Source organism: Watersipora subatra, chromosome 3 (assembly GCF_963576615.1).
Source record: "Watersipora subatra chromosome 3, tzWatSuba1.1, whole genome shotgun sequence".
NCBI classification, from domain to species: Eukaryota; Metazoa; Bryozoa; class Gymnolaemata; order Cheilostomatida; family Watersiporidae; genus Watersipora; species Watersipora subatra.
The window spans coordinates 47,495,721-47,560,388 of record NC_088710.1 but is presented as its reverse complement, the minus strand read 5'-3'; the positions used below and the strand labels follow the sequence as shown (position 1 = coordinate 47,560,388).

Genomic DNA, 64,668 nt, shown 5'->3' with positions numbered 1-64,668 from the left:
TGAATAGGTTATGTATAAAGAGTTAGCAATTGAATAAGCTTCCGTGGTTGAAGTGTTGAAATTTCTACTGCATTCGCGATCTTCGTGAGCTCAAGTCCAGCAAAACATGGATTTATAAATCCAAAATTTTAATAGCTGTAGCTAGACATACCGAAAACAAAAACATACTTTGGGAAATATATATATATATATATATGTATAAATCTATTTATTTATGCCAAGTGCATGGCAATAAAGCTGTGTCTAACCTCGTGGATGTTGATATAAAAAAACCGCAATTTTGTTATATATGTACTTCCTGTTACAAAAATCAGGTTATTTTAGTCATCATCCAAAGTCAATAAAGGAATGGGCAGTCCGAGCCCGGAGTACATTGGGAACTGAAGCTGTAAGAGCTGATAATGAATTGGATATGTTAGCAGACTCCTATGGCCCAAACAGTGATCGATCTGGTGAGTCTATGTCGTAGAGTGTATGATGGTAGCAATTATTAAAATGAATGCCTTGTTCATTTTCCCATTGCATTTAAATCATCAACAATCTGTTGCATACTTGTTGATTTATTTGGAGACTTGTAAAACTGATTAGAAATTCAGCAATCTTAACCATTTAAAAGTTTTGTGTTTAGGAAATTAAGCTCATATAGACACTTTTTGACCTTCTTTATGTTTTTTCATGCTGTAAAACTATTGTAATGCTTTTTTCCAGTAAATAGCATTTGCATTACTGTTCCACTTGTACTACAAATGCTAATTTTTTCACATGGAAAATAATTTGGCACAAGTACTTTTCGGAAGTCTTTATAGTGAAATATAAGCCTAACTCGTGAATTTTGATGACCAAAAGATTTGCTAACCAGCATTGAAACAAACACAACGAGTCCTTTATAAAATACAACATAGATTTGTTCTAAATGCCTCAATGAAACATGTAAAAATCATCCGCTCTGGCCAAGTCACTATCATCCTGCTGAGAAAAAGTGTTTTCAGATCTGTTTCTTAAAAAATCTTTCAAAAATGTTTTTTTTTATACATTTTTTAAATATTTCAGACTAAAATTTCGTATTCATGACAATAAAAACAGATAATTTTATAAGCAAATTAAAATTACTAGCATCTTAAGTTTTTATACCTCAACATATGAAAATGATGTGAAGGAAGAAAGTTGATAAGTGAAAAGATTAGTCATCCTAGTTGGCAAGAAAATTTTATAAGATGTCAAATATAAAAATAAAATGAATAATGTTAATGTTTGACTAGCTTTATACTTATTTCATTTGTACTTATTTTTAATGTCATAACTTAAAGTATTCCTCGTTGAGATTTTTAGTTATGGAATGAATTAAACCAAATGTAATGTATTATATTGTAAGAATATTTGCTGCTGGCATATGATGGATTTGACAATTGAAGCAACTATCAGGACAGATAAGCTTCGTATGTTCAGATTCGTCTCCAATGCTTTGATGACACTTTTTAATCCTTCCCTGAATGGGAGATATTTTTTATGGAGATAGTGGAAATATTTTTTTCCTTTTCTGTTCGTCTTTGCAGACCATGTTGTAGTTATCGGGTACTGCTATATTTATTGTAGTAGCCTTCTTGTTCTCCTTGTCCACCTCCACGATATTTGGCGGAATTGCCAAGATTTGCATCTCTGTCTGGATGTAGAAGGCCCAAAGGAGCTTAGCCCAGTTGATCTCATTGACCTTACCCGGAGCTTCCCACCGGTGTTGTAGCTTTGCGAGGCCATACTCATTGTATATGCTTCTGTGCACTACACATGCGACATGATTATGCCATTCAGTGAATGCATGTCCGGTTCGCTGCTTGTATATACTGATGATGTGTAGGATGGTCTCTGGTTCATCCTTGCACAGTCTGCGTCTAGAATCATTTCTAGTGTGATAAATCTGTGTTTACAGTTGCCTAGTAAGGAACATTTGCTCTCGCATTGCCAGGATTAGCCACTCTGTATTGGCCATTATGTTGCCTTTGTTTGGTCACATATATGTCTAGAGGAGGTCGCTAACCTCAGATAGTTGTTGTTGGTAGGCAAGATGAGGAGGTTTAGTGAGTTAGTCAATTTCTTCATCATCTGTGTGGGGTTGCATTGTCACAGCGATCTCGAGCGCTTTTCGCACTTTTCAATGCCAGAGGTCATTCAAATGTCTTTGCCGTAGATCTGAATAAGGTGTATAAATGAATCAATATCCCTTTTCCTTCTTTGCATACAGCTTGATGCCACTGACCTAGATGAGGTGGTTTATCTTGCTACCACTCTTAAACTGGTACCCATATCAGTTCTCCTCCAGCATATTGCTTGGAGGGTTTTAACGTAACTATAGAAAAAAGCAGTGATGACAACAAGAAGTCACCTTGATAGATACTGCTAATACCATACCATAATGCCATAATTTTGACAGTCGTTGGCTTCTTGCCATCTCGTGTTCTAGTGGGTCATCGACATCTTGATGAACGCTATGAGGGCAGGGTAGACATTCTCCAAGTTGAACATTGTCCGAGGTGGACATTGTCTAAGGTAGACATTGTCCAAAGTAGACATTGTCCAAGGTGGCCATTGTTCAAGGTGAACATTGTTCAAGGTGAACATTGTCCAAGGTGGACATTGTTCAAGGTGGACATTGCTCAAAGTGGACATTGCCCAAGGTGGACATTGTTCAAGGTGGACATTGTCCAAGGTGGACATTGTCCAAGGTGGACATTGTCCAAAGTGGAAATTTTCCAAGGTGGACATTGTCCAAGATTGACATTGCCCAAGGTGGACAATGTCCACCTTGGATATTGTCCAAGGTGGACATTGTCCAACCTTGAGCGCTCAAGATTCAACTACTGGCTATTAGGTAAATCATAGTCTTTTTGAAGTCAATCCAAGCCATAGCAAGATTGGTATGTCTTCTGCTGTTTTGACAAAACATCCAATTCACCAGCGACTGATGTTTGTCTCCTCAGGTATTGAGTTGAATTCCTTTCTTAGCTCTGGTCATAAGCTGACGCATGTGCTTTTCCAGTTTGTCTGCAACTATTCTAGAAAGCAGTTTCTAGCTGGTGGGCAAGCATGTTATTGGCCAGTAGTTCTTGGGAATCAATTGTCACTTGAGTCATCTATTGCCTGTTTTTATCTACATGTACCTCAAGTTTCGATATCAGCTTGTCCAGACTATGTTGCTTCTCTTTGGATCAAGTTATTTAACAGCCAAAGGCAATTCATGGCAGATTTCTATCCACAGTTGTCGTATCTCCTTATGTAGCACTACTCTTCTTAGGTTCGCTCATAGAGTAGCACTGTATGAGGTTCATTTTATCGCACCAAGTCCATTTCATCCGTTTTGAATCAGTAGCCTATTTGTCTTTGCCTTATCCTGGTTCAGCTACAGGCAGCGCGGACTTTGTTTGACCAGGGCCATGTTTTAGCCGGCATGGCATTAGTTTTTGCACTCACATACATATTTGTGTGTGTGTGTGCATGTTTATACGAGTGTATATATGTCTATATACAATTTAAACTGAAGTTTACAATAATTGTAAATGTAACCATGTCCGATAGATTTTATAAATGATGTTGGCAGATTTTACTTCAAACTTGCTGGTTAAATGAGTTTTTATTAGAAACTTGTTAAAATCTAATATTAAATTGAAATGATATGAATGAATAGGCATTAATAGATTTATGTCATAAGATTTTGGCTCACATATTTTTCAACTTGACATTTTTTTTTTTCAAAGGTAATTACCATAAATAAAAAGTTCTGAGATTGGCTATGGTCAAAGATATTGAACTCATTGATGCTTCAGCAATATCTGAATTTTTCAATATTATCAAGAGATGAACTCAACTGTACCAACAAGTGCTTAATTCAACTATATTGAAAAGAGCTGAATTCAAATGTGTCAACGAAACTAAATTCAACTACACCCACAAGTTCTGATTTAACTGTCCAACTAGGGCTGGATGCTATTACAGTTCTACGATCTGAGTTTGACTATGATCACAAAATCTTAATTTGTCACAGCCATTAAATGCTGCGACTGACTTAACGAATTATTAAATAGTTTTTCTCCAGGCATTTTGAAATTTTATTAACTGGATCACTATGTTATACAATTTATTGCATGCCTTGAGAAACTAAACTTACATAAAATGTAGAGAGCTTGTTTGTCTACTTTCCACTTTTGACATTGATAAGCATTTCCGAAATGTTAACTTAATGTTGACAAAGAAAATAATAAATTATCAATTTACTAAATTATAATTTATAGATTCTAGCTATCTCTAAGACTTACATTCAACAGTGTTAATTGGACTTTATTTGCACATTCAACACCTTTATCGTTAATAATTCTCAACTTCTTTTTTACTCCTTACATAATACATAAGAGACGAATTTTACACTCACCTTGTCTCTGCTGCCCTCATTGTCAGAAACCCCGTGAATATTATTTGCTATAATATTATAATACATTATGTTTTGCAAAAAACACTGCGTGTTTGTGTGTGTAATTCCAGAGTTTTTTGCGGCGTACACTGTTCCTCGTAGAGAAATCCTATAAATGTGGTTTCAGCTGGATGTTTGGTCGCTTAGAGTCAAGTATTTGGGGCGTGTATAGGAATGTGGATGGGACAAATCGAACTTGTATGGTTTTTGCAAATGAGAGTAGTCTAGATAACATGATACATACACCCTTATAACTAATATAATTAGTTATTGCTTATTCTTGTAGATCCAGAGTTGAATCCCACAGAAGCTGTGAGTAGAACGCAATCAGAGTAAGAATCGGTTCTATTCATTTGTTTCTACTCTTCTTATTGTCAGTCATGAAAATATATTATTTGGTATTGTAGCCTGCAGATATCTGTATCATACACTCTTTTTTCTCTGTATTTGGTATCGTTAGTAATATCTTTAAATAGCGGTTTTGTTAATCATGAGACTAAATTATTTTTATTTAGAATGAAATATGCATTAAAAACTGAGTTTCATCTATCTTCTAATATCTTTTAAACAGCCAGTTACAATTTAACACAGTGTTAACATTTTTGTTATTCTGTTGTCTAGTTCGCTAGTGTGATATAGAGCAAGTTAATTTCATAGATCTAGAGAGCGTCGTCTCAGCTTTTCAACCACTTCAATATGGAACCACAAGGGCATATCTCTCCCTAACACTCACGCCATCAATAACATTGAGGAAGAAACTTCCCATAGTTCACCTATGCAAGTTACCCTAACAAGTGAATCAGGAGAGACGAACCTTATTTCAGCAGCAGAAGCAAAATCCAGTCTTCTGCGTTTGGTGAATGAAGATCAACTTGCGCGACCTCAGAAGGAAAAGGATGTTTTATTTTCTGAAATAATTTTTTCACCAAAAGCTGAAACCTCAGAATGTGCTTTACATACTGTATCTACGCTTCCAAATCCTTGTATCGAGGCTGTAAATGTCTCCACAGCGGTTGAAATGAATACTCACCTTTTGCCTGAAAACAATCAATTGCAAAATTTGGTAATCTTAGCTGAGGAAAGCAAGGATCAGCCTAACCTTGTCATGCATTCATTAGACAGTACGCACTTCACCAGCCCTTCAAGTGACATTTCCCTAACTCGTGTTGAGCAGGATCAGCTACCGCTGCAACAATCCTTGACAGTGGCTACTAGTCCAGAGTCTTACAGACAGAACCGTTCTCATAGAGACATAGCAAACAGTGCCTCTATACTAAACTTACCATTTTCTCTATCCAGTGGAGTAGATAGTCATAGTCGAGAAAGCAGCAAGAAGCTGCTCACCCCAACTCGCAGCGCCATTCGAGCATCTTGGAAACAGAAAAAGGTAGGTGGACTCTCTCTCTCTTTGTATTAGTTGCGGCGGTTAGCACATCTTTTACTGAAATAGTTAGCCGAGCTGTCTTGAATTTTTGTTAACTTTCTAGTTCATAAATACCACTGGCAGAAATTAGAAGCCAAAATTCATTTGTGTGCCTGATCCTTTCATTTGTTTGTCTCTCATTTTTACCTTTTCATCTTTTTCCATCTACTCTTTATTTTCTTTTTTGGCCCTTTGCAAATCATTCTTAATTCTACTTAAATTCTTTTTTATATTTTTCTTTTTATACTCAAGTTTTTACTTTTGAGGTAGCTTTTTCTTTGCTATTTTTGCTTTCCTAATTTTGGATAGTTTCTTTTGTTTTTTTATTTTCACTGTGCATACTTTTTTCATATCTGTTCTTTTTATCCATGTTTTTTAGTGAAACTCTTCTTTCACGCTTTACTCTTCTAATGCTCTTCAATTGTGTACCTGTTGAAATTAAGATATTTATGTTCATTCTCTTTTTAAATTAAAAGATTCTTTCCACTGATAGTCTCCTTTATCCATAACCTTTTGCTCACATACTTCACGTTATTCCTTCCCATTCCATCGATCATCTCTTCCCTCATTCATCAATGGAGTTTTGTGATATTTCTAACTTCTGTCCAATCTTAGCTCGCACTACGCTCTCACTTCCTCATGTTCTTTCAATAGTGTCTTTCTTCCTATAATGAGCATGCGCATTTGATTTTATGTAGTAGACATACAAGTACTGATTTGATTCTATATTCACATTGAAGGTGTATCCATCTTCTCATTCTGAAGGCCTAGCTGAGGTTAAAGGTGATCAATCTTGTGGTTCAGTTGTTAATATGTTGTTTGCTGTAATTTCGGATATATATATTATATGTTCATTAAGTGATTAATAGTTGGTGTGTATTTGAAAATATTTGGTTCAGTAAAATTATCCTAGCGGAGTTTTGATATTGAATAGATTTCAGGAAAATTGACATGTTCGTGATTTCTGCAGAATTAAAGTTAATGGTATATGTTTCAATTGTGGAGGCTGAGTAATTGACGCTAGTCATAGTACCAATATAAACTTCAATATTAACAAATGTGGCTCTAAATTCTATAATGTTTCTTATCGGAATTCTTACCCCAAAAATAGGCAGAGTTTTTTATCCAGCTTGCTTCATTCAAATATAGATATACCGCCTTTCAATGAGTGAATTGTTATTCTGCTTACCTACTAACATTTGCCAAAACCATTTGCCATAAGATTTGATTTCAAATTTATTGTGCAACAGAATATAAACTTGGTGATTACATTTTTTAATCCAAAAGCGAAATAGAAGATATTTTAGCAAAATTGAATAAGACAATGATATCAGGTCTTTGGCAAAATATTAAAGTAATCTAATATGAATATTTGTAGTTTTGCGTTTGTTGGTAGTAAATTATAAGCTGCCACATAAACCATTTCTGATACGGTAGTTTCTTGCCCAGAGTTTGTAATGGCTATACAACAGAGCTAGTGACAACAGCGGTCACTTGCAGCAAACGCTTTTATATAAAAATGTACTTAATATGAGATTAATTTTTGGAGTCTTTGTACGCATTCTATTCTTGGATAATATCGGCTGCCAACTTACCCTTGTTGACGTTTTCTTAATTACATTGTGAATTTGAAGTGCCCAGGCATTGCTCTTGTGCTGTAAAGAGTTTTAGAGTGGCAGACATTGAGCTCTGTGTATTTGAACTATATCTGAGCTATTATTGGAGACTAGCATTATTCACTTGTAGGAGCTGCTATGACAAATATGACGGCATCATTTTCTGTAAGCAAGATTACAAGTGGTTTCACAACCTCCAGCGAGACTAAAAGATTCATGGCTAAACCTGAGACTGATAGTAAGTTGTGTAAAGAGTTTTATGAAATCAATTTGTAACATATTGAATATGATCGCTGGTTATCATAGATTATGATACAATGAAAGTACTGTAGCTATGAATCAGTGGGAAAGTAAACTTCTGAACAGTTATGTTCCATTAAAGCGCTATTACCTTAGCAGTCAGCCAAATAAAATGAATGGCCATTTTGCATCAAATTTTTACGAAATATGACCACAATTTATTTTAACACGCTGGCATCACTATTTAAATTTAATAAAGTTTAGGTCATCTATTTTTATCAAATATCATTATAAACCCATAGTCTCCACAGCAATTGGATTCCTATCAATCGTTTTGTTATTTTATAAATATTTTCATAATGGCATGAAACAATTTGAATGTTTTATTTTGAATGGAATGAATTTTTCTACATGTTTTTTCAGTCAATATTCTTGCGTTTTTAACAGCTGTTATTATAATATCAAAGGTTTGTGCTTACTGGAAGCCATTTAAATATTGTTTTGTCAGTTTTTCTAAACTACCGAATTGGCCATAATCTCTGCCGTAACATCCCAATTGTATTAATGCCATGTCAAAATAATTTATAATGAATTTTATAATATATTCTGGGATGGTTACTAGAGGTAAAAATACTTTTTGTTCAAACCATTTTCCTAAAGCTATTCAAAAGAACGATACACATTCTTCAACCTTACTGCTGGTGTATTATTTAACTTCCATAATAGACATATGCATGTTTCATATGTATGTTGGGGTGCCGCATCATCATAACTTCTAAGACATTTGAAGCATTAATCTATACTATAGTATGACCAGTGTCCGTCCATCTGTCCAAAGTCACGCCAAGTGTGTTAGGAATAAAATAGGAATAAAATAAAATTAACTCTCACTACCGCATTAAATTGTGGCCAAACGATTATTCTGCCCAAATTAATTCAAATGGATTTTTCGAAAAACTGGTATAACGTTAGTATTGGAGCAATATCTCAAGAATCAAAACAGATATTGTTTTACTTTAAATTGCATCTTGTTCAAAACAAAATTCTCTGCAAGATAATTATAAAAATGTTTAGTGAATTTTGCTTTCACCAAGCTTCTGACGCTTTATTTGCATTGAACAAATGCGGTGTTTTTTATTGACATGGTGATAATGATATCGTTTTACCGTTTTGTAATAGAACTGCTGAACCGAAAAAATTTTTATTGGTTGCACGTGATTGGCAACAAAGTTGTTTCTGGGGACGAAATTTGATTGGTCTAGCTAATATGTGGGCTTCGTAATGAAAAGAGAAGTGCAACCCTATTGATAAGCCTATCTATTGGCATACGGTCTGTACTTGGACGAAAGACTTTGCTATTGGTTGCAAAAATTGGCAACAAGGTTGTTTCATTAGAGAAAAGAATTGATTGGTCTAGCTAATATGTGGGCTTCGTAATAAAAAGAAAAGTGCAACCCTATTAATAAGCCGATACATCGGCTTATTAATAGGGTCAATACTTATAATACCGCGAAAACCGATACATCGGCTTGCGGTAGTGGAAGAGTTAAGCTCTGTACCCCGATTTTCAGTCTAGCGCTCTAACCACTACACAACTAAATTACCCTAATGTGTTTGTACTTAAACGAAAGGGAAACGTTTATCTGCATTAGTTGAGCCAATAAAAATTTGTGAACAACCCATCATGAGCATAATTTCGCTTAGCAAAATCTTGTTGTTCTATCGCAATTTATTGTTAGCAATGACCAGTCATACTAGAAGCATTATAGTTACAGATTTTTACTAATTTTAGATTTATGGACTTCGAGTCATTTTTATTGAACATTAGTGACTACTGAGAGTGATTATTTTTATTCTTAGCAGTAATGTCGTAAGAGGTAATGATATTGATAAATTGTCTGACTGAGACACACTCACGATCTTTTCAAAAATGACTGAAACATTTACTTTTCAGTAAATGTTCTCATTCTGCAATGCAGTTGTGGGTTTTTTCATGGCATCAATTAATGTAAAATTTATGTTGATTAATCTACTATCAAAATATTTTTCATAGACCGTGTGGTTCAAAAGTTATGACAATTTTTATGTGCCCTTATAAATATTAGGTTTTATCGAATATGTAGATATGTCCCAATAAAGAAATACCGATACTGATTACTCATAATGATGATGATGATCTCTCTCTATTTATAGGACTTTCGAGTTTACTAGTATATTGAAAAAACAATAGTTCATGAATCTGTGAACTTTCACATTCTTGTAGGAGGGTGCTATATGCTCTGGCAGTTAGAGGGCTAAAAGGCTTTTGGTAAACGACATCAGTTCTTGTCACAATAATGGTTGATACAAAACTTAAATTGATTTCATGAATTGTGACGCTTTTACTCCATACAACAGCGTTACATTCAACATATTTTTGTCTCATTGAGAATAGTTCTTATCAAATGAGTCTAACCAAATGATTGACAGAAATCTAAATGGTTCCTAGTTATCACAAACTGGTAATAATTTTAGTCTGACAGCCGTATTTCATAAAACAGAAAACATACCTGTCAACCTTCATGCGATTAAGCTAGTGGGCTCTATGGGTATTTTAAAAATGCTTACTTCTTGGGTTTAAGCCTTTATATAAAAAAGCCATTAATTTATCATCAACATAAAATAGTGTTTACGAACACTTATCAAAGGTTTGTAGCTACTTACAATTCATCATAATAAAATTAAAAGTTGGAAAGTTGATGCCATGTTCTTCCACACTGTCACTGCATTAGATCGCTAGTAGAACTAGCTTTCGCTCACCCCGAGTACTGTAGACTTTAGTGGATTTTCTGTTTGATTTTTTAAAAAATTTTGTAGGAAGAAAGCAAGCCGCTTCCCTTCAGCAAGAAAGTTCTCTCGTAAATATGCATATGCTATTTTATGTAGTTATTTGCTGTTACATGTCTACAAGTTTGTTGTTTGGGGCCTTGTGTTTCTCAAGTGTAGTCTATGAATAGCAGTTGTCTTCTATCATGAACATAATGACTATTTCTACAGTTTATGTTTGTGATGGATACAAGCGCATTGTTTATTCAGTTGTGTGATTAGTATGTTCAAGGAAATAGCAACACATTTTGTTTAACACATGAAAAAAAAATTTTTGTATGGCTTATCGCTATGGTAAGTGTATTGTGGAAGCTAGAAAAAATGCAGTATTTACAGGTGTTGGGTCTCCGTTTATAGCAAGAATGGTCAGTTGCGTTTCATGCGGGTCAGACAAGTGCAAACAGTCTCTCTGGCTAGCTGCATTGATTTGTTGCATTAAAATTCAGGCAAATTTCAATTTTTAATCTCAAGTGGTTTTTATACTAGCTATGCAATTTTTAGGAATTTTATGATTTTGTTTGTGTTGCACTGTTTAAAAATCTTATTTTTTTTTTCTGGCATGAACGAAGATAGTAACTTTTACATATCTGGCTACTAGGGATTGTAATGATTGCATTTGTGGATATGTGAAAAGCAGTTGATCTGATCTATAGTTTGAATGTATCTAGGTTTTGCCAAAATCGAAACATGATCAAGACATTTCAAATGCTCCAACTCTTCTACAATCACCCCAGCGATCTCTGGTAGACTTTAACATATCTCCTGAGAGAACCATTAACCCAAGTCGAGAATCTTTTCATGTTCAGAGGTAAATTTATAAAATGCATTTTTACGATGTAGTGGTGTTGTTAGTATGTTAATAGTTGGCAATAAGTCAAAGGCACTATTCATTTGATAATATCATATAATTTTACTCACGCTAAATTTATATTGTAAAGATGTGATAAAATGGAATTCTAAAATATTTTATCGGAAGGTATAGATGTTTCTATCATTTGAGATGTTGTTGTTTCAAGTGATCTGTCTGACAGGATGTTTCAAGATTAAAATCGACAAAAGTTGATCGCAGTTAAAACGGTCATAAGAAAAATAATTCTCCAAAAATGACATCGACAGTCGCACTTCCTTTTTGTACTTCTCGTTTTGTCATTGGCTATATCGCGTTCGAGTTGCGGCGTTACACGTCTTTATTGGCATATAGGTACATGCATTGTATTTTGCATTTGCTCGTGATCGTGGGAATAAAACTTCAAATATAGCCTCAGATACATCGTTATAGGCGTCTCAAATTATTTAAAGAAAAGTTGGTTAGAATTTCTCTCGTTGTTTTTCTCTATAAATGCTGTGTAAACATGTGTAGCCGGTGCTGATGAGACGGTATCATTTATAAACAGGAAGCACGACTATTGACTATAATTGTTGGGAAATCTGGGTACATTTTTTCTTCTGAGCGTTTTAACTGCGATCAAATTTGATCGATTTTAATCTTGAAACATGCTGTCAGACAGATCATCTAAAACAACAAACGAAATCTCAATTGATAAAAGATATCTATACTTTCTGATAAAATGGATTAGAATTTGGCTGGATAACATCTTTGAGCGTATGCTTGGTTCACATATAGTTCTTTGTATGGCATTAGAGAAATAGGGACAGAGACATTGCAATGGTTCTGTGTAGTTGACAATTCACGCTAATGATGTTTCTAATGAGTAGAAGTGTCTCTTATCGATAAAAAGAAGCTTAGTGACGCTAAAAATTTGTCGAATGATGTGCGATCAGAGTGATCAAGCATTTTAGGATTTACATGAATTTCTTGCAAGCATCTCCTATTTTCACATTAAAAAGCTTTCACTTAGCGTGCATGTTTGCGCATGCATATGCCTATTATCGCCTATTATATGCCTATTATAAAACCATACCGAGTTGTTCGGTATTCTACATTAGGACTTGAGACAAGTCCATGTATGTTACATTTGTACATTTTCATTGTCTTTTTGTTGAAATAAATAAATAAAAATAAATATTAACACTATTAATTTCTGGTTACATTTGTACTCTCATGCAGTATGACGCATGTTGCTGACCGTCATGGCAGTAATAAGGAGTTGAATCTGATGGCAGTAGAGAGCATATGGGAAGAGCTAAATGTTGACACATTACCTCCGATCAACAAAGCTGCCGTTGATGCCATTACAAGCAAGTGGAATAAGATGAAAGTCAAACTGACATCCGGTAAGCAGTCTGTTTGCCACCGTGTAAACGTGATGCAATTAGTCAGTTCTGACCTAAGTCAGCACCTGTTCTAATGTAGCGCTACCCTGACATGATATTACTGTATGTAGTACCCTTGCATAAAGGGGCAGTCAAATTCTCTGTGTGTATGAGAATCGGGTGAACGTAAAGCATTCAGATTTTAATCGCGTGCCCTCACTCCTTTAGGAATCTTTTCACGGTGAATAAGCGCATGACTGATGATTAAAAGCTGTGGTTCTACCAACTTTATAAATCTTAAATCTTCTATATGTATGTTTCTCAAAGTATGTATGTCGTCTGTCATTCCGGCTATAGCTATTAAAATCGTGATATTAAAATTGCGCACTGTTATGGATTTGAACTCATGACAAATGCATTGACAGGTTTTTTATCCGGACGCTCTACCACTGCGCTAGAACGGCATAGTGATCAGAGATGTGTTCATATACCGCATACCCTATGTGCGTGCTAATAAGTTTAGCATTATCCGCCAAGCATTATGATGCCCCTGTTCAGAAATATTTTGGGAATTATTTTTTCGTTAAAGCTCATAATTTATCTCGAACTTAAAATTTGGTGATTTTTCTACTGATTATACTGATTGCATCGACATTTCGTAGTTTACATACTTGCTATTTATTTTGCATTTACATTTAGTTCGCTCTTAATTTGTTCCAGCTGCTCAGAAGACTTTTTCCCAGCTACATTATATTTTTTGGATTCTGATTTGGCACCTTACATTCCACAATCATTAAATATGAACAAAGATTTTGTTTGCTTAAAAAATCTTTTTGCGTTATTTATTACTTTTAGTTCAAATTAAAACATCTTTTTTGTATTAATATTTCTCAATTTGTTATTAAATGTTTTTTTAATAGCGATATAGTATTTCCTTTTCTCAACAGACAAATATTGCGTTCGTTACACATGCGTTCCACAAAAGTTCCTATCAGTGCTTGTTTTCTGTATTAGCTTACATATAGTTCTATTTAAGCATTAACAATTGGTAATTCGTAATTAATTTCACGTTTTACTACAAACATTTGTAAGATTATCTGTTAGATTATCTGTAAGATTTATCGTGTAAGATTACAAGTATCAGTTATTCCTCACTGTCTTATATTTGCATACATTTACATACTTGGAGTTGCCCCCTCCCATATCGAAAGTGCTCCCTAGCTCAGAAATGTTGAAACACATAGGTGTAAAAACGTTATAATTGAATTCAGCATAAATTTCTGACTATGAAACATCTCTGTTTGAGTAGCCCACCCTCTGAAGGAAAAAGCTGAAAGATAAGTTTATGTTCCTGCTCTGCTATATAGCTTTGGCTTGCTGACATGAGCGCGTAAATGTTACCTATAGTTTAGGGACACACTAATAGTGTAGAGCAGCCATGAACTTTGGTGAAGCCAGCCATGAGGATGGTCATAGTTATCGTATGTGAAGCAATAAATATTGTACTATCTTGGTCAGTCAGGAGACTGAGGGCTGAATTGGCAGGAATTATCCCATCTTGTTCTTGTACAGACTGCTCTAAAAAGAGCTCCCTTATACCTGGCATCCGACTGTCAGTGTACCACTAAAATATGATCTAGTTTACTTTCCTTATGCATATATTTTACTACTATTTTTTCACTACTTTATTTTAAATTATAAACATAATTTGAGTATTGTGTTTGAAGTTTAAACATTATTCATTTCGTATCACTGTTATTGTTACTAGTTAGTTTCCAATCTTTATTATTATTATTAATTTTTCATTGAACCATTTATGGTTGAATAAAAAATTAATATTAATAAACTGCCATTAGTTTAAGCTTTTACTTTTTGTAGTTCTGGATGACATTGAGAAAAAATCTGCTGAAGCAATACCTTCTTCTAAATCACAGAAAGTTCTGGAGGGGTTGGCTGAAGATCGTAGAGAGTTGAAGTTGCAATTGGATGTAAGTTTACCATTTGTCATAGTTTAATCAGCAATTTTTTCATCTTTCTCTATTTATATTAATCGCATGATTCATCTCTATCTTTGTACTAGGGAGTTTCTTGATTGTACGATTTGTGTCCGTTTCTATCTCCTAGAAAAAGGAAGTTCTATTGCAAAAATTGGTAGCTGAAAAGTCTTTGATGGAGAATAAGTTACACGAATCGGAGAAGAATAACAGACAGATGCATCAGAGCATGGCTTCTCTGGCAAACAAGCATGTGAGTTGTGATTGTATACTGCTGTTCTAATCAACAAGAGAAGTCGTGTTACTGCTGTCATGTTCATGGCCTGACTATAATGCGAATGACACATTTGCATGTCGGTGTGTAGCCACCCCTTTACGGCTACATAATATCACAAACAAAGCAAAATAGCCAATAGGTAGACTGTGCTTGATGACAGTATTATCTAGGTAATGCACTTAAAGGAGGCGTGATATGAGAATTGTAAAAACTTTGTACACTAATGACTTCCTCATGTCTGCTTGGATTTATGCCAAAATCCATAATAGGCTTCTGCTATCAAGAAATAAAGAATTGCTGACGTCTACACATATTACTAGCTGACTATTCAAGGCTTCATAGTGGTTGATAGTGAAACTGGGTTGTTTTCATATTTCTAGTGCAGCTAAATATACTTGACAAAAACAAAACAAACATTCAACTAATGTTTAACTTTGCTAGCTTCGGTGCTGATGCAATAATGGCATATGTCATCTACATGTACATGTATATGGATAGACAGCGGCACACTGATAGACGAAATTCCTTAACAATGTGTATCGTATAAATTAAATAGAATGACAACATACCCATAATTAAATTTATGAGGAGACTTTTTCGGGACAAACATTTGGCTGTATTTTAAACAAAGCTTTTCAAAGGCCTCAACAACAGAAAATGACATGTTATTATTGCATTGTATGTTATTAATGCATTTTGTTTTAATCCACTGTTTAAGTTGCGATTTATTAACCATCATGCTAAATAACGCTCCTCTTCACTCTGACTGTAAAATCACCTGATGTGCAGATAGCTCGTAGGGGATGCTTCAGCACATTAGTGAAAATATGGTGAGCATAGCGTATGTTGATGAAGTAGAGAGTTGTTGGCTCTTTACTAAATTAGTTAAACAACTCGTAATATTGCTCAGTTTTGCAACATCGTGCTTACGTACCGATACAGTCAAATCTTGACATACAATGAATCTGAGAGCTTCTTTTTCTATCAAAATCATTGCATCTTCGATTATTTTGTACTTCAAAAATCGTCATTAGTTGTAAATATTTAAAGTTGTTTCGCTTAATTTGATCCACAACCCAAGATAATGATAAATCTTTCAGATAATATACCTATCATTAAAACAACTGCATAATGAAAAACTACAAAAAATAACTAAATGTAAGGAAAGAAACTGCATATAATCAACCAAATTGATATTGTCTCAAACAATAAAAATAGATTTTTGTTGTCACTTCATGTTAGCTTCAGGTCGATGGCTTTTGTAAAGTTGACGATACTGGAAATGGGTAGTGTGTAAGTAGAGATGAGATACGGAGGCAATCTAACCTAGACTATAAAGGACTCTGAATTTACATAGCTTGTTTTTATTTTTATATTTAGAACTTTTATATTTTACATTTAACTACCTCACCCTTCATCTCCGTTTTTACTCATTTCTCCACCTTATTTTCACTTTATGTTGCACATTAACTACTACACTGCTTTGTAGATTTTTTAGATCTAAAGGTGTTTGTTCCTGCTTCTATCATTTTTGCTTTAATTTTAAGAACATAATTACCTTTTTGTCTCTTTTCATCCCTGATTGTAAAACTAAAAGGGAAAGTATGATTCTCTTTATAATTTTATTTGAGTGCTGTAAAACCAAAGCGTGCAAAGAAGAACTACTTTTTATATTACTATTTACAAAAAGCACTTTTTTGCGAAACTTTAGGCATTGTATGAGAAAATTACTTCATGTATATAGCCAAATATTCACTGACATTTTGAACCGCATGTTGAAAACTTTGTACGTTAGTGTCTGGATCAATACAGCGCATGTTGGGGACATTTTGTTTGGCAATGAGTTGAGAACTCAATGAATACCATCTATCCGCTTGGTTTCCTGAGTCCCCTATTTATCATGCATCCTGCATCATGCAAACGAGTTGTGTAAAGTCGTAGATTTTTTAACAACACAGTTTAGTATTGGTAGGATGAACCTAAACGAAATACAATGTACATCAGTCTATGCATATGGTAATTTCTTTTCAGATTGGAACTTAAATTAACCTTATAATTGATGTTTACAAATGATGGTTATTTTTGATAGGTGATAAAGTACAGTACTCTTTTAGAGGATTTGGATGCAATGAAAGCAGAGCAGCAACAGTCTCAGAATGACATGCGTAAGATGTATGTGTTTCTTTTTTGAGTTTGCCTCTATTGTTAGGAAGGGTTGCCCGAAAAATAACCCCGAGTAATTATAAAAAGAATTTTTTTCAAATAGCCTGCATCTTATAGATTTTTAAATCTAGGATGGACGAATAATGTTATTAAATAATATTAAATATTCATGGTAAGGTCAACTGTAAGATTTTTACCTTTTACCATAACAAAGCACCATTTGTTATTCAACATCACTATAGCAATCTCATATGGCCATAAAAAACATGTTTAAGAAAAAATCCAGGAGTGAATACCATAAGATTATGGCTAAAAGCCAAGAAAATTACTAAGCTGGCAGTAAAGATTACTGCAGATATATTAAATATCAGCAGCAGTTATACAGGAGGATACAACAAAGTCTAAAAGTGAAAGAATGATGAGTTGATTTTGCAAATACAGCCGGATTTAGAAGTTCAGAAAAATTGAAGTTTGCATTGTTTATCCTATGAGTCTATCTTTTGTATAAAGGTACAAAGGTATCTTTTATATCTTCTTATACATAAAGATCACACAAACTAGTTCTCTTTTAGTTACTTTGGTAGTATTTTGTTCATTTTTCCGTATAATATTTATAATAATAATAATACTTAAAACACAGATCTATTTTAATTTTACCAGAAATCTAAATTCAGCTAAAAACGTTTTTAAATGTGCTATTTAGATCGGTGATTAGAAAATGTGGATGAAGCGTGCAACTGAAATGATTGTACAAAATTCTTTTTCCAACCTTATAAAGCAAAAGCAACATTACAGTCAGTTACTTGGAATTTTTCTTTCAAACATAGCAAGTGAAGCATATCTATCTCGGTATCTAAACACATCTGGAATTTGATAAAAAATCCATCATCTCATTATTGTCTATCTTTAGTATAGAAAGCTTTTGCCAATGATAAATTTCTACTATGTACATAGTTGCTAGTACACTGTTTCATTAAGTTTGATTACATAACAAAAGAGTTGAAAGGATCAACATTACTAACAAGCTTATCAGACCATTACGTAAGAACACTAAGCAATGTTTATACACACTTACATTTCTTTGTCACAAAAGCCATTCTTTTGTATGGGCTGTCTGCGCGGGATATTCAGGCTTCACAAGGCCAATCTCTTTTGCTAGAAACTCAGAATTATATTTCAAAGAAAGTTTCATTCTCGCACAATAGTTACATGCCTTCTCCCATTGAAGTTCAATATCTACAAGAACTGTTTCCATATTCGTACCAGGCATTTACACATAGTTTTTTATTGATGTCATACAATGGCATTTGCAGAACCCATATTTGAGAAAGGTAATTAATAATCTTGCTTGTTCATTGAAGAAAAACAATAAGATTTTTTACAGTAGATTTTTCAAGTGTTTGAAAAAAAAGGCATTGGTCATTCTCCGTTTTTTGAGCACAAATTTTTAATAAAATTTCAAACAAAATGTGCTAAATTTTAGTTAGCTGTTTTGGAGGCTGCTCATTGCATTATTTTGAAAAACAAATGATGTCCAAATTGTATGCTTCAATAGCATTATGGAAAACTAGTTGGAAGGTCTTCCGAGCCAGATTTAGGTGAAACGATTTGTCAATACCGCGTTGTTAAGGAGAGCATTTTATGTAGAATCATGAAATTTTATGTTATATGAAGCATCAGGTTTTTTTAATTTGACTAAAGTGTACGTGCACATTTGACTATGGGTTAAAATCAGCTACAGTTTCAACCGGTCATTTGGTGACATATAAAAAGAATTGCGTATTATTGTTCAGGGCAGTTGACCAGCGAATTGCTGATGCTCTAATTCTAGATATAAAATGATCATGCAAAAATAGGTAATAGCAGAATTCCTCAATATGTCCCACTAAATAAAGCTAAATTTTTTAATGCATCCCTATTTCATGAGTTTGAAAACTTCTAGAATGTAAAACGTTCTAGTGGTGTATGGGCAGAGGTTGTTGTTCACCGGCAAGTTTAGTAGCAGTTTATGAAACGTTATCGGTATTTACTTGAACATAAAATTGTTGTGCACATGCTGCTAGCGAAGAGATCTTTACTCAAAAAATCGATCATGAGCATCGTTGAAGCATTTAGGAACTCAAACTGGCATTTTGTAAATAATTCAGCACGGCTCATTTTATACACCACCAAATGATTGGTCGAGGCCATAATAGTGTTTCAAGCTGTCACCAAATATGCTAGTTCATGTACATTTTTGTCAGTCACAAAGAAACCGATGCTTTACATGTCATGAAGTTTGGTGATTCTACATAAAATACTCTCCTTAATAATGTCTGTCTTAACAATTGTTTTGTCTGATCATATTCCAACAAAACCTTTGATATTTATTTATAATTACATGTAAAGTGAAACATTCAAATTCATTATAATTTTTTACAATATTATGGTAGAATACTAATTACAAAACTAAAGTAAATCCATGATAAATCAAAATTTCCTATTTTAATGCTTTGAACAGCCATGAAAACGGGACCTTCAAACCTATTTGTGACAGCACATGTGGACAAGATGTCTTGTATTCTTTTGAGTTTGCTTTTAACCACATGTCGGAGTTTTGAATGCTGGTTCTTTAAAAGGCCAGTTTTTAATGTCCATTCGTTTGCATAGTTGCTAATCGTAAAGTAATGTTTAATAACCCTAGGAAGGCTGACTATGAAGAAGCGATAGCCTCGAAGAAGGAGCTGCTCGCTACTATTTATCAACAACGACAGCAGTATGAGGAGATAACTAACTTACACAGACATCTTGTAGCTGAATTAGAGGCCTACATGATATCAGTGCGTTTTTATGCATACACTCAATATTTAAAACTGTTGCCATAATCAGTACAAACTTGCTCAATTTAGTTGTTTTGCAAGCACTAGATCTGTTGTCACCTGCTTTCCTCATCAATTCTACTGCCTCCTACACTGTTATCTACTCAACTATCACCTACTACACTGTTACCTACTCAACTATCACCTACTACACTGTTACCCCCTCAACTATCATCTACTACACTGTTACTTACTCAACTATCACCTACTACACTGTGACTTACTCAACAATCACTTACTACACTGTTACCTACTCAACTATCACCTACTACACTGTTACCTACTCAACTATCACTTACTACACTGTTACCTACTCAACTATCACCTACTACACTGTTACTTACTCAACTAACACCTACTACACTGTTACTTACTCAACTAACACCTACTACACTGTTACCTACTCAACTATCACCTACTACACTGTGACTTACTCAACAATCACCTACTACACTGTTACCTACTCAACTATCACCTACTACACTGTTACCTACTCAACTATCACTTACTACACTGTTACCCACCCAGCTATCACCTACTACACTGTTACCCACTGTTACAATGCTCACCTATCATTAATATTTATTATATTAATTTATTTGAAGAACAGCATTATTAAAAAGGAGATAAAGAAGCCAGCTATTATTACTGATGAACAGCATATAAAACGGATTGCGAATCTCAAAGTTCTGTGTCAAGCACCAGAGATGTCAAAGGATCTGAAAAAAGTATAAGTTTATGTTACTTTAATGTTTTAAAACTTTCCTTTGTTTGATTATTTTTATGTAGCATTGTGCATGTACCATGTCAATTCTGTATTTAAAGGGTGGTTATGGACTCATGGAGTGGTTATGGAGTGTACATATGTATCTTAAATTTGATAGTATTTTCGTGTATTTTACTTCAACTTTATTTTTAGCTTTACTTCAGTAATTATCGTTTAAACAATTATTTACTTTAGCAGTATATATATATATATTATATACTGCTAAAGTATATAATATATATTGTATTATAAGTGTAGACTATATATATATATTTCTCAGTTTGTCGTATGTGTGTCATTCCAGCTATAGCTATTAAAATTTTGGAATTAAAATTCAGCCTTCAGGTGGATTGGAACAATTGACGAATACATCCGCATATTTCTTATCCATACGCTTTACCAATGAGCTACAACGACATATTGATCAAATATGTTATCATGTACCGTATATGGTATGCACATGCTAATTATTTTAGCATTGCACCAACGCATTACGATGCCCCTGTTAAGAAATATTTTTCGTAAAGTCCAATTACTATATCTAGGGTCAAGGCCAATTCTTCTCACGCTGACAATTATATTATCTCTGTAGGAAGAATCTTGACATTCTCTCTCCGTCGGTCAGACATATGTAGGGTGTATACAGTGTATAGTAAGAGCTATAAATGGTAAGAGTGCGAGCTTTTAAAGATGTGGTTGCGTCAAATTTAAGTTGATCTTAAAAGAAAGCATTTTTTTTCTCTATCAGTTGATATGTTGTTTGTTGTGTTACGCGATCGCATTGCCAAGATATTTGAAGATTAAAACCGAAAAAATCTGATCGCCGTAAAAACGCTCAGGCCACAAAAACGTGCCCAGACTTGCCCAAAATGATGTCACGCGTTAGGCAACCTGTCTCTATCTCTCGTATTCACATCAGCTATTTGCGATAAAAGTCTAGTCTTACGCGGCTCTATTGGCATATATCTTATTTTGTATTAGCTCATGTTGGCTAGAATAAAATTTTAAATCCTGCTACAGATGCATTATTATGAATGTTTCAAAGGCCTCAAATAACGAAAATTGAAAATTTGTTCTACTCACTTTCTCCAAATGTTGTGTAAACATTTGGGTACCGACTACCAATTCTACCGGTCTATGGTAATTCTGTCAAGTCACTATGTAGAACGCGGTCTTTGTATCAGCACAGTTCTGCAGCTACCCATACTAACGATATACAGCCTCCCATAAGCCCCGCCCACATTATGCCTGTCGCCTATCCTTGCGGCGGGGCTGTATATCATTGCCTACACCGTCTACGTACTAGTTTCTTACTAGTAGTATTCTTACCGAATACTACCGAGGTGAAATAAGCGAGCCACGTCTTTGAAAAGAATATAGACAGGGATAGAGTTTTAAGGATGAGAAGTCTGCTGCAAACTGGATTTGAAATCACATTCTCCAGTTCTGCGGACATCCATATGCCATATCCAATTCACTACAATATTCTGCAAATCATGTTTTGTATTATCTTCAACAATATTATTTTATATAATTTTTACAAGCAAAAATATTTTCATCTCGGCATAAAGCTTTTATTAAAAATATTCATCAAGTCGTGGCCACTCAGATAGTATTAGCTGATACAATAAGACAAATTCATCTACTGCAACAAACTCAAAATAAAACATCATGGCTTATGCAGCACACATTCAAGTCTCTCTTTCCCCTTTATGGCAGTTTCCACACTGACAAAGCTTCTTCAGCTGGTGGGACGAAATAAACATTCTGTAATCAGTAAAACAAATGCAATAAATATATGTCATTCATAGATATGTCGTTCTAAAGCGTATCTATTTAATTTTAAAAACGAATAAACATTTAATGAAGGCACAAGCAAGCCAAGCCAACGATTCGAAGCTTTGGTTCTGGAAATTAAAGATTTGCAATGATCAATCGATTTTACCCACTTCCTACGAGTGAAAATAATTGGTAATCATGACTCTAATTTACCAAAGAAAATTCGAAAAAAATATTAAAGCTAGGTAAAACGGCAGATAAGCTATGAAACGATGATTGGAGATAGCAAAGAATTATCATTTTATTAATTAGTATATGTATTTATGACTATAAAAATATTACATTTACTTAAGTATAGAAGACTCTAAGTTAATTTACCTCCATTCTGTCTTCCTCTGCAGCAAAACGCTGCTGACGCCTGTCAGCTTGACCATAGGCTGTCTACTCCAATCTTTTACTAAAAGTTGCTCGGATAACTCTGAGTCGCAGTCTCTATACAAAACTATGTATAACTTAGTAATTGTTGAAACGCGTTGAATCAGTAACGATGAGAATTCTCTAACGATGAGATTCTTCGAGATCACAGACAACGCGTTTTACGAGTGATAACATTTATTACGGCCTATATAAAAATTTCGCGCTCATGATTGGCTAACGAAGCGACCTCATATTTATCGTTCGTGGTTTCGTTTCAGATATCTTGCTTGTGACGTCACGAAAGAGGCACCCGCTGGAACGTGAGCTTTTTAAAAGAGGGCCTCATTCAAACGCATATATCTCTAGACAGGGTTGGTCTACAAAGACAAAAATGGCATCAAATTGTAGCTGATGTTTTAGCCTTTTATGGGTTTTAATTTCATTAAATTGAATTTTTTGACGCAACCACATCTTTAATAGCTATAGCTGGACACACCGAAGTACACACATACAGACAAACTTTGAGATTCATAGATATATAAAGTGTATATACAAATATATATATATAGATATCTCACTATTGCAGATGACAGACTCACTGGCGGCAAACCTTGGCAGCATCTTTGATGAGAAAGATGAAAGTGAATCCTTTATTCAGCAATATTTAGAGTTGCCTAATTCAAAAGCACTAAGTAAGTTTATAGTTATGTAACAATCGACTGACGCGAGTTGTTTGTTTGTGATTATTAATTAATTCGCATATTGGGATAAATTGGGAAAGCAACTTTGAAACAGAATTGCTAATGCCTCAAATGATATAATGGAGTTTTCATAAATTTGCTAGTTAACTGTTTCCATATATGAAAGCGGTACACAATTGACTGCGATAGTTGTTTCAAAGGCAATAAATACTGGAAAAATGCACTATCTGATATATTTAAGCTCAAAGTTTAATGCATAAAAATGTCTTGCTCTATCACAAGTATTAGTGACTTAGTCTCTAGGGACACTTTCACCTTGAAACATTCATCTTCTGACACCTTCAGAATGTTATGAATGTAAACTGGCAAATACATCTAGTGATGATTTTAAAAAATGCATGAATTTCTGAAGAAAAAACTACAGTGATTTTTATGCGCTTGTTTTAAGTATTTGTCTCAAACATTAGTCTGACTTTTTAAAGAATAATTCTTAAGCACTTCTTAAGAATTATTAACTTAACTAAATTAACTTCTTAACTTAACTAACTTAACTAACATAACTTAACTATTAACTTCTTAAATTAGCTATGAGTTATTAACATTGGTGTTAAAATAAAATATCATTTTGCCAAAGTGGCCAAGGTTTGTGAACAGTGGCCACACGGTCAGAACTGCGCTCCTAAAATTGATGCCCTTGTAGCTATTTCCTGACTTATCATTGTGCGATTCTATTTGTTGCAATCTGAATTGTGATTAGATTGATTGTTTGTGAAGAAATACAGTGTTGCGTTTGCTAGTAATATGTAGTCCGGTGTGGTTTGTTGGTCTGGTCACATAATGTGAGATTTGGTTGTCTGGTCAATCCAAGTTCCAACATCAAAAGTTTCGCCATGTTGGCTATGTGACGACAGCTTTACACATTATAATTATTGAGTAAACCATTAGCTTTTTGCTTTAGGAAATTTTGTTTTATATATACATATATGCTTTGTTTTATATTACAGTACAATCATGCAGTAGCATTACTAAAGTAGTTCATCACACAACCAATTATGATAGAGTTCATTTTGAGTTTTACGATATTTTTTGGCACAAATCATTGCAAAGCGTACAGCTCTTTTAAAGTCTACATAATAATGGTTTTAATACCCAGCTGTTAGAAATTAATATATTTTTTACTTACATGTGTTATTATATAATCTCAGTATGACAAATGCTGTCATAATTTCCTACCCAGTACAAAAGTTGTACACAAAAATGAGGCAACACTTGTTTGTTATTAGAGACTTTTCTGATCGGTTATTATAACATAAGCTTTTGAAACCTGAACACAAGCAATCAAAATGAATTTCGACAAATTATTTGGTCGTCAATAATAAAAAATTCATTTGAATGATCCATCGATTAGTTTCAGCGAATCCTGCTTGATAGTTGGGTGGCGCAGCTTTAATCATAGTAGTAAACTAAGAACTATTTCATCAGATGATTTCAGCATTTATATAACTAATTGTGTTTTCCTCTTATTGTTACTGGATTTAGAGCAATAGTGGTACTACCATTAGTACTACGTGTAGTAAACAATACTGCTTTTACCATACCTTTTATTTTCGCTTTTGGATGGTTTTGACATGATGATATGAGTAAGATTATCAGAAATAAATACGTTAGTGGTTGCAAAAGGTACACATTAAGGCTAGCAGCATGTCAGTTACACTTGAGACGATTGGCCAAAAGCAAGCTGTCGATAGTCCAATAATAGTTCTACAGTTATGTGAAAGGCATTGAGAAATTTGTGCCAAAACCCCTCTAGCAGGTGACTGTTACTTTGTCTAGATTGTGCTTTAAAAACAATCTCAACCATGTTGGAACTGGAAAGTTTTGCTGCGGGAGAAGGTACATAAAATAGATGCATAAGATGCTGGGAGACTTTTGTTGGATATTGGTTAGGACTAACAATCGTTATAACCAAGCTATTTGAAGAGGCTACATATCTCCATAGACATTACATTATAGTAACAAGAGATTAGTGTAACCCTCTTTAGGTGACATGCGAAAAAAGATAAACATTGAACCATTTGGAGCCAAGTATCAAATGGATGCAATGAATTAAGTTCAGTAGTACTAGTAGTTTCAGTAGTTCCAATTCTAGTAGTTTCAGCGTACTATTTCGTTAACTGGCTAAGCAGCAAGTCTCCTTGAGTTTTTGATCAGGATTTTAGGAGTTAATGGAGTGATTTACTTTCTAAGGCCATACGGTGCTGTAATTGTCATTTATGCTCTGATTCAACCACTGATAGTCATGGCTGGTGAGTCTTGTAGCACTTGTAAGCTCATCATTTGACAGACCATAGAAATGATAAATAAACTACCAGATCTTTAATTTCTCTATGGCCGAAGCTTTATAGGTCGATCAACTAAAACCAGTTTGCTACTTACACGGCACAGGCTTTTTGGTAACGTTTAAACTCCATTATAGTACCCAAAGTTTTACAGTAGAAAAAACAAGGATCTGAATCCTCTGCATTGGCTAACAACTTCTGCATCAGCAGTATTTCCGGACAAACATATACTCGAAGAAACTGTCGGGTAGCTAGGCAACGCACTGTTATTATTTGTCTTGGACACCTTAGCTTGTTTTCCCCACCACTTAGGCTGGTAAATTACAGTAATACTTTGCAGCTGAGCTAAGAGAAAGAAAGGAGTATTTCATCAGTGATGATAAGAAGGTTGATAAGCTGCTATCAGCTTTGTCCAACTTCGACAGGAAGCTAGAGAAGCGTGTGACCAATATCACCTCAAAATTATCTGATGTGCATCAAGAATTGTTAGAAGTTCGACAATTATCTCACCACAAGTAAGACCTGGGTACTTTTATTCAATTCAAGAACCTATAAGAAAAAAAGCATCTGGGGAAGTTTGCGATGCTTTTCAATAGCATCACACTGAAAATGCTGAAGGTAGCTTCAAACAGCTGCTATTATGGATTGGGGTGCCTTTGATTCCAAGTGCTAAATGTAAGGTTTTAGATGTTGTCCTGCAGACAATATCATAGACGAGGGGATGCGCTAAATGTGGCTGATAACAAATTAGTTAGATACAACTCTAAGACCCCCTTAGTGCAAATTAGTGTAACATGAATTAGGTGATTGTTTAACGAATTTTGCTTCTTTGTAAACTGCATTGCTTGAGTAACCTCAAATGTTGTCTGTAGGAAATTATCCTGGGTGCAGAGACAAAGATTTGTTAAAATTTCACAGTGCATGTTGGAAAATTTGTATTTTAAGGCAATCGTAGTAGAGATTTGGCTGTATCTGAAAATATATAGCCATTTTTGCAAAAAAGCGGCTTCATACATCCATATGAAAAAAAGCCATGAATATTTGAGAACTATAACTATACTATGTTAACAGTTTGTAATATTTGCCAATAGACTGGTGAGGCAGGCTGACTTGAAATTACTTCAGGCTGTTGAAGCTTTGCACAATTCTAAGATACTAGTTTAACCAATGTTAATGAAAACTGAATCAGGTTTTACGCTGGAAGCAAGTCACTAAATGTTAATGTTGCACTACGCAAAAGAAAAATTAAGTTGCAAAGAGAACGAAAGTTTATCATGTAAAAAAAGAAAAATTGTCATTTCAGTTTGACTCCTGCAAGCTCGCCTGAACCCGAAGCGCCGGAAGGTGGTGGAATAGAAAAGAAAAATCATTCAATGATACGTCGAGAATCCACAGCAAATGCTGCAAAAATGCTGCCTCCCAATGCTGTGAGACGGAACCTTTCAATGAAACCAAATAATCTTGCATCTTGGCCATCCACTGTTACTGGTAAGTATGGAGCTTTACTCTTTCATTCAAGAGCCATCGGTGTAAAGATGTGATTGCATCAAAAAAAGTCGATGAAATGAAATTAAGTTCAATAAAAGGCCAAAACATCAGCTACAATTTGAGGTCATTTTTGTCTTTGTAGACTAGCCCTGTCCAGAGATATAAGCGTTTAAATGAGATAATTTTTGAAACGCTTTGATTTGAGCGGGTGCTTTATTCGTGACGATATAGTTATACGAAGAAGAAAAAAAGAGTTCACGAGTGATAAAAATATAAAATATGTTCTTTAGCCATTCATCAGCACAATATTTTTATATATGCATAATAAATGTTATCGCCCGTAAAAAAACGCGCTGTCTGATATCTATAAGATTATCGTCATTACTCATTAGGTATTTTACTCAATTACTAGTTCGCGTATCAACATCGTTATTCAATTTACTGAATTACTGCATCGAACGAACAACAGAACTAAAACAATGCTTTCAGTTCCAATAAAGGTGACTCAGAATTTTCTGGGCATCAGGTGGTTAAAGATAGGGGCAGGCAGCTCAAGGTTAGAGCTGACAGGCGTCAGCAGCGTCAGGCTGCAGAGGAGGATAGTAGAATGACGTAAATTTATCTTTAACTTTGAGTCTCCTATATATGGACTAAAGGTAACAATTTTAGTACTCATGAATACATTTACTCATTGATAAAATAACTTTTTGCTATCACCAATCATCGTTTCATAAATTTTTTATCGTTTTACCTAGCTATATTTGCTCCAAATTTTCTTTGGCAGTTTAGCTAGTAAATTAGATTTATGATTAGAATTTGTGTTCACTTCTCATTTTTAGAAGGTGAAGAAAATCGATTAATCAATGCTCATCTTCAACTCCCAGAAACAAAGCTTCAAATTGTTGGCTTGGCGTACTTATGCTTATGTTAAACATTTATTGATTTTGAAAATTACACTCGCAATCTATCTATGTAGCTCCCATATTATTGAAAGCCTTCGGTACATATGCATTAGAGCGACATATCTATGAATGACTTTCTTATTACATTTGTTTTATCAATCATGGGATATTTATGTGGCGGAGCAGTTATGTACGTCTGACAACCTCTGACAACTGCCATAAATGGCAAGGGAAACACGAATGTGTGCTGCACAAACCATGATAGGTTTAGTTGGAGTTTGCTGCAGTAGATTAAATTGTCCTATTATATGAACTGAAACTATGCGAGTGTCCACGACGTGGATGGATGTTTTTAACTCTTTCGCTACCATAAGCCGATATATCGGCTTTCGTGGTAATTCAAGTATAGACTTTTCAATATGGTTCCACTTTTCTTTTAATTACGAAGCTTAAACAATAGCTAGACCAACCAAATTTTGTCACCCATGAAACAACCTTGTTGCCAATCGCTTGCTATCAATAGAAAATTTTTTGGCTAAGTATTTTCAACAATTCGTGGTCATAAAAATACCAACCGTAAAACGATATATCGGCTTTTCAAAAGGGTTTCACTTTTCCTTTCACTACGAAGCCTACACATTAGGTAGACCAATCAAAGTTTGTCTCCAGGGAAACAACCTTGTAGCCAATCACGTACATCAAAAAGAAATGTTTTTGGTCAACGATTCCATTTCTAATTATTCTTCAAATGGCAAAAGCAGATCGTTATGGCAAAGAAAAACACACTGCATTCGCTCAACCCAAATAAAACGCTAGATATTGTACGAGAGTAGAACTCACTTTGTACTTATCTTGTAGAAAATTTTGTTTTGAATAAGATGCATTTTACAGTAAAACGATATCTGTTTTTATTCACAAGATATTCCTTAAATACTAGCAGTATATCAGCTTTTCAAAAAATTTGTTTTGATTTGTGCAGAATATTCATTCGGTAAGATTTTAATGCAGTAGTGAAAGAGTTAATAAAAACTATGAAAATAGAGATGAAAACTCTGGATGAAAATTTTTGGCTTGTAAACATTATACAATAAAATAATATTGTTGAAAATAATGCTAACATGATTTGCAGAACATATTGAATACATCATAGCCCCGTTGCCACCTCTACTGAAAACTTGTCTAACAGATGGATTTATGAAATGTAATCAGAGCTGTATCGACAGGTACTTTTGCATAGCTCTACTCAATTCCAACGAACCAAATATTAAAAGCTCAAATTTCACGCTCCGCCCTAGTTAGTGAAAACAGGCGAGTCCACAAACCACGATAAAGAATGCCTTTATTAACCCTTTTCAAATATCAGGCGGGTTAACTGATTTCAAAGAAACTGACGCTGTTTAGCGTTCAATATTTCGGTCAACTCATAAAACCATTTGTTTTGTACTTGAATCAACTAATCAAATATGACCATTAAATTATTTTCTACAAATCGATACTAATAATGACTATATAACGTTGACTATACATGACTTTTTTAGGGATGCAGTTTGTTTCGCCACTTATTAAAACATACTATTTCCAAAGATGCGGCTAGTTTATTTTATTTGGTAACTAGTTTCCGGTGGGGGTGGTAACTGAGAACTTCGCTGATACAAAGGCCGCGATGAAATAAGTAAACTCGACGACTTAATTACTGTACACTGGCAGAATCGTAGTCGGTACTCGAATGTTTACACAGCATTTAGAGAAAACTAATATGACAAATTGTCAATTTCCCTTATTTGAGGCATTTGAGACATTTATACTAAGTATAATAAGTAGCCGTAGCTAGATTTAAAATTTTATCCTAGCAGTATTAGCAAATAAAAAATAAAATATATGCCAATAGAGCTCCGTAGGACTAGATTTTTATCACAATGGCCGATGTGGATACGTGAAATAGAGACAGATTGTTTCACTATATACATCATTTCGGGCAAGTCTCGGCATTTCGTTTTTTAACGTTCTTACCGCGATCCATTTTTGTCAACATCAACTAATAGATGATAAAAGTCGATACTTTCATTTAAAATCAACTAAAATTTGACGCAATCACATCTTTAATGTAGGTTATAGGAGTGAACTTGGCCTTCTGCTTAAACAACACTTAAAAAACTGGTAACGAGAACTTCACAACAATCAGTAAAGATGTGTAATCCCATGTAATGTAAAGTAAGCAGAAGTAAATGTAATCGGTGCATACACATGGTTCATAAAATGCTGTATGACAGTGTCTCCGTAAGCCGATATTATCTGGTTCTTATTATTGTATTGATATATATATTTATATTATTGATAGTACATGTCCCAGCAAATGGTGTGTTGACCAGGGGTTTTGAGACAATTCTATGCCAAATTACTGGGCATACAACTGAAGCATAACTCGGAGGATATGTATTGCAGAGCTTGGATCTCCACTATTGCTAAAATACAGATAACAGCAAATCTTTTGATGCCATATGTCGTTTACCCTATCAGTAAAACTTGATCAAAATACTACTGCTATTCTAGTCTTCCAGAATTGTTTGGCACACTTCAACTATAATAGTTGGAATGAATTGCCGGCACAGAATTGTCTATGCACTGATTAGAAATACTGTGAATGATGCAATACAATGACTAAAATCTTTGCTGTAATAAGAGCTATATCTGCCTGAAGCGGTTGGAGTAAAAAACGCCCTTCACAGAATAAGGACTCGTGACATTGGCAGTAGGAGGTAAACACTGATGCCTACACCACTTTTCAGCATTTCCCGATAGTTGTGCACTGTTATTATTTGAGCTTTATCAGCTCACTTGGCGATCTTTCCCGGCACACTGGACTGCCAGGGTACTCCCAGTCAGTATAGCTAGAGCTAGTGAAAATAGTGCATCACTGCTCCAATGGAAAAGTAAAGGTCACCTTGCCTAATATAAGAATACTTGTATAGCAGCGTCTGACAGTCGCTGATATTGTTTTAAATTGAAGGTATTTCTATAGTATCAGTCAATTAAACATCTGACATGTCTTATGATCCATTAGTTTTGATAATGGTGAACGGGTGAGCCAGGTAATTAAGCCAAATGGCGAAAACTACTAAAATTGACCTGGCATTTTTCTCGTGTGACAGTTGGCATACATTGAAGTTTGAAGAAGAGCTTCACAACAAACCAAGTTATGCAGCACAGCCTGCAGTATTGACACAACTGTTTAACATGGGCATGATTGGAAGCCTTTTTACCTTTATTACCTTTATTCAGGTACCACATATCCTCGCAGGTCTGAAGCACACTGGTCGAGTGAAAAATCAGTACATGTTGAAACAACTGATAGATCATCCAATGGAGAGGTTAGTCTGGCTAACAGGCCGAGCTACTACCTACTTAGTGTAATACGTACTTCCTCATTCCAGACCATAAGCCTGCATCATATGTCTACAACTTGTCACTTAAACCATTAGAATATTGGATGACGATGATTGGATGACAAAAGAATGGTAATTATAACCGTGCTCAAAATGATTAATTGCTAAAAATAAAATGGTTTCTTTTAGCGATTGAACCAGTTGCACGACCAGTTGACGGTATTGGATTATAGAGCAAGTACCAAGTGAGTGCCTAAAACACTAATGCGTGATTTTACTTCTGTGTCAATGAATGCGCCAAAAAGTCAAATCTCATGGTGTATTACTATCAACATTTAGGTTGGAAGATTTGAAAGGACCCAAGCATCAAGCTCGACTGAAAGCGGTTCGGGGCTACTGCATTGATGAGAGGATTTTACCTCTGCCTACTAACCTCAGGAAAGTTGAAAAACGACCAGATCCGGCAGAGCCTAACTGTTATCAAATAAATCGTTGCCTGCAGGCTCGATATCCTAAAGCAATTGCACTAAGAAAGGAAAACTATTTATATTCGAGCCTAGAATTTGTTGATTAAGTCACGTTGAAAGATCACCTAACAAGGGCTAAGAACAGTGTTGCTGGCACAGCCACGAAGTATAAGAACAATTTGGCATTTTACAGATTTTTATTTAGTTTTTTTAAACCCACCCATCATACAGTTCATACCAAAGAGCCCAACAGCAATAACAAGCCAATCAAAACATCAGTGTGGGTGTTTTTGCAATTTTGTTTCATTGATGTCACATCATACCTGATATCACATATTTTTATGCTGTACACAACCAATGTAATGAAAATCTTTAATTTCACTATAATCTTTTTGCATCAGGTAAACGCGTTTGAAACAAATACCAAAATATTGGCAAACTATGTAGGCTAATTCCTATGAAAATGTTGTTTGCCATGTCTTTGTGACAGAAAATGATGTATGAACAAGGTGGAACTATTTTTGTCCATGATACATAATATAATTGCAATAATAATGATGATAATAATGACGCATGTCTCTGAAAAACAACGCATAACGCAGAGAAATTAAATTTTTCTATTTTTTTCATTAAATAATCAATAGGACTGCCAAAACGTAACATGAATATTTTTTATGTCGCTGCAGATGCACCGCATGCATGACCACATGACATGCTATGAAGGCATAGCCAAATGTTAAAAAAATGTGATACATGCGAAGAAAACCCATCACACTTCTACGAAAGGAACAGCCACTCAGGGGAACTGTAATAATTTTGACAGTAACCATATGTAACAAAATACGAATTACAAACAACAACTAGTTTCAGAAATTTAAAGCAGCATGACATGCCTGACGATTTCAATTTTGAAGCAATTTTTTGTGTCGATTTTCCAAATGCTTTAGTGAGCGAGACCGGAAAAAGCAATGCTACAATTTTCAACGTTTAGCAAATACCTGTGCGTGCAAAGGTGGATCAAATATAAAAGGTCTCAAGATAAAATAAACAATACATCATGAGTGGTCAGAGAGTCTCACGTGGCATAACTGAGCTGATGCGATTAGACAGAATGCCACTAGTTGTCAAGCTATGATAGAGATTGTACACCAACTAGATCCCACATCATAGATTCTTCATTGCAGGAGGATATCATTCAGACACTGCCGCTCATCTTGCAACTAACACAGCAGTAGCAGTCTGTGAACTCGCAGAAGTCTGGGTACTGGAGGCGTTGCGATTTGTTGGACTATTAGGTGCGGGCTTATTGTCGGTATTCTTTGGTTTTGAAGGGCCATTGCGGTAGTGTTGAGAGGTTGACTTACGGGGACTGTTGTGCACTGCTGTAGCATTTGATGCAGTCTTAGCAGCGGTAGAATAACAGAGATTGTCATGCTTGGGCGGCAAACACTTGCCATCGGCATTGTTATTGTTGTCACCAGTGGGCGGACTTGTAGGTGCAACAGAGCATTGATCCTGAGTAATAGGCTTTGAGATAGTTGTAGCAGTGGCAGCGATACTTGCATAGCTGATCTTAGTGTCCTGTTAGAAACATAAATCCCATTTAAATTGGCCAGATCACACATCTACCCAACTTCATCATTCTTTATAAGCTTACCATGAAGAATACTCACATGAGTTTAAAAGATTGTGGGAGAGGTGTAAGACACAATTAGAAACAGACTCAACAGAAAATTACTGGGATTAATAACCTACTTGGAAAGCCAACTCACTTTGGCGAGTATGTTAGTTTTACTGGCATTATAAATAGCCTTAATAAAACAAAAAATGGATCAATATGTAATGTTGCAGTAAGAAATACAAAACATTAAGACATTTTTCAAATGACTTTGCTATTAACCTTTGTCACAGTAAAGCTGCAAACCTTGCAATATCGATAGGGCCATCACTAGATTTGTAGTCAAAGAAAATTTTTATTTGTTGAAGATATGAATTTAAAAAACAACAACATTAGATGAGCTTGTTGATACAAGAGCACTGGACTTTCCAGATTAGTCCGGATATAATACCAGTGCCATAGTTGATATATGCCTACTAACTAGGACTACTAGTGCTGGCTGGCAACATTGCCATATTGGCATCTGTCCACACCTGCACAAAGTTTTATTACGTCTGCAAAAACGCCTGTTGCTAATGACAATGGCAATAATAGATTGATTATTAGCAGTACACACATGCTGAATAGGACAACTTTTTTTGATTTTCACATAATTTAAAGCAACATCCTTTTTACAGTAGAAACTTTTCACAAAAAAACTACATATCTACATCCTTTTAATTTAGTTTCTCATCAGGCTTACATTAGTATTATATCTATAAACACTATACCTGCAACGACGAAACTTTAGCAGAAGTTTTGCTGTCTAAAGCGGCAAGATCACCGGGCTCTTGCTTGCTCAATGAAGCTTTTTCAGCTAGCCGGCTTACATCTGCTGATTTGGGGACAGGTGTTGATGACTTGGGCATACTTTTGCCATGACCAGTTTTATCTAGATGAACTCCATTTGTAAGATGAGTTGGTCGATTCTTTCCCTGCGACTTGCTGCCGCTTTGCCCTTTAGACATCACAGAGTGTGTAGCTTTATCCATGTCTTTGTTAGTGCTTATGGGTTTACTTTTTGCAGAATCGGCAATTTTGGACAACTCGGGTATATTGTTTTTTACAATATCAGATAGTTTTGAAACCGAGTCAATTTTACTACTTTTCTCAACATCAGCAGTCACCGTTGGAGAGCCTTTGGCATCAACGCTGCCAGGTTCAGGTACCTGAAAAATTATGTCATGTAATTTCTTGCTTTATTGCTGGTAGATAATCAGAACATGATACTCATTTGAAAAGTTCAACTTGATGTATAAGTGCTATACTACAATGTGAATAAGAGAAGCAGCCAATGGGCCGAACAACTAAAGACTGGTTCACACTACATCGCTGTATCTTGGCATTGATGCCACAATACTTGGTGATGGTCGATGATAAGAATGTGCTCCAATGAACATTCTTATCACCAACCATAGGAATGTTATGTCATAAACAGAAATTAATAAATAACGCTAATAATAACCACGAACTATTATCCCCGAAATGGTTCACATTGTACAGGTGGTCGTCAATGCGCGGCAAAATATCAAGTTTGAAAGTTTTTGACGTATCCGCCATTAGTTTACGGTTCAAACAATCAACGATGAACGCTGAAAGGAAAATGCTGCCATACGGCAATATAGTGTGAACCAGCATCAAGCATAGCAGGGAAAGATGAGGAGTCAAGTAAAGCAGTTTGCAAATGGAAAAAAAAAATTTCAAGTCATACATAATGAATACTATCGATCATACAAAAATTACATCGTTTTTTTATCTAGTTTCTCTGTCCAGTTATGGCGATAAAGTTGAAGGAACAAAACTGCTTCGCACTAGAAATGAACAACGAAACACCAGCTTTGCAGACAGGCATGCTAACCACTACACCACGAGGCCACTTTGCCAAACCATGGAATAATTGTGGATATAACTTATTACACCCACCAATCTTCAATGGATATTGTTGAAGTGGGCACACTTCAGCTATAACGCTTCGAAAAACTAGAAGAAATATGTACGCCCAGATGTTCACAAAATGCTATAAATATATGTCTATAGCATAAACTTGATTACACTTATAGCACACACAGAAATAACCAAACATCAGAATACATCAGAACACAGAAATAACCAAAAATCTTCATTTAAAAGTTAAAATGGTAAATGTTCTATGTTTATTAAAAATGAATTTTTTGTGCAGAAACTTTTTTTGCCCGCGCAACGTTGGGCATTCACTTAGTAGTTTCAATATTTGTGAGATGTGTAATAGTGTCAAGTTTCATAAGACCACTAAAATTCATGGAAATTAATATGAATAATTGATTGCTTATGACAATCTTTTTTTATTTGAGGTCAGTGTTCCCTAACAACACCAATGAATCCCATTGACTGTAGTAGAAAACTAGTCAGCTGGTGTTGTCAGTAAAACAAGTAAGTCTTGCAGATAAAGCACAATGTGCTATAAGCGTGAGTCAGTTCCAATGTGCAATAAAGTCACTCAAAGTTGCCCGTGATGCATATCAATGGGCTACAAACTTATGTGAAATGTCCTGGAATGTTTAAATGTCATTCCGAAACAAGTTAAAGCTATTATAAGCACTATTTTAATAATAGTCAGCAAAATATAAGACCATGACCATTAGATTTAAAATATGGACATTCTCTTGAATCAGCCCAAACACACAAAGTCAACAAGTTTTATGTAGAAATGAGAAGTCTTGCATTCATCTAAGATTTGATGGCTAGATTGGTAAGGTTATCACTAGGGTGCCTTACATTGATTAGTCAGTTTTGGATAAATATTGAAGGTGGAAACAGCTAACATTTCATCAGCCTGTGAATTGCACAGTGAATGTCAACTTAAAATTTTTAATACTGTTACCATCAGTATAAAGCCTTGGTACAATTTACAATATGAAGTACACAATTTTAGGAATTAAAATTTGGTCAATATGCCTGCAACAACAATGTAGTGGATATGCCTACAGACTGTCCACAGTTTTTAACACTAATGCTAGCCTGTTAAACAGGTGCCATGGGGACCACCATAAATAACTACTACCATAAACAACTACTACCATATTAATTGGATTAGATGATTAACTTATTAAAAAAATTGTTCATTATTTTGAGATTACTATTCTTAAGAGGTTAAATTTCCGCATTACGATCATACCGTGTCATGAATTTTTTTTCTGCAACTGCAACATTTTCACCAAGCTGGACACAAGATGAGGGTCAAAATAAATTAGCCAATGGTTCGAACAAATAAGGGTGCTGTTCGCCTAAAAGCCTTCCATGTTAGAAACTAAATTCTGAAAGACTACATATATTTCTAGACTAGCTCGCCGTTTCTCAAAGGCTTCATTGGTGAAGGTCATTGACCAAAATTATTTCGGGCGAGTGATTTTACAACAACCTGTACCTTATCAATACTAACAAGCAGGTCAGTTACGACTTGTGATTAGGTAATGTGACTTGATAAATATTATATTATGGCTATAATCTTTTTACAAATTGGTTGTGACAATGATCGAGAATCAATGCAATTCAACTGCGGTTTATTTCAAAGACATCATCCATCATAACCACATTTATAGCCTGGCTGGTTTACATGGGAACAGACAAAACTGTAATTGGCTGAAATAGTTTATTATGAATAGTTTATTATGAAGATCGTTTCTACTCGTATTAACTAGCGCGATATTGGCTTTTGCACGACGATGACAACAACGTGTCACACAGACATCTATAACCACATAAACAAACCTTTTTTTCAATAGTTGTATGACAATTGCAAATGCAAAAACGTTTAATAAAGCAATTTAGATACTTCTCTGGTATCAAATATGTTACAATCTTTTAAAATATATATATCATAAATGTAGAGTATTTTTGTACTTGGACATCTCGTTGTTGTTGTGTAGTAATTCTCAAAGCAAAATATAGCAGCACAAATAGCTGCATCAGTGTTATTGCTATCACAAATCTTTGATGATCCGTAATAGATAATATATATCCAGACGATATTTAAATAAGTATAGTGGAAAACCAACAAGAACATTATGGTCTTCACACAAATAAGGTCACTACGGTACTACACTGCAACTTTGCAACTTGTCCCTCTTTACTTCGCGTCAGCGATGCAGTTCGTCAGTGTGTGTAGCCAGGCCTTTAAAGAAACTCATATGCACGCAAATTTATCATTTTGTTTCAACTATAAACGCCTATCATTTTTGCAGTTTAAACTACAACTGAATTGTGTTATAGCTAGCATATGACAGGATGGTGGAAAATCGTTAAAACCCAACTATAGACGCGACGCTATCCAAAATGATTACTCCATGCAAAAAAATTTCAGACAGCCTGCTAAGGAATAATATTGTACAAATAACATCTATGAACACTCCAGCAGTAATTTAGCTGGTTTTAATAGAACCATTCAAGTGCGTATGCAATGCTAGGGTATACAGGTAGTATTGCTAAATTTATTATTGGATGAAGAACAGAGGATTTAATACCTGACTGAAAGAACTAACTGCAGCAGTTGAAGGGATACTGGAAATCACACCAGTGATGGAGACGCTGTCTGGAGAGATTGCATTTACAGCTGTTGGGGATGTAGCACCGGGCAAGGCTGGGAAGGCGGAAGAATCAAGTTCAAAGCTCTGTTGCAGCTCTGTTTCATGGACTGATGTTTCTTCCTTTTCTGGACTTTTCTGCAAGCAGCGTGTTAATGCAGATAGACAATTTGGTTGATACAAGAGCCATATAAATTTTAAACAGATTTTTTACAGCGCAGCTCCACAGGAAAATGGGAAGAAACCGCAAGCCTTAGAACCTTGTAATCAGTTCATCGGTATAAAAAGTTCTCAGATAAATATTACCACATGAACATATCTTTGGGGCGGAGTGCTGCACTCCGCTCGTTTGAGACTCTAGCTACTCAAATTGTCTTGTCAACAACCAATGTTTTGTTAATGTTTTAATGAGTTGCAAATAAATACCCAACAGATTAAGTTCTACAGTATAAAAATGACAGTGATAACCACTCTGTAACACATTTGGGGCTTTATTTTATCAATTTGTTCATCTAGCAATAGAGGAGCTAGTAGTTTAATAGTTTCTCCAGCAGTATGCTTAGCATGATCCAACAATATAATATCTAGCAAAACATTGCATCAGCTTTCATTTTATAGCCATACTTGTGGTGGCCATACTTATAGCCATACTTGCGGTGGCTATGCAGCTTAAGCAAGTACCAGAGATCGCTAGATGCTTTATACATGAAAATTTTCTACAAATACTCTACAACTGAATGACTTCCTTTGAATTTAGGCGTACGTTTGAGACGCGAGCTGCTACATTAAGCTACAATTAAAACTTGGCAAAAGGTTTGTGTAGCTCTGTCACTGAAGGATAGCTTGTATCAAACGTTCATCAATGCCAAACACATTCAGCTGGGCAATTTGGTGAGACTTTCCATAACAAAGAATATTTATATAATATAGCCAAAATTCAAATAGATTTCCAGGTTTCCTAACAAAATTTAAATTACCAAGGGATAATTAATGTATGGAATGAAATCTTACTTGATTGCAGAAATCATTTCGACGTCACCAAAGTTTAAACAAAACGAATGCTTTGAAAAACCACCAGAATTCGCCTAGTTACCAACAGACCACTTAGTTACCCCAACAAACCAATTTAGTGTAGGTGCAGAATGTGCTCCAACATGCAATGGCTTTGGCTTACAAAGTAAATCTCAGGAACAATTAACTTGCTATGTAGAGCTTAAGCAAGTGATGTAGTGCTACCCTAACTCTCCTTGACTAAGTTATGGTTAGAAAATTTGTGTGTTTCTCAAGTATAACTAGAGTTAGAGTTAAACAATTTTAGACTGCCAATTCTCAAGGTATATTACAAATCTATTTCATTGATTCAAGTACACTAATGTCATTATAGTCGACATTCAATATAAAAGCAACATACAGTATAATACAGTGATGTAATGTTCATGTAATATGACAAGATTGTGGTATTAACTGAATCCCAATAAATACTTTGAACCATAAATTCCATAGTTAGTCTTTCTCAGGGCTCTTGGCAACACTATATTCCCAAATTTTTATTATTTTCTCCACTAATTTATTACTACAGATGTGCTCATCTCTCATATCATATACACGATTTTAAAGCCCTGTAGGCTTTGGCGGCCGGGGCTTCGCCCTGGACCCCACTGGAGGGCTTACAGCGCCCCCAGGCCCCCAGCAGTTCCAACACATAGTGGAGTCGCGTCACGACTCTTGGTCACCTACATCCACTTATCTCAAATTTACAGTTATGGTTAAAAAAAGGTTAGCACTACATCACTGGCTTACGCTATCTATCAAACGGAACAACGCAGGAACAAAATTAAAAATGAGATAAACTAAAACGCAAGTAGAAGAGCCGTGTCTAGCTCCATCTTCAGCTAATCATTGTCGCTGTGTCTTGAGCAAGTCTAAAGCCCATGTTACACTCGCATGTTAATATAAACATTTACTTACTGAATTTCTGTGGGCACCATGATTTCTATGAGCGTGTGACACATTAGTAGTTGCCTGTCGACTTGAGTAGTCCTTCCCACCGTTCCTCTCAAAACGCTGTTCGTGGTTATGAGGTGAAGGACCAGAAGAGTTGGCACTACTCGTCTCTGATACATTGAGACGCTGTTGAGCTTGTTGATTGACTGAGCGGCGGGTAGACCCAGTAGACACCTGAGCCTGCGCAGAGTGGCCAAAATTATTACCATGGCCTGTCATGCGCTTATCTTTGTGATTTCGGTCTCTTTGAGCATTGTTTCTAAGTCGAGGAGGGACATTATCAATATTGTTATAGTTTCGTTCATATGTTGAGTGTCCGTCGCCATAGCCACGGTTTCCTCTGTGTGACACGCCGTTGTGTTTCTGAAAACTGGAATTTTCAGAACCAGTACGACTACAACACAAGTCAGCTATAACATAGCTATAACATAGCAATAACATAGCACGATTGATGATGACTGTGTCTTAGCACTAGGCAAAAATGATACGTAGAAATGCTGAATAATGTTGCGTAAGCAAGTAACTAGCATTGAAACATTGAATGCAGTGAGCTGGCAATACTGAGACAGGCTGGAGTAATAGGCAGATTAGCCTTCCGTGTGGCTGTAAGCTACGAGTATTATAAAGCAATTGTCGCGTAACAGCTTGTGCTTTGAGAAGGCTTTATCTAGGCTAAGTAAAAGGACAGCCAAGCTAGTAAGAGGTCCAAGCCAAGCCGCTGTGATATAGGGGGAGGGGCCATGAGATAATACTATGACATGAGATAGGTGAGCTTGAGATACGCAAGTTAAGAGTCCACACAAGCATCTACTCCCAAATGTGAACTAAGAGCGAGTAAGGCCTACCTGTTATAGTAATGAGAACCGCTGGCACCCTTGGAAGTGACACTCGCTGTGGTACTTGGGCTCGCAATGGAATGGCCAGCCTCATGACGCTCAGCCATACCATTTGATGAAGGGGCTGTTCGACTGTTTCCCCTTGGACTAGGAAGAGAGCTTTGAGAGCCAGTCCTGGGCTGACTGGGGAGGGTTGAGTAGGCATAGCCTTGGTTCATGTCATATCCCTACAAGTGCCGCAAGGTGCATGCAATAGCAAACTAATCTATAACTATTTGGAGCCATTTCCATGTTGATGAAGAAATGTTGAAGTAAGTAAAGTAATAAATCGAAAGTAATATGCAAAACACTCACATAGTTTTCAGGAATTACACCTGGCCACTGTTGATGCAAGAGAGGGGAAGATAGTACATAAGATGGCACGTAGTTGAAATGACCAGCATTTGGCATTGTTGCGAAAGGAAATGGTGGGTTGTGAAGTGGAACATGCTGTAAAGGTACTTGGTATCGGATGGACTGAGGCATATTCATTGGTTGCGGCCTCATTGTTTCAGCCGTACTTGTCATGTTTGGGGTAAGATCTGCTCTCCCAGTGTCCGGGCGACTGAGTGGCATATTGATGGCTGAGGGCTTGGCCTTGATTCTTGCCTGCAACAGCATCGGTATTAACAATTTCAAATTAAAACTACAAGGGAGGATACAAGGATGTAGTTACATGCAATATTGTTACACCAGATCGCTGCAAGAGACAAACAAGTAGTAATTGGCAAATCAACAACATCTTATCTATTCATTGGATTACAACGACTAAACAATAAAGTCCACTAGGTAAATAGGCATGTTTGGGCCGCAGAATGAATTACACTAAATACAGTGTATACTTTAGGAAGAGTAGCTTTAGAATCCATCAGCCTCAAATTAGATATCGGAATAGAACCCCGCATGGAGTTGTTTGACCATATGTTGCTAGATCATTTGCTCCAAGGTAAGCTAGGAGCCAAGGAGCACACTTGAGAAAATCAAACGGGACTTATTTGAGCGAGTCATCTGGTTCGCACCTAATAGGTGCATCAATAGTAAGCCACTCATGTCGAAAAAAAGCAGTTCATGAGGGAGTTCTGTCAACAGCCTCGTTCCATCGTCATATGCAATTAATATGACCGAAAGATTGACTTTGGTAGTGGTAAGAAAAGGCGGTCTGCCATTTAAGCGCATTGCTACACAAGTTTTCTGACGACTGACATCGATGTAAAGCTTTCTTATTCAAGTGACTTAGTCAGGGTTCCAGTAGTGGGCAGAGCCGCGAGTGTGTTGCAACAACATTGCTGTAGCCATACCATGAAAGGGCATTATGCAACAACTAATGACTCATTTCAAATTTTAGGCCTCATATTTTCACAGGATTTAATTAAATGGAAGGGCCATCTGCTATCAAGCAGTGAGTGACAGCAACTTGTTACGGATAAGGTTCAGCCAGTAGTGGGCTATCGAGCATATAGAGGATGGGGAGGGGTGCAGTACAAGTAGTGACAAGCATGAGTGCTGAAACACTTTGCAACAAAATAGGACAAACCTTGATATCCTCTCCTTTAAACTTCTTGACAGTCTCACGAAGATACCGGTAAGCTTTTTGCGCCTGCTCCTCCGTCTCATAGTCTATATACCAGCAGTTGCTGGATGCATATTCACAGGAAATGAACGGAGGGCAATCGGGGTGCATGAGCATCTCCTCAAGTTCCTGAAAAACGGCCACACATGTGACTAACATGTCTAGAGGCGATATTCATTTATAAGCTGCTTTAGTAAAATCAAAAGGAGTTTCTCTAATGTGATTCCCTAATTGTTGAAGAGGGGTAATATCTTGACGAAACCCAATATGTACCACTAGAGAGGTCCGAGGACTCCCGTTCATCAGCGTATTCATCAGCGTATCCCGTTAAAGCGTATTATGCAACACACTCCTAGGTGATATACTAGAGCGAATTATATCGATGCCTATGTCAATTACCACTGAACTGACTCACTGGGTATAAGTAGCTAATGCATCTTCTATAGATCACAGGCTCCTTATGAACTGATAAGAACCTACATATCATTGACAACGTCCAGTTCAACTTGTCTGCGTGAGCTTTGAGTTTATCTTCACATTTGTTGCATTTCTATGAGCAAGCGTCCCCAAGTTACGGGGATTCTGACAGTCCACAAAAGTTTTCTATCACGGATCATTTATAAACCCATGACATTGGTCTCTGCAAGACCCATCAGTGTCAAATGTTGGTTAAAACCGCCGTTCAATATATACAGTGTACCCGCAGATTATTATTACCCTGGTACAGTTTTTTTGCCATACGATGTGGAACCCACTGTATTTGCGCTCCTCTTTACGATTTTTTTTTCGCTGTACAATATTAAACAAATTTCTCTCAAAATTCACATTTGGCCGTTGGTGTGCTGAATACGTTGGAATCACTAAGACGACACGCTATTCGCGGAAATCTCTTCCACAACGCGTAAAAGTGATACGATGCTCGCTCTCGCTAAATTCGTTAATAAGTTACAGTGAAAACAAAACCGGAACCAGACAAGTGATAAAACTTTAGACGATGACAAAAGTAAAGTTTAGGTTACTAAATACATAAAACTTATCTTAAAGTGTGTGATTAGTAAACTGAATTTATTTAAAGTGAATTTAAAGTTTGTCATATTTCTGCCTCTAAGGTAAGAACTCCCTAGGGGTACGTACTGCACATAGTAGTGTAATTTTACATTTTATTGCAGATCATAAATACTAAGCAGTAAGGTAAGCACTAAGCGCTAACACGAAGGTTACAGTAGGTAACTATCATGACTAAGGTTAACATACTATTTTGTACCTTATTTTTAATATGTACATAATATGTACACAAAATTGTGATGTTTTTTACTAGGGGGTGTTTTCTAACCGGAACGAATTAATGTCGCATGGTGGGGGTGCACTGTATTTGTATGCACTGCATATATAGCCGCATCATTGACAATCCAGTGTTTACTAACATTACATTATAAAATTATCTTTCATTTCATTTGAATTTTTTATAACTTTATATTTTTATATTCAATTAATATTTATTCTTTATTTATATTTAACTTTAATTTATATTACTAGTTCAACGCTATAAACAATTTGTAAATCATTTGCAGATCAATATATGTAAGTTCGAGTGAAGTAATTTTGGGTGTCTACAAGCAAAATTGGCCTTTCACACACTTGAGTGACGTACTTAACAATCATCTGAAGGTGGAGTTGAGCCTCGGTATTGTTTATAAATATATTTTAGCTGCCACAAGATTTATTATATTTGTAGCAGTAATCTTTCTCACATTTATGTTGACAACGATTCATTAAACTATCAAGAGTAATAACAGGTGGCTGGTAGTATATGTTGAAATCATCAGACAGCAAGAGAATTACAATCCAAAACTAATTTTGTATTAAATCTCCATAGCAGGCCACAAATTTATTATACACTTGTTGAAATGGTACAAAGATGCTATCATCTTTCCAAAGTTTTTCGGCAGTTCCATTTTAATACTTAACAAAAACAAGGAAAATGCATCATCAATTTAACAAGTTACTATTCTTTCAAAAACATTCTGAGATCTTATCGACTAACATTCATTACCCTATAAAGTATAAAACCTGTACATGTACAATTACATTATCGTATTTTCCGGACAATTAGCCACTACTCTTTTCAGATGTTTAGAGCCATGTGGCTTATTCAAAGGCTGCAGTTATTCTGTGTTTTTTTCTTTTACCGCTAGGGGTGCACTAACCGGAATTGAAATCAAAACGCAAAAAAGGAGACGTTGCTTTTTTATTCATCTTGCGAATAGAACACAGACGGCTATACAGAAATGAAGTTATAATGTAAGTAAATACTGGTTATTTTCTATTGCTTCTGTTTCGTTTTAACCAGTTTTTTCCGTTTTCTATTCTTTTGTTCCGTTTTAACCAGCAAAGTTGCTACCATGTTAAAAAGCACTGTTAAGAGTTCTGCGGCCTATGTATTGTTTTATCGGTTTTTAAAAGTAGAGCAGATGTGGCTTATATAGGGGAGCGGCTAATACAGTAAATTTGTGAATATATTGCTTTCATAGAAGAACTCCACAGTATAAATCTATCACATAGTAAATCTGAGTGATCTGTAAATCTATATTAACATTCATCAAGATACTTTCTACTTTAGCAAAATCTCATTTCGATGACTTTTTCAACACCTCCAGGGCATTGCAGCAATTTTTTCCATAAACCGCCTTTTTAGAGGCTATGTTAATTAAGTTAACTTGGAGACAAATATACAAATTTTGTAACCTCAGCAAAAGCGTTACGGCTGGTAAGTTGGGGCAATAGCTAACTATAATAAGTCTACCAGATCGGTTAGATAAGATGGCAGTGAACAAGCTTACAAGCAGTAAACATGCTGTTTATCGTGGAGTGACTTGCTGAGCCAATGTCTCAAATAGCAGTTTAACAAATAACAAATACCTGTTTCTTTGTATCATCAGGAATCTCTCGTAGAATTATCATTGATCGCTTGTGTAGTGGACGAACCTTTTTTCCAGTCTGATCAACTTGTACGTTGACAGACTCTACAAAAAGGATACAAATTTGTATTTTTGTAAGCGTAATGAAGTTTTCAACTGTATGATTCAAAATGAAAGTATATATCTGGACGAACTCCACAGAAGACATGATGCTGCGATGGAAATAACTGACCTTTCATGACCTCAGCAAGTAAGTTGATATCAGATGTCAACTTTTTCACTTGGTTGAAACTTGCAATGACAGAAATGTCAACATATTGATCAGAATCCATCTGAGAGACAAGATATGTGTCATGGTTTAGGTTCTCTCTGTAAAATGATAATCGCATTGTAATATATCAGCCTAATACATGATCTGGTCTTGCTAGGTTTGTGCAAAACTTTTGACTATTTGAGTACATTTTCCGTAACAGAAGAAAAAATTTGAGAGGGAGCGATGCAAAACAAATCAGAGAAATCATAGTCTTCACATCAGTAAAAAGACACCAACAACAGATACTGATATTACTCAGTATCAGATGGTGTCTTATATTGATGCATAGGACTACGATTTTACTCACTGTGTAGCATATTTCGATAACTACAATGTCCAGTTATAAGACCAAATGCTGTCACATCAATGTGAATGAACGTGAAACAAACCAGATCTCAACCCCAAATACTAATTTACACATATTTAATGAAACAAGTTAAACATTGAAACGTGAGCATACAGTACCTGGAGAAGTAGTACTCCACTTGATGCTTCAAGAAACCACGTATCTGTGCAGGATCCATGGGAGGCGATACATTAACACCAACTAACAATAAGAAAAATGATATTTTAACGCCATGCAACATGATCATATATAGGATAACTAGCAAATAGCTTGCTAATCTCATAGCACAAAGCAACACAAAGCCATCACATTATCTGCTTTGTTATCAAAAAGCCATGCACAGATGCTCAGACAGCTACAGTAACTACAAATAGATAATATCCAATAGCTAGGGATTTCCTCCATCAATTAATATTCATATGCACTAGCTGAGGGCAAAATGTTAAACCATTGTATTGTACCTTTTTTTGTAAACATAATGAAACGTGATAGCAGCGCAGTAGACGCTCCTATCACGTATACCTCCTGTGACGTTGCGTTAAATTCCATATAACGCAAAATTAATGTTCAGCTTTTGCTTCATACTACGTGAAATGTTCCATATAATGTAAAATCAGTGCAAATTCTCAAATTTGATTGGAATAACGATAATCTTGCAATTAGGATTTTTATCGTAACCTTGGGCCCCTAAAAACAGATAGATGATGGACAGGTACACACTGTTCTTATCATAATGAAAACTTTTTTTGTTTTATTGTACTGTGGATATTTAAAATATTTGTTATTAGTTTTCCTTTGCAGACTAGACCTTGCTGTCTAGAAAAAATAAACAAATCGCTGTATTAAACCATAACTGTCATGAACAACTTTTATCGTATTTACTAGGTAAATCAGACACGCTGATTCCGATTTTGTACTCAAAATAAAGATTAGTCCACTAACCTTCAAAGTCATTTAGGCTTTTTTAAAGCGTTTCAATGTCCGTTTCGAAAACAACACAATCGGCATTACAAGCTCCGCCCATAAATATGTGACGAAACCTAGCTTTTTCAGAAACGGAAGTTCGGAATGTTTAGTCCGATTTAGAAGAATAGAAATGGGTGTCTTAAAGCCCATTATTATCTAAATCCAGCCTGTAAAATAATTTCATTTTTTTATGAAAGGGATATAAACTATTTAAAATTGCTCGCAGCTTGCTACATGACGTTTAAATAGGCTGGACGCCGAGAAAAATTAGCTCAAAAAGCAAGGTTTTATCACAAGCTAGCGTTGTTATCGCGCTTTTTAAATATGCAATGCTAAATAGCTTATCTACCTTTCAGAAAAGACTGATATTATTTTTAAGGCTGAATTTAGATATTAATGGATTTTAAAACACCCATCTCTATTATTCTAAATCGGTCTAAACATCCCTACGTAACTTCTGTTCCTAAAAAGCTAGGTTACGTCACGTATTTATGGGCGAAGCTTGTTATGCCAATCGTGTTGTTTTCGAGACCGATATTAAAACGCTATAAAAAATCCTTCATTACTCTTAAAGTTAGTGGCCTAATCTTTATTTTGATTACAAAATCGGAATCAGCGTGTCTGATTTACCTAGTAAATACGATAAAAGTTGTTCGTGACAGTTATGGGTTAACTTATTGTTAACTGATTGTAAAATTGCTGCAATCATGAATAGAACGGGTGAAAGTGATAAGAACAAGGAGCAAAATTGTCGAAGAAACCAATTATACTGCAGTCTATTTTTTCTTTTTTGTATGGCCAAAAGATTAGTTTGGAAAGATCTTGGAACGGATTAGACAATTCACATGTATTTTACTGTTCGTATAACATAAAATCCCTATAACCAAAACTTTCCTAGAATGGATTATTTAGGAGCGCCTACATAGGTAGGTCGAGGGTCACAAAAACAATATATAACTTTATAAAAAAATTGGAGTTATCCTTTACAGGCAGATTCGAGCAATATTATTCTATTGATGACTCAGTGAACAAGTTCAATAAAAACCTTTTTAGTAAATATGAAAGCCTTAGTTATATGACAAGCATTTGATTATTATGGCCTACAAACATTGAACTATTTCATGATGCATCGACACAAATTCGCTTATCTACAGTCAAAAGACCCCACCCAGCTCAGTTATTACATATCCTCATGCGCCCAATCAAAACAAAAAAGCAACCATCATTCTACCATTGTGGGAACCACTCAATTAGAATCTGAAAGTATCAAAACTGAGTGTGGATGGTTTTTTATTCGCCGCTATGGTTCAGCGGTATGATTACAAAATATGTATATTCTGTACTCATACCACATATTAACAATTTAAGAAAGAGGAATTTAGGAGAGATTATTGTGCATTTTTTGAAATGTAGTAAGTCACATAATGGTAGGTACATGCTTATCGGTACACTATTGAAAATCATGGGCCAGTATTTTTTTAACAGTTAATCTGTGCTTAGATTTCAATAACTAACTGCCTGAACTGTGATGGATGCTGATCGGCAGACGGTAAAAGTTTTTTAGTAAATACATCGCTCATCATTAAAATGATCTGTAGAAGGTAACTGGAAGTTCAAAAATGGCTTGTTGCGTTTCTAGTCGAAGATGAATATTTTTGTTTAGAGAATCCGAAAACACTCATGTGTACCATTGAAAAAAAAGCAATGCTTCACCGACCTTGAAGAAATAATGATGAGCAAAAGTTACAGCATTTTTGGCAGTAAAGAATGTAGGCTTTTCAAAATGGTGAGAAAATCAAACATAAAAACAGAATGTTAAAAAGTCAACTAAGAAACACCAAGCATGTAAAAATTGACCAATTTAACCAACAAACAACCACAGAAGAACATTGAAAACCCATTATAACGAATTTACACATAGTTTGAACTTTGAAAACAAATGCATCTATCTTACAGAGATTATGATGAAGTTGGAAACCCATCAACTTCAATGTTGTGGTTCTTAGAAAAGTGTTGTTTAAAAAGTAATACATCAGGTGAAACAAAAGCACAGACTAATAGGCCTGAATTTCACATTTATTCAAACTGTTCATTGCCTCTGTGAAAATGACTATGCAAAGAAGTGACCGATGAATCCTAAAACAGTTAAGTTGTTGACTGTTTAGAATCGATCTCTTTTAAATAAATTGTAAAGGCATCTCCACTTCATTTGCAAGACATTTGATAAGGTTTTGGGCTGCTTCTAAAAAGTGATAATATGATAAATATGAGAAAAAAAGAAGCTTCAAGGTGAATAGCCATGTTTGTCTTGATCAAATAACGCTGGTATAGCGCTTATAGCTATTACAACATGGATTTATAACAAGTCTTATTGAACCAAGTTAATGCAAAAAGTCTGTTAATAAAGATCACATAAGTCTTTTACATAAAATCGTCATATGTACATGGTATATATTATAACAGGGTTATACCAATTTGGGGCTTAATCAAATCAAGATGTAAACGTTTGTGAATTTTTCTGCTTTTCCTTTGGTGCCATCCTGTTCTTAAAGTGGTGCCATCCAGTTTAACCAACAGCAGTCAAAGTGGACACCGATGATAAAACCATTCTGGCATTAGTTTTGTTGAACAGGACATGTACTTTTGTAAGAGTTACAATGTTTTAATGATTGTCCCAATGTTGTAATTGTTATACAGTAAAAATTCTTTGAACAGATTTAAGTTTTATTTTATTACTCTGTCTTCTTTTATTACTTCATGGATAGCCTAAATGGATATCCCGCTGATAATTTTACATACAGCTGGTAACAAGTTTGAAATGCACAGGTAATTTGTCCAAAGAAAGACCAGAGGCCTGTACATAGTGGCAATTGTCCAAGGTTGGACAGTGTATGCGTTATGTAAGATATATTGCGATTTATGTATTTTATAATTTATACATAAACTTGGAATTGATTATGGTTAGTATTGATGAAAAGGGTAAAAGTGAAATACTTTTCTAGTAACAAAGACTAAAAGACTAAAAAATTGTTCAAGCCCTTCAAGATAAATCTCAACTTCAAAAATTACAGCGAGAGTTAAAAAGGAAAACTGGTTAATTTAGATATATCCTGAAAGCATAATAATTATAATAAATTGAACACAACAAAGTAGAATTTTGATAGCAGTTGACAGTTTCTGACCAGCCTTTACTACCATTTACTTACAAATGTTAAGATTTGCGCTAGAAAGTCGTGTTGATTATCGGGTGGTTCAAACGAGTAAGCTACAGTACATGCTAATAGTCAACAAATATAGATCGGTACAAGGCACGTAAAATGAAAATACAGCTTTCAATCGTCTCTGATGGAAAAAACGGAGCTTGACTAGAAGATTCGAACATTTGCACAACAGATTTCAACAAAAAATTCAGCTTTCAGCAAACAAATGCTGAATAAACCAACATATGCAGCTTAACCTTATATACCGTACTTTTCGAACTATAAACTGCACCCCTATATAAGCCGCATCTGCTTTATTTTCCGAAAAGCGATAATAAAACAATACATTGGCCGCACCTTTGTATAGGTCGCAGAACTTAGGACGATGCTTTTTAACGCGGGAGCAAGTTTGCTGTTTAAAACGAAACAGTGCCTAACGGCACTGTTTCGTATTAACCGACGCTTTTTAACCTAGTGTCTAAGGAACAGTACCATTAGGCATCGTTTCATATTTTCTTTCACCGCTAGAGGCGCACTAACCGAAGACTCTGGTTAATGCACCCTAGCAGTGAAAGAAAAAGCCACAGAATAGCCGCACCCTTCTATAAGCCGCATGACTCAAATCGTCAGAAAAAAGTAGCGGCTAATAGTCCGAAAAGTACGGTATGTAGTCTGCTGTACTTTATTTTTATGTTACAATTTGTAAAAACAGAAAACAACAAATAGTTCCGCTGTCTTTTTCTATTTTACACAACCTTTGCTAGAATACATTTCTGCACGCTTCTATCAGAATTTTTTTAGATAGTAACCTTAGTAACGTTGGCTAACATTCACCACATTAATGTTTAGGTTAAAATTGGTAAAAACAAAACATTGGAAATGTTTGGTTTTACATGATCTTAGATCGGATATCTTTTACTGGAATAAAACACATAGTCCAATTATGGTATACAATACAGAAGACTGAATCAATGAGGCCAGAGTATGAGTTCCGACAGATACGGCAGTACAGTATATTACCAACCGTGTCCAGTTTATTAATAAGGATTTTTATGAGACAATCAATGTATTTTAAATATTCTCAGCTCTCTTATAACATGTGTATGCAGTTTATGATTAAAATAATAAAACAACTTAAAAAAATTGTTTTCTGAACTTGAAATGAGATTAAAATTATTTATATTTACATTAGATATGAGAAGCAGTTTTGTATTTCGAACAGCCTTTTGAAATGGATTATGCTCAAAAACTGAGGTATGACTGTAGACATTGACTTCACCATTTAGAAGTTAGATGAAACGCAAACATTTTTAAAAGGTCAATTTAGTGGAACAATCCAAAGTGTATTGCAACAGACTAACCAGAATCAGTCCCAACAGGTGATGTCATCATTAGTAAGGGCTCACTGGTGTACATTGGGATAGGATTCTGCAACAAAAACACTGTCACATTACAAATGTATATAATGAAAAACCTAAACTTTCTAAACCAATGTATTATCAACAAAAATATTGTTGTAAGACATGACTTTTGGGGACGAAAGATAAGCACCTCTTAGACATATATGCTACGTGAGTTGAACCTTGTTATCGCAGCTAGCACTGTAACTAACTGACAATCTGACTAATGTAATCACCCAAGAACAGAGGCCACCCGTCTTACAAACATTCATATTACGAACATTACAAAATTGTTCGTAGAGAAAACCAGTAAATACGATGTTTGCACAAAGATGCAGCAAGTTGGATTCTGTATTATTTTCTTTTAATGTATTTGCATCGGTTATTCAATACGGTTGGCTTATATAAAGGCTTCCCGTGATAGAAGTAGCGTAAAAAAGATGCAAGTCATTTCATTTGAAACGAAACGGCAATAATTAAAAAAGCGTGATGTTGGTGAAAAGATGGTGAGTATTGCCCGTGCATATAGCATGGATCGTTTGACTGTCAGTATGATTTACAAACAGAAAGACCGTATCATGGATCATGTAGTCCAGTGCCGATGCAATCCACGATCATTAGCAATAAAAGAAGAAGCAAAGTGTTTGAAGAGATGGAGAAACTTCGCTGATGAAGTGTTCTTTAAATGCAGTACAAACCAATATATACAGTGCGCCCTCGGGTTACGAAAACCCTGTTATCCGTCGTTTTTTTGACGTCATCATGTCGTTTGTACATGCGCTCGTTCACAAAAAAGCCGCCATATTTGTAGAAAACGATCGTTTTTTTCTTATTTACTAGTACTTTTTGGTGTTGTTTTGATACTATAATGAAAAAATGCAAACAAAAGCATTTTTTTCAAAATTTCATTTCAAAAGCTTTGTGTTTTTAACGATAAAATTGTCTATAAAGATGGCCGACAATGATAAAATGATATCACAAAAAAACGCAGGATATGATTTCTTGGCCCTATGATGTAGAACCTGATGATTTTTCACCTTAATACGAAATATTTTTCAGATGGGTGATAAAATTTTAGCCATAAAAAGTTGGAAGTTCAGTAAAATTGTTAAAATACTTCCTAAAACTTAGCTTCAAGTATGTGTTTAGTGAGCTAAATTCATTTAAGTTAAATTCAACTTTTATGTTATACTTCTGCCTCGAAGGTAAAAACTCTCTATGGTACATACTGTACATTTTATATTGTAATGGTACATTTTATTGCAAATCAAAGCCACTAAATACACTGAAGTTACTGTAGGTTATAAAATAATATGTTAACCATAGTATAACTGTAGGTAACTACAGTTACTATGATTACATATTATTTTGTTACTAATTTCAAGTATGTACAGTACATATATACAATTTTGATGATTTTCACAAGGGGGTGTTTGCATTAAATATTTACTATGGGTTTTTTGTGTGCGATGCCACCACTGGAATGTATTAAAATCATATGGCGAGGGTCTATTGTAGGCTAATAATCCTTTAACATATGTTACGTACAAAATAACAAACTGAGAGAACTTATGAACAAATTCATGTTAATTAAGCATGTGCATTCTAAGGAGTCTTGTAAAAGCAGTACTTGGTTGGTGCAATACAAATACGAGGTCAGATTTTTAAATGACCACAACGCCCCTTGTCTAGTAGACAGCGAGGTCTCATAGAATGTACTATATAGTACGATGGCAACTTTAAATCAAGCATTTGTACGGAAGAGACCAAACTAAAATAACTAGTAACTGCGTTTATTGTAAAATGATAATTGGATGTTAAGTCAATGGCACTTGTCGATGTATCACCTTTGTCATTATTTTTGGCACTGTCATAGGCATTGTTTTTCGTTTGTGTCGTTCTAAGCACATTATTAACAACTGTCTTATCAACAATACAGTAACTGATTTTACTAGTCAAATCATTTGGATTAAATAAGCTATAATCATTACCATTTCAACCTGTTTGACCCAAAGTTATTGAAAAATGACGTGACTACTTGTATGAGTTTCCATGAACTTAGCATTTACTAAAGTGTTAATAATGTATTTGTTCTTAATATCTACAACAGTTACATTATATTAACTTTTACAACAATACCGTGATTGGATCTTCATTGTTAAGACCATTTTTGATGTGGACTACACCTTGCATTATGAAGAAACTGCATCTTTATTAAGCAAAATACATTACCCAAAGGCTCTAAAGCAATTCCTAATACTGTAAGACTCTATACTTTAATTTGCAAGCTCCATGATGTAATTTGAGACCTCAAGAAGGAATGATTATGTTATAAAATAATTGTGGCGACCCCACATGGTTTGACTGCGCTATTAAAATGTTTCTTCGCCTTTGGACATTCCCAGAACTAGCTACATTTGGTGGCAAACACTTTTATCTTTGTGGTCATAGAGTAAATCATACATTGTTTTTTGAAAAATGACATTCCGGATTAGCTCTGCAAATGTTAGGTACTTACATAATGGGTTTTTCAAGTTTAATAATAACATGAGGTTGGTGCTATATTTTTGTTGTTGAGACAATGCAGTTTTTTTTCAGGAAATGAAAATGGATAAGCAGTACATTTTTTCATATGGCCCGTCCCAAATCGAATGGCCCTGAGTGGTTAATGCAACAAGAGTAAATATGAAGGTGATGTCCTAGCTATGAACTTTGTGAGCGTCAGCCATGATCCAGCAATATCACAAACGCACTGGTAATATTTGACCAATCTGAATCTGCAACTTACCATGAAGAATCAAAGACCAAACTTGTTCCAAATTGAATTCCTTGCTTAATCTTCTGAATCTACACAAAATAATCACATATCGTCACAGCAATGTTCCAATTAACCTCTACTTCAATACAAGGAACATTCTTTATTGTCATGGAGTAACAAGCTGAAAGTACTCTGTGAAATATTAAAAACAAATGTTAAACATACCAACATTAGCCAAATACTTGGAATCAAAAATATTAAAAGATTAAACTAAATTTCCTTCCTTTATCCAAAATATTTTACTATTACACAGCTTTCGTATAGAATGAACATAAATGTAATGTAGCATACTAAATCATAGTGCAGCTTGCATGGCATTATGAAATCAAAACATGTAAACGAAATAACTTCTGGCATAGGGTAACAGTGCGTTATTTACAATGCGAAGCAACAGTAAGTATTAAAATACTACAATCCTAAATATCCTAAACACAATTGCAAAAGATTTCCAGCATTTATTCATTTTGGCAATTAACTGCACATTAAAGGTTGACTTGCAATAATGTTCACATTACAGTTACTTGGTATAAAAAGATTCACCACGTCTTACTCTGCTGTGTTGTAGGTGCAAAATACGTGGAAATGTGATTACAAGCTCTTAAAAGCTCAAAAAAGAAAAGCTGCCGTAGATTGGAATCAGCTTATTTCTCTGACATTGTCATTACATTTGGTTATTGTTTTGTCACGTGATGTTCTCACGCGAATTGAAAGGCCAACAAAAGGCTCAATATAAAGCTTCTCGTAGCACTAGTTTATGACAAACACCTAGGGTTTTACCGAAAACCCCGTATCAAATATAGATGCTCGCTACTTTACAGTTTTGTTTCGACTTGGGTCTAATCGTCTAGTCGTAATTTGATCATGTGACCCAATACTTCGCAAATAATTTCTGCAGCGATTTTCGATTACTACAGGTTATCAACAGACTCGTCATGATTATCAGACAATGATATGTACTCCTTCGAGCTAAGGCTAAAAAATTAAACGAATTTTTAAGGTAAGTTATAAGATATCAGTGCCAAAAGTGACAGCATTGCAATGACGATAAAATAGACACGCAAGTACAATAGACATGGTTTTATTGAATGCGTGAAATATAGTTGTGTAAATATTTCGACGAATGAGGTTGCGTGAAAGTGTAAACAAAAGCCATCTTGTACAACTACATCCCATTTGAGCCGTTTTGGAAAGAGATTCTAATCTACGGCGGTTTTGTGATGGCAGCGATTAACTGTTCGTTTTTTAGCTTTCAGGAGCTTGTAATCACATTTCTACATATTTTGCACCTACAACACAGCAGAGTAAGACACGGTGAATCTTTTGATACCAAATAACTGTAATGCGAATTTTTTTGCAGGTCAACCTTTAAGATTACATGTAAAACTAGACCAATTTACTACACAATACGCCAATCTTCATTCATAAGTACAAAAAACGAATGCCTCAATTGTAGGTGGCAATAAATGAAAAAAGAGTTACCTAGAAATCGCAGTTTCTCTACTACACAAACAAAAGTTATGTGAAACTCACATACATGTACTCCGACCAAACCCATGTTTAAGCCAACTTGGATCAATTAAATTATCTATGAAATAGTGGTCCCCGATTAGTTTTGCAAATGTATTTCGCAGACTTTCGCCCACTCAGATAGTGTAAGTTTTAAGGGGACTTTAAAATAGTTGGCATATTTAAAACTCTGTTACTATTTTCAACTGCTATATTTTGTATATATATATAATTGATAAACAGACATTTGTAGAAGTGCAATATAGCTGGTGACATTAGCAGCGACAGGCGCAAGAATGACTTTAATTCAAACTATTTTTGTATACATTCATGGAAACATCTAAAACATTATATATATGGTTAAAATACTGAATTATTCAGTATTTGCAAAGCTGATGGTTTTATTCCAACCCTTTCTAGAGCGAATAATAACATAAAACACTTTTTGTTTTTATCAAATTAATTATAACTAAAACCGAACAACTAACTCACTAAACAAGTCATTTTTGTTTAGCAGTTTTACTTTAGATGAAAGCGTACTATATTAAACTTTACAAAGCTATGAGTGATTTAGTGAACAAAATGATTAAGTGAATGAGTGAACAACAGATTAAGCGATGAAAATGAGTTGTCATGGGTAACACAGATGGTCATGTTTTAAAATCTGAAAAAAGTAACTGATGTCAATGCGACTGCCTTGAATTGCAATTCTTATGATTTCATTATCCAGCTGTAAGTAAGCCTTGCTATTACAAATTGTAACATTAACTAATTTTTGTTATAAAAGTTATAAATCGAGCTAACTAGTTTTGCAAATGAATATTCGTTACGACCTATCACAATGAGCTACTTTAGTCATTTTCAAGTAGTGTCATACATTTATATTCTCCGGATAATTTTTGGTCTCACAAAATATTATTTCATCGTTATTGTATGCATTCACAATATTGTAACATTTCACATTTCGTAGCTCGATTATTATCAAGGATTATTAATAATTACCAATTTATGCTGATGAATATCACAAAATGGGCTCCTTATGAAAGCTTGAAAATGAAAATTTACACCCGCTACGGTGAATACACTATAGATAACAAGCTTGGTATTAAATTTGAGCTCCACCTTAGTCTGATGCACTTTACATCGTGTAACACTTAATGAGACATCACCAAAAGCAGTCACCCAGATTAGCCAATTATAATGGCAGTAAACCATGTAAGCGTTAATTGGGGCAACTCGTGGTGAAACTTATCGTAATGATTTTCCATGCATATCAATGTCACAAAAAGTGTGCTCAAGGCTTGTAACTGTTTCAAAATGAATTTATTATCAATGTACTAAGTTATATAAGAGAATATTAATATTTCTTATAGGCATTCTGCAGGCAGCATATGGGTTAATATCAAACGATTTGATTTAGTAAAATTGATTGATAAGGGATAGTTAAACAATGCTGTAAATCACAGCAGATGTACTCGGTATAAAGGTATAAAGCTACTTACAGTAGCTTGGAAATTACACTTGCGGTTGATTTACAAATGGCTCAGCATCAAACATGATCATGCAAACCATCAATAGTCTATTTAGCTTGCACGAGAGTTTTTGGCAAATACTCGGACCAGCAACGATTTTGTGATCAGTTGAAGTAAAGCCTGTAAAAATCTTTTACAGAATACATGTTTTAAACTCAGGATGTAACATCAGAATATACTCGCGAGCATTATCTTAACGCAATTAACGCAATCTTAACTGTTTCAACAGTTTTAACAAAAATCTTTCATAACTAGAATGAAAACAATCACTATGTTTCCATGGTGCGCAGTACTGCGAAGCAGCCCCTCCAAAGTCGAGGGGATTGTACGTTTCCATGCTGCACAGTGGTTTTCAGCAAATACCTCAAATTAGCCAGAGAAGAGAAATTGTATAAATCGAATCGCCTGATGGAGAAATAGAATCGATCACGGATACCGAACATCATAAACGGTCTTTTTATGATTCTGTCGTCATTATACTTTTATTTACAATACACATTCACAAGGTTTTACAAACCTTAACACACTTTTTACATAGTAATATATTTTTAATAAGTATTTTTAAGTAATATATTATTTAAACGTTAATTTAGGACTTGCCACCTATTTTTCGAAACGTGTTGGCATCGATAACAAAGTCCAGGAAAGTAATCACCTCATCATCCTCGTGAATGCAGACCATAATTAAATTTAGGTGAAAGATCGGAAGAATAGTAAAAAAAAACAAGATTAGCAGGACAACCTTTGTACTAGTTTATGGCCCTCGAAGAATCCGTTTCCACGGCATGAGAGCTATGCGCAGCCACTGCGCAGTCGCTGTTTCTTTGCTGCGAATTTGCACTGGCTTCGCACTGATCAGTGCGAAGACGCCGTTTCCATGATTCGGAGATAGCGCAACTCCGAAGCACTGCGCATTATGGAAACATAGTGAATGGTATAAATATTATTGATTTGAGGAAATGAATACGTTAATATTAATTTGTTCAAAATAACACAAGGAGCGTTGCAACTTTGTCTTGATACAGATCAAACCAACCTCTAATTTGGGAGAGATCACCACCTGGTGCTTCTTGCTTTGCAAGAAATGTAACATACTGAAAAACTAATTACTGGAAAAAACAGACGAAGATCAATTACACAACGCCGCCCTCACACATATCCAAGCACAGCGAATAAGAGAGATGGGATGAGAGTGGTGTTTTTTAATCAAATAGTTTATTAGATACAAATATTACTCTATTGATTAATAGAATTGGATGCATCAAGAAAATTAAGACAACCAGAAATGCCATCGCAAATTGCTATCAAGAGATACCTAAGCCTATGAATCCTTCTAGATATACTATCCTTCATTACATTTTACATAGTTGACAAAGTAAATACGAACACTAAGTAATAATTTTACATAACCAACTCATCTCTCTGTGTGCAAGACACTACATAGTTGATTTAAAATTATTAGTTTGAGTTTTATCTAGACGAATGCTAAAACACGCAAGTACTGTATCATAAATTACTTTTAACACATTTACAGAGACATCTAGGCTTTCATAAACACATATACAGTATTACAGTGTACAACTTCAGCTTACTGATAATTTCCCAGGATAAAAACAGCTGGATTATACAAATTATCAACAGCTGACACAACTTAAAAACATTATGGTGGCACATGGCTGTTAAGCATGAAGATAATACTTGGCAGCCATTGAGATTATAATGGTGGTAAGGTTTAAAGATGAATGTTAGCAAAAATGCAATATTTTACATCTTGAAACTTGTTAATGTTAATTACATTCATGAGCTTTGCCCTTTGTTTCAGGAGCTCTTTTTGTAGCACTATCGTTAGTTGGGCAATAGTAAATGAATATCCGACATTTCAATAAAAAGGGTAAAAACTATACATTGTAACTTTATTTATTTTACACTTGAGTATAATCAATTTAAAAATAAATAGTACCTCATATAAACATCAAGGGCGTGTACCAGCAAAGGTATTCCATAGCGACCGTACTACCTTACCAAATATGCAGTTACATTGCTCATGTGCTATTTTCAACCATTTCTGGGTACAAAACCAATCATCAGACGTGCTAACTGAAATACAATATGTTGGTGAACGTTTAAACTTTGCTAAGCAAGAAATGGTCGAGTCTGTCAAGTGTACGGCAGAAGCTTTATATAAATACTAATATATATTGCACAGAGTATTTCAAACTTTATTGCAAGTTTACAAGCATACCATTTGAAATATCTATAGAACGATTAAACAAGTTTAATATAACAGCAAACGTTTCAGCTGACAACTCCGTTAATTTAAACTATAATGCACAAGCTGCTGATTCGTAGTATAATTGCTCTATTGCAATAAGCAGTACTAACTTTGACTAAATTATAATAGGAAAATATTACACAGCTACAGCACTGATAGAGTGCAGTAACAACCACTTACATAAGATAGTTTGTAGTAAAAACGATCTATGCATGTTTTTGATAGCAAAGGAGGAACTCACACGCAGCAAGTGTCGCCCCTTTACCCGTCGTAGGCAAGGTGGAAATCACATGGTAGAACCATAGCTAGCCGTAACTAACGGATATTAATCCGCGTTTAAAATGTTCGTTAATGGACTTCACAGCAAACTATGATCATATGACTTTAAATTTTGATAAATTTGGCAATTATTTTGTCACATTCACATAAAATAACTTACTATAAACAATGAATAAGCTGTCACAAAACACCACTTCTCATAATTAGAACGAAGAGTATCCGCCAGTGACGAATATGAAATCGCGCAACCGGTGCTAACCAATCACTTGAAAATTATTGCTCACTTTGAATTTTAGTCTGCAAACCTGTTTACCGTTCACCATGGAAACGATTAACTGCGAGAATAAAACCCCGGTAAAAGCTTTTAGGTTGCAGGCCGAATAACATTCACCCGTGCAATTTTCACCGTTCATATGTATTTGGATAGAATTTGCCAACTAACTCAGAACTATTGTTGTTGCATCTACACCCAGTGCCAATTCAAAACATAATAGTTTAAAAAAGAACTTGCTGCAAACAAAATGACGAATCATTGCTTGCTAAAAATGTTCAATCGTTTTCACCTCCAATACTAACCAAACAAAATAAGCCGCTGCAATAGCGTGCGTATTGTTCAAATCCAGATTACTAAACGCTGAGTCACGTCTATCGATCATCAAAAGCAGCTGCTGAGTTAATCCTAAGCGGATTGCTGATAGCGTCGCGTATACTATAAATTGGAGTTGTTTTCTGACCTATAGTCTTAGGTTAGCTTGAACAGATGACTCCAAACTCACAAAGATTTCGTTTGTTATCACGACAATGTAAGTAAACAAAATAGGTGTTGATGCCCTTCAACAAAACGAGTGTGACAAAAGCTACATGGATATAAGCCATATTGTCTTCAATTTAAACTGATATTCATAATTTTGACGAGCATTAGCAGCTACGAGCCTCCTCATTTATATACTTGAGACCATTGACAAATGACTATTGTAACAAAAGATAGATGAACACCAACCTGCCAATGAACAACAAATGGCATTCAGCGGTAAGTATCTATTTGAACACATATAAAATTATTTACTTTCTTCTAAACAAAACTTATCAATAATGCAAATTGGAACTGTTAATTTTTCTTAAACTTTTTCTACATACATAAATTCTAGATGTTACTTTCATTAGCTTTTGTTTAACTTTTCTTTCACCGACCTATAAAATTATATTGTAGTGATTGTCTGTTTTTTTCAACAATGTTGAACAACCATATTATGCGTGTTACACACATGTTTTTGTGTTTGAGTCATAAAAATTATTTGCACTTTCTCAAATGAATTACAGGTTAGATGTTTGAAACCGTGTAATTTCACGTTATAATGTACGTGTAATTTCGAGCTTGTTTAACTTGATGTTTATTTATTCAACAAATGTTCTCTAAATATGCCATTCCTGAGAAACTGTAAATCAGTGCTCATCATTTTGTGTTTTTACAGATTGGTTAAAATCTGAATTGAACAATTTCACTTTACCTTGTCAATCTTTTATCACCTGCATGTTTCAATTAGAAAGTACTTGCCACTTTTTAGTATACATCTACTATAGTATTATAGTAGTATAGTATTTATCACAATAGTATAATATTTACTATTGTGATAATGTAAGCTAAATGAGTCGAGAAGAAAGGATTGGAAAACCAAAAACTGTAGGAAGGTGTAACATTATGATTAACAGAGGAAAGTAAACAGGAATGTTCTGTATAGCTGCACCATGCAGGTCTCAGCAGTTTGATAGGCTGTCAGCAAATGAGAAACACAGCATCTATACATATACTGTAGGTAGGCTGTGGGCTGCGAAGACAAAAGAGCTATAGAAATGAAGTTCCACTGGCACCCCTTTTAGTGCCAATTTCTGCAGTGATTTAGACTAATTTGGGTATTGAGTGGAGCATTTAAAACTGAACAGTTGCCAGTTCCACTTCTGTGAGAAATTTTATGAAAATCATGTTTCAGGATTTATCTCCCTTGTCAATGTGATTCTCTCCATAAGAGCATCAGATTGAATAGTGAAGTCAAAATGAGAATAGTAAAATAGAATAGTGAAATCAGAATGAGATAGTGAAGTCAAAATTTATCTCCCATCTATTTTCTAACTTTCCATATTCTATGATCGTTACACATACACGTAAACTATATCTATATATCTACTATATAAACGGCAAAAGATCTGTCTTAATACTTAAGATTAACAAAATATCAAAATATGTTTGTGTGTGCGGGCATGTGTTTGTCCACCTTATAGAAGCGGTCTTTCCTTTTTTCGATTCGGTCATACGGAGTGAACTGAATTAATATGATTAGTAAAATTAAATTAGTAGTAAATATTAGTAAATTAATAAAATTTATTACTCTTTAAATGAATTAGTGAGTAGCAAATTACATGTAATTAATATTTACTACTAAATAGTAATATTTACGCGTACAGGGAAGATCACGTGAACATTTGTTTCTTGTAGCCACCTAGACAAAATTTTTGCTTCAAAAAGGTAAGTACTTTTCATTCAATGTTGTATTGTCTATGAATTGCCACACCTCCACTACTTCAAAACGTTGGATTTGCCACTGTTCGTGATAGTAAACATGTTCATTTCCTTCCCCAGCTGAATTACTTATACTTTTTTTCAAATACCAGAACTACAGCTACTCAGAACTTGCACGGGTCTCCGAGCGTTGCGATAGGCGACAGTGAAAAGAGAGCAGGGTATATTACATAACAGCACACCGTCTCATTCATTTTCAGAAATGCTTTTAGTAGCAGTTCTGGCCTGTTCTAGCCGTAGCCGTGTTTGCTCAGCAGTTTCTGCTTGGCAAAAAGGCTATCATGTTGGCGTTATATTTTATTACTGTAAAGTGCTAATGCTGTATCTACTTTGACATGATACTGTCTGTGTTGTTATACATGTAAATTTTACTAATAATAAATTTCATCAACACGACCACATTACTGCTGCACTGTTTGTATATGTCATGTCAGAACACAGGCTATAGACAAAGAACTGGTGAGCCATGATTAGTGTTTTAAACTTTTAAGCATGTAGAAGTCTCCATTCAATAAATGCTGGCGGTAGCTGAGCAATGCAATAGCAAAATATTTCGTAGAATTTCTTAAAAGATGCAAAATCATTCAATACCGCCAGTTTGAAGAACTTAAGATTGCCTAGCAATGTCAATTTCATTATCAGTTCTCTGTACAAAAATAGGACAACTTCAATTTGAGTGGTTTGAAACTGATGCATTGTATAAACTAGCCGCAAAACACAGTGCAGATTTTCATTGTTCTCTCGAACGTTATTGACATGTATGCCTACATATGTGTATACAGTCTGATCAGCGCAACAATTTCAGTAGACTGCATACTTGAAGTTGTTTTACATAATGAAAGACAACTCTCAATAAACCTTTTGCTGTACATGAATCTGTTCCCGTGAACGGGTAATATGGCCAGTTTGAAGAACTTCAGTTTGCCTAGCAATGTCAATTTCATTATCAAATTTCTGTACAAAAAATTAGACAACTCTAATTTGAGTAGTTTGAGACTGATGCATTGTAGACTAGCTGTAAAATGCATTGCAAATTTTTATCGTTCTCCCCAACATTATTGTCATGTATGACCGTATGTGTGTATGCATAGTCTGATCAGCACAACTATTTCAGTAGACTGCATATTTGGAGTTGTTTTACAGTATGAAAGACAACTCTCAATAAACCTCTTGCTGTATGTGAATCTGTTCCCTTGGGCGGGTTATGCAGCTAGTACTCTATAAATCTCAAAGTTTGTGTGTATGCGCGCGTTTTGGTTTGTCCAGCTATAGCTATTAAAATGAAGGAATGAAATATATGTTTCATACTGGATTTGGTCTCGGAACTTCCCACTGGCCAGACAAATATCTTACCAACTAAGCCATGCGAGATCTATTGAATTTTGAGGTGATATGAGCCTTTATGTCGTTATGAGCTGTTAAGTTTAGCAATACAGATAGTGGTATACTCAATACGTAATTAATCTTTGGCAGTGTGCCAGGCAACTACATTACCTGCAACTGTTTATAAGCTGTTTTACTACCCGTGCA

General features: G+C 35.1%; 3 protein-coding genes across 3 annotated transcripts; 2 read left to right on the top strand and 1 right to left on the bottom strand.

The window, feature by feature from the left end:
- Positions 1–5,231: 5,231 nt before the first annotated feature.
- LOC137390661 (intraflagellar transport protein 74 homolog) lies at positions 5,232–20,840 on the top strand. Its single transcript, XM_068076988.1, has 8 exons — positions 5,232–5,843; positions 11,269–11,408; positions 12,669–12,835; positions 14,693–14,802; positions 14,939–15,061; positions 17,175–17,257; positions 19,932–20,067; positions 20,712–20,840. The coding sequence occupies exons 1-8, from the start codon at positions 5,232–5,234 to the stop codon at positions 20,838–20,840; spliced, it is 1,500 nt and encodes a 499-aa protein (XP_067933089.1).
- A 2,814-nt stretch (positions 20,841–23,654) lies between these two features.
- On the top strand, positions 23,655–32,527 carry LOC137390660 (uncharacterized). Its single transcript, XM_068076987.1, has 6 exons — positions 23,655–23,760; positions 26,449–26,623; positions 27,412–27,596; positions 31,778–31,866; positions 32,071–32,126; positions 32,221–32,527. The coding sequence occupies exons 1-6, from the start codon at positions 23,655–23,657 to the stop codon at positions 32,453–32,455; spliced, it is 846 nt and encodes a 281-aa protein (XP_067933088.1). The 3' UTR covers positions 32,456–32,527.
- Positions 32,528–33,556: 1,029 nt separating this feature from the next.
- LOC137389755 (la-related protein Larp4B-like) lies at positions 33,557–60,555 on the bottom strand. The gene is made up of 13 exons (XM_068075843.1): positions 60,465–60,555; positions 54,945–55,003; positions 52,118–52,184; positions 46,710–46,791; positions 46,164–46,300; positions 45,933–46,036; positions 42,978–43,142; positions 41,759–42,052; positions 41,414–41,631; positions 40,533–40,962; positions 38,505–38,702; positions 34,737–35,174; positions 33,557–33,929 (listed from the first exon to the last, which is right to left on the bottom strand). Exons 2-13 carry the CDS (start codon positions 54,945–54,947, stop codon positions 33,558–33,560), a joined length of 2,508 nt encoding a protein of 835 aa, XP_067931944.1. The 5' UTR covers positions 54,948–55,003; positions 60,465–60,555; the 3' UTR covers position 33,557.
- Positions 60,556–64,668: the final 4,113 nt, after the last annotated feature.

Excerpts from the sequence above, each read along its gene's own strand:
- LOC137389755 (XM_068075843.1), bottom strand. Across the intron at positions 46,792-52,117 it reads ACCTGTTGGGACTGATTCTG|TTGGTGTTAATGTATCGCCT; the intron begins GTTAGTCTGTTG and ends TCTTATTGTTAG. Across the intron at positions 46,301-46,709 it reads GTGGAGTACTACTTCTCCAG|AGAGAACCTAAACCATGACA; the intron begins GTACTGTATGCT and ends ATCATTTTACAG.
- LOC137390660 (XM_068076987.1), top strand. The coding sequence starts at position 23,655 with ATGACAGACTCACTGGCGGCAAACCTTGGCAGCATCTTTGATGAGAAA. Across the intron at positions 23,761-26,448 it reads GCCTAATTCAAAAGCACTAA|CTGAGCTAAGAGAAAGAAAG; the intron begins GTAAGTTTATAG and ends AATACTTTGCAG. Across the intron at positions 31,867-32,070 it reads ATAGATCATCCAATGGAGAG|CGATTGAACCAGTTGCACGA; the intron begins GTTAGTCTGGCT and ends GGTTTCTTTTAG.
- LOC137390661 (XM_068076988.1), top strand. The coding sequence starts at position 5,232 with ATGCAAGTTACCCTAACAAGTGAATCAGGAGAGACGAACCTTATTTCA. Across the intron at positions 11,409-12,668 it reads GAATCTTTTCATGTTCAGAG|TATGACGCATGTTGCTGACC; the intron begins GTAAATTTATAA and ends ACTCTCATGCAG. Across the intron at positions 15,062-17,174 it reads CTTCTCTGGCAAACAAGCAT|GTGATAAAGTACAGTACTCT; the intron begins GTGAGTTGTGAT and ends TATTTTTGATAG.